General features: G+C 36.8%; 1 non-coding gene and 2 pseudogenes across 1 annotated transcript; 1 reads left to right on the top strand and 2 right to left on the bottom strand.

Annotated features, from left to right (window-relative positions):
* Nucleotides 1–14,777: 14,777 nt before the first annotated feature.
* On the bottom strand, nt 14,778–23,862 carry LOC122275529 (annotated as a pseudogene).
* On the top strand, nt 23,751–23,854 carry LOC122277850. The gene has a single exon (XR_006229158.1). It is a non-coding gene; the product is annotated as a small nucleolar RNA R71 (small nucleolar RNA).
* A 7,132-nt stretch (nt 23,863–30,994) lies between the features above and the next one.
* On the bottom strand, nt 30,995–67,483 carry LOC122276988 (annotated as a pseudogene).
* Between the last annotated feature and the right edge of the window lie 4,606 nt (nt 67,484–72,089).

Genomic DNA, 72,089 nt, shown 5'->3' with positions numbered 1-72,089 from the left:
ACCAAAGCAACCGCCCTCCGTCCAAACGAAAAAAAAGGAAAGAAAAATAATAGCTTAGAACGCCTCTCTAGTCTAGGTCTGGAATGAAAAAAACAAAAGTGAAAGCTGTGACAAAATAAATTCTGAAACCTAGCGTCTAAAACGAAAGAAAGGAAAAAAAAAATAACTTCAGGCTAAGCTACTTCTCTAGCTTAAACGAAAAAGAAAGAAAGAAAGAAAGAAGGTCTACTCTGCTGTAGCCGAATGAATAACAAAAGAAGCAGTGAAATAATAAATAAAAGCTTCCGCCCAGTGTCTTCAACGATCCAGCGCATATCCATGTGCTGTTGTAGAATCAACAAAAGGAATAAAACCTGCTGTCTTCAACGTGCTTCCATGCAAAAGCTAAAACCGAATCCTCAATGCTTCAGCAGTCAGCATCTGATCTCCATTTGGTGCCAGCGTGATCTCTTCTGTCAAAGCTGAGGGCCTGCTATTCTTCTGCTGAACTGCACGTCCGAGTGTCCAACGTGATCTTCTGTCAAAGTTGAGGGCCAGTTGTTCTGCTGACCTGCTGCACGTCCGAGTGCTTCCATCTCTCAGCTTCACATGCCAAAAGTTGAAACCGAATAATCCTCTGCTGCCTCCCATTCTTCTCCTGCAACGTGCTGCGTCCAACATGATATATTCGGTGTGTTCCTACTTTCCAACAAAATGATGCATGAGCTGCAATGCTCCTGCTTTCCGAGTGTGTGCTGTCCGTCCGTGTGAGTTTCTTTGCTACAAGTTTATTGATCTCTTCGACGTGCGTGAGTTTCTTTGCTGCAGCTTGCAGCTCCTTTTACATTTATTTATGACTTGTCAAGAATGTCCCTTTGTTATAATATTTCTCTATACTCAAAAAGGGATGTCAACAACTCATGTATTTCTTTAAAAAAATAATTGCCCTGCAACGTATAAACATGATATGAGAAGAGTAAAATTAAGATATTTATTTTGATGTGAAACAATTGCATTATCAATCTTTTTAAGCACAAAAAATATCAGAATTTATCAATGGACTCAAGTATCATGATCTACTACATAATTAAGTACTTAAATCATTTTTGGTTAAACAATTTATTCACTTAAGTAGCTTAATTATGTAGTTTTATCACTTCATCACCTTTGATGATAAGGCCCAAGAATTTTTTTTTTTCAAATTTTCCTTTCTTTTCTATTCTTTTCTTGTCATTTCTTTTCTTTTCTTTTCTCACCAATTCAATCACAAACAGTAATATTCAATTGTGACAATCAAACAATTGAATTCAAACACATAAAAATTGACAGGGAAATAGAAAAGAATCAATGAAATTGCACTCCAAGCAATTGACAAACTTGGAGATGCAAGAAACCCTAGAATTTTGTAACCCTAGACTATGCAATTTTCAGCCCCTAATCAATATGGCAGCCCAAGACCAAAACACAAAGAACCCTAATGATAGAATAATTTGGTAGCCCTAGGAACAAGGAAATTTCTGCCTTTTTTTTTTTTTTTTTACAACCCTAGAACAATGAAACCCTAGAATTAAAGATGCAATAAATAAAAGATAGAATCAGACCTAATTGAAAACTTGGCTCTGATACCAAATGATATGAACCAGCGGAACTGGAATCCCTTAAACCCACAATCAATTTGAAAACTTACCCAAGAAAGCCAAGATCAAGTCAATGGTAGACCCATTGAGGAACTCGCTTCAAGAACCTAGATTATATTAAAATCTATACCCGTTGAAGAATCTGTCTCAGGAACCCAGATTACAAAGGAGGAATGCCACAAAGGTTGTGATTTACCTTTGATAAGTTCAAACGTTCAATGAAGAATAAGAGAAGATAAACTCATCTCACAATGAATAAAATTCATCAATTTTCATAAATTTTCATATATTTGTTAAAATGAGGCTACAAAGTGTATTTAAACTAAAATCTTATAAAACCTTAGGTAAAATAAAGCCCATCTTCCAAAACTACCCCTGAGTGAATAGTGTCATGGCTACAGTATCACTACAGTAATTCAGCTACAGTAACCCTTTTGAAACCCTAGATCAACAAAATAATAACTTTCTCAACATGCCTTTAAATCATTTTCATAATAAATCTAATTATTCTAAACTAATAAAATAAGTCCTTTAAATGAATTAAATAAGTTGAAAATCTTCAAGTGCCCAAAGCCTTTTTAAGTCATGTTGTTGCCCTCTTCCATAGCTTGTATCAAATGAATCAAAATTGAATCTTCATCCTTCAAACCCATCTTAAATGTTGGGATCTTGCTAGACACGTCCCAAGTGGATTACACCAATCCTTACATATTGCTTCCTTACTCTTCTTGGCTCTCGATCTTGTGATTGCTGTATTTGGAACTTGTAATGGATCTTTAAGACTCGGTTCACCTTGGAGCCCATCAAACTACCTCGAGCTTTGCTGATTAGAAGCTTCTGTTGAACCAAGCCTAATCTCATAAGAGTGTCCATTGCAACTCTTGCAATTGAGTTGGGGCACTTGAATTCTTGCTTGAAAATGAATTGGTTTCTCCTCATCCAAACTCTTTTTGCCACCATCGCAAACTCCTACACCAGCTCTTTACCTCCTATTGCCTCCAGCTCTTGCATGTGAAGCAGGACAGTTCCAAATGGCGTGGATCATTGTCTCCTCCGCCAACAAATAGATAGGTGATTGAGCTATAATGTTGTGATTATTTTGCACTTAAATTCAAGTCAATCACACTTTTATTACTAGTAATTGAATGGGTTAGGCCTCAATAAATAAATTGTAACTCAATTGATAACAACCTAATTTTATGATCTTAATCTCTAATTTATTACATGAAATTGAGGAAGTTAATTGTTGTGCATATATGTAGTTGAGCCGTGCAAAAATTTCCACCCGAAAGACACACGTTTGATGGACTCATGCAATTGAAAATGTAGCATAACAGTTCCTTTCACTCACGCCATTGCAAATTCAAAAGCAGTTGTTGAATGTTGGACCCCGCAGGCTTGACAAAATTCCAAAGCACTTCACACAAGCCTCCATGCTTATCTTCAAAGTGCCGTTTAGCATTACATGTAATAAATCACATGGAAAAGAAACTTTGGACGGACTGCAAGCTGATGCTCTACAAGTTGATGGAAGTGGACCCCACAACCTCTATTCAACCTGCGTCAATTTCAAATTCACACCACCACAAGTTTCTTGGCTTATCTTCAAACCGGATCCCACTTCTTTCAATGGATTTGATTCCAATTACACGAAAAAGTAACTGGTTTCAATTGCCGCATGCACATTTTGACTTTTCATCACCACACCAAAGCACTAAACAAAACTCAAACATGCGGTCAAGCAGCCCTCAACGTGGACAGTTTTATTGGCACGCAGCTGTGCTTTTTGTGTGGAAAGGGATGCATACCTAAGTGGGGACCCACTTGACTCTTCTTCTCCTAAAAGCATAACATGTAAATCACAGAATGGTCTTCAAATGGACCCCACAGCCTCTCTTCAACCCAAACGGAAGCTACATCACTTTCAATTCAAGTCAAAAACAAATTGAGGAACTGCTTTTCCCTTCACGCTACTGCTCACCCCTCAGGCTTGACCTTTCAAGGACCACACACTTTATATTTCTAGTTCACACGAAACCTCACGGAAGTCTTGCAAGGCCATCTAACCTCACACAAAAGCCATCTAATCTTTCTACAAATAACACTCTTGGTGTCAAACCAATGGATGGAAGCACCTCACGAAAAGTCCTGCACCTCTTTCCCTTCTTGGACATACAACCCCTGCTACATGCGAAAATCAACTACCATACAGCCCCTACATCAAACGGAAATCACGTCAGCTCTAGCCTAGAACACAGATGCAATTTTTGACTTGTATTGGGTCTCTTTGGGTCTTGAAAAAATGAAAGGCAAAGAGCAGTTTTGCTCTATTGGGAAGACGCAGCAGGAGAGTCACGAATTTGAACTCTGTTGGTCTAAATCACATAAAGGCAATGTTGTGGTTACTAGAAAAGTGAGAGAAAATGGAAGGGGGAGCCTGCACTCGATGGTTTTTGCTGGAGAATTCATCAGACTCTGAAAACCCATTTTTTCTCTTTTCCATGTTTTCAGTTTTTACATTTCCCTTGCTTTGTGTTTGATTCAAGTTTTTATTTACATTTCACCTACATTAAATTGTTCTCATTCAATTTATTTTCAGTTCATCCAAATACCTTTAGTAGCTATTACGTTTGAATTTATTTTCAGTCATATGTGATTATTTTTAGTAATTTTCAGTCATCTTCACACCACTCTTGCTTGATTTATGTTGGTTGCTTGGGATTGTTTGGACCTTTACGTTAGATTATCTTCATTGGAGTTGTTTAGTCTAAGTAGTGTAATTTTTTCTGGGTTAGATTGAACTCTATTGGATGGAAAATAGTGGCTTTTTGGTTGGCACACATGGTCTTTGATAAAATGTCCCTTAGAACGTAAATTTCGTGAACTTCCTTTTATTGCTTGAAAACATTGGATTAGATGACGTTGATGAATGTGGTTTAGCTTCTTAAACAAGGATAATTATAATTTAATCAATGTACGTTCACGAATCCATTTAATGTATGGAAGCAATTGAAGTAGCGTCAAGGTGCATTAGAGCAAAAATTATTACATGCTAGCTAAATATTTCCTATTCTCCACTCGTGTTAACACTTTATTTTACTCACTTTTCTTGCATAGTTTTAGCACTCATTCACCAAGCCATACAAAAGGAAATGAGGGCATTTTTTATAATGTCCACAAAAAATTAATTCTCATTGTGAATATCATTGTAGATAGCCTTAGTTAATAATTTTATTTTAATTTCGATAGTGAATGGATTTGCATTTTAAACTAAACGTTCCATGGAAATCACTTAGGGACTTTCCTATTACTACTTGACAACTGTTATACTTGGGAGTAATTCTCAAAATAATTTTTAAATTGAGTCAATAGGACATAAAGGCTTTTCTATAATCTTTTTCATAAAGAGATTTCTGTTGGTAGGCAATCCCTCATGAAAGGCTCTCCAAAGAAACACCTTGTTTGAAGTGGGGATCTGTAGTTGCCACAAGCTTGACCAAAACTTCCCCTGATTAGTGCTACTAGAAGCCTTCCCCCTCTCAGATTCCATAAGATTCAAATGCAGGTGATAGCCACTTCTCACAGAGAAAGCCCCTTGTGCTAAGTCTTACCAAATTAACTTGTCAGGACTATTCTTAGAGCTAATAGGGATCTGCAATATCATGGCTACTTGTTCGAGTGAGAACATGTCCTCCACCAAGCTAGTCTTCCATTGTTTTGTGACTAGATCAATTAAGCAACTGACACAAGCCTTTGTGCCCAAACCATTTACTGGACTCATGACTGTAGCAGTTGGTAGTCTCGGAATCCACCTATCCTTCCAGATTTTGATAGAAGCCCCATTCCCTAATCTCCATCCGATGCCCTTTTTCAAAATTTCGCTAGCATCCATTATACTTCTCTAGATAAAGGAGGGCCTGCTTCCTAATTTTGCTTGAAAGAATTCACTATAAGGGAAATACTTAGCTTTCAAAACTTGAGATGCTAGAGCTTGGGGGTGGTGCAGCATCTTCCAACCTTGCTTGGCTAGCATTGCAAGGTTGAAGCTGTGTAATTCTCTTAATCCCAAACCACCAGCACTTTTTAACTTCCCCATGGTCTGCCATGAGATCCAATTGATCTTTCTTTCATTTTCAACCTAACCCCACCAGTTTTACTCTTATTACTTTGTTTGTCTTTTTCAAGAGAGACCAAGGGAGTTTAAAAACCCCCATACAGTAAGAAGGCAGTGCCTCCACAAGAGACACAAGCTCATTCTGGCACTGACACCGAACAGAAAATAAAAAGAAGACTCGGCACAGCAGAGCATCTTGTACATCTCGTATGGAGATAAGAAAAATTGAAATTTTATCTTCAGATTTGTAGCTATGTTCTAAGAGTACTATAATTTTTATTTTTCTTTAATTTCTTTTAAAAACTGCTTTGAGGTTTATTTATGTTCAATTTTTAAAGTTTATTTTATCGTTAAACTTTCAACTAAAGTTGAGGATGAAACCACATTAAAGATTAGAAATATTATTTTTGAAATTTATTTTTTTCAATCATTTTTACGTTCAATGATGTATTGTTCTTGCTTGATATTAATTTACAGATAGAATTATTGATATGAGTTCAATTATATATGTTTTTCGTATGATTTAGAATAATCTTAATCATTTGGTAGCCTCGTTCATAATTTTGTTAAAAGTAAAATCTTTTATTTTTTATTTATTTTAATGGATACAATTGATGATTTGATTTTAAATCTCTGAGCAAACAAAAACATACTTTAGATATTTTTTAAAAGCAAAAGAGGTTCCAATGATGATATTTTCTATGATAATAAGATTGATTTCTAGATTATTATGTAGATACTCGGGAAGAATCATATATCATAAATATATTACTATTAATTAATGAGGTGGGTTCCAAAACCTTAGTTCATTATCCATTAGTAGTTTGTTCATTGTTTAGATTAATTTACATCTTTAAAATTTATTTTAGTTATTTTTATTGTTATTAATTTATTAAATTATTTATTTATTGCTTTGATTAATTGATTGTTTAGTTCTTAATTTTTTTATTTAATTTTACACTTCATCTTTCTTAACTATATTAAAATTTATTTGATTTATATTTGATTGATTTTTTACGTTTTTACAAGTCCATGTGAGTTTGAACTTGTTCTTGCAAAAATTATACTTTTAGTAAATTTCTTGCATTGTAAATGACTATTTTCCCCAAACCTGCAATATACGCTCAATTTTCTTGCAATTTTCTCAAACTAAATGAGCCATGGTATGCAATGAAGCCTCATTTTTTATGTTATTTTTATTTGTTTCAAATTTTTTTTTTTATAGGAAAAGTAATTTTATTAATGCCATCAACATATTACAAATGCATATCAGTCCTAAGGACTTGTTGAATACAGCATGGAACTAAGTCCCACCATACATTAATGGTTTCGACATTTCTAGAAAATCTTGCAGCAGTATTACTTTCTCTTTGGATGTGATGAATTGAACACCTCGGGATCCTCTCCATAGGCTGCTGAATATCTTTTACAATATTTCCAAGAATTGAGTTGGAGCATGTAGAGTTTGTGGTCTCTTGGACCATTAAAAGAGGGTCACCTTCGATATGTAGTTCATGAAGTCCTAGAGGTGTGACGCCCCCAAATCCTCACGTACGGATACGAGGAAATCGAGTCACCATCCTATCGCCAAGTGCCAAGTGTGTGTATAAGCAACAAATGTGCACAAAAAAATACACAGCGGATAGCAAAGTCATAAACTAAGTATCAGAATTTTTTATTGTTTAAAACAAAGCCGTTCAAAACATACATAATAAAATATTACGAGATACAAATATTGTTTCAAACCAAACAACAAGGCATAACTTCCAAATCAAAACTCCGGCGGAGCCGCCTCCTCGGGCTCAGCCTCCTCCTCCTCCTCGATCTCTGCACCAAAATCTACGGTACTAAAAATGGTGTCACAGGTAAGTAAAGATCCAAACACCACAAGATAAAAAAACATTAAAACTCAAACAATATGCATGAAAGAATGCAAATGCGCATATCCCATAAAACCACATTTTTCCACGCACGCCAAAATCTAATTTTGGCCCAAAACATCTCCTTTAAACATAACCTCACCATTATCCCTGATAATGGCCCAAAAACCAGACCGTCAGAGCACTGTACGCGGGAATCATAGGCAGGACTCTACCACCATCCCTGCTCGCCACCGTCCCTACGCGTGCACCTTAGGCGGGAATTACAGGCGGGATTCTACTACCGTCCCTGCTTACCATCATCCCTACGCGTGCACCGTAGGCGGGAATCACAGGCGGGATTCTACCACCATCCCTACATGTGCCTCTGACTCGAACCAAACAGTCCAACCATTCTCATATACCATAAATCATTTCTCACTTACAAGCCCAGTTTCCATTTTACAAACACATGTACATGCATGCAACTATAAGAAAACCTGGTTTTCCCTTTTTAAACATGAACATGCGTGCACTATACAATGCAAACATCAAAGCACAAATATCTAAAACAAATATCAACATCAACCCAACAACTCCGTCCTCAATCCATCCGACCCCCGAACTCCTCGGACTCAGTCTGGAATCAACCAACCAACCAGATAATTAATTGTAAGAGAAAAATATATTTAAATCTAAAAATAGAGTTTGGAAAATACTTACAGCGCTATACGGTATTTTTTGAAAGCTCGCGGCATTGCAAACGGCGGAGGAAAAGCAACGTAATAGTGTATTTTACACTGTGGTCGTGGGTAATAAATTACCCACTTTCGAACGAGGACAAACCAAGACACGAAATTGATAGGGAATGGCCTTGAGATGTTTATGAAGCTAAAGGAAGTGAGCTTTGGCCGTGGATGGCGGTGGAAACAGCGGTGGAAGAGCTTAAAGGGGCTGAACGGAGTTGAGCTCGTGGGAGCCGTTCCAACAACGGATCGGGGCTGGAAATGGGTGGGTTAGGTCGGCAAGAGGTAGGGGAAGAAGCTGTGAAGAGGTGGTAGCCGGAGGTGGAGCGATGGTGCCGGAAACGACAAAAAGCCGTGCGGCTTAGATGGGGCGTATGGGGCTAACGGTGGCTCGGATGGGGCTGGGATTCGGTGGGGGTGATCACCGGCCGGAGGGAAAGATTTTGGTGGGGGTGGTGTCGACCATGCCGGCCGGACGGCGGTGAGCAGGGCTGGTCAATGGGCAGCGACGGGAGAGAGGAGAGAGCAGTCTGTGCATGTGTTGTGTCTAAACTTTGACTCAAATTAATGAACCAAAAATTTAGTACAATTTTACCTACAAGTATACAGATGTTGTAGTATCTTACAGGATCGAATCCACAGGGATTCACTTTTGTGATAAAGAAAATAAATTCAGACAATGAAACGAAATTACTAAAAGAAACGTGCAATCAAATGAAGATTGATAAAATAAATGAATCAAACTAAAATGATAAAATGAATTGATATAGAGAAAGACTAAGGTTTCGAGGATCCGTCTAATAATTTATGATATTGTTTCCAATCGATTTACTTCAATTAAACTAGAATAATGATTCCGTTTAATTGGAAGATTTAACATTTAAGATCAAGAAAAATAGTCACTTATGATTGAGCGTGAACAATTGATGATTAAAACATTCACAAATCTATTTGAATATCGCAGGGATTCCTCAAGCATTCACTGTATTCAGAAATCACAATTAATCAAGATGAATATATAGATAACCAAAATATCCAATAATAAAATCCTTCAATCGATCAAGCTCACAAAATAAATTTTATGTGGATCCGAAAACAATATTTAAATTATTAAACTTCACCTCTAACCTTAATATGAAAATTTAGCCAAACATATTTATTACAAATACTATAGAAATCACATAAATATTCTTTATTAGAAAACTAAAATAAGACATAAGAAATACTAAGCAACAATTTAGAAATAACAGAATTTGGAATCCAGTTGATGTCGAGAGAATAAAATCCACGTTATCGTGGAACTATAGAAAATAGAAATGAAGCTAGCAAGGCTGGACAAGAACTCCCCTTCAACTCCCTCTCTCCATCGAATTCTCTTCAAGAAAATTAAACTCAAGCACCCATCGACAACTCTCTCTAATTCTGGAAATTGACCGACTACTTCCCTCTACAATCAACCAAGACAAATCCCAACCAATTAAATTCCTCCAGCTGATTCCCTTCAACCCCAGAAAAATAACAACCGACCCACTTTCTTTCACTCACCCACTCTAATTCTCAGCACAAAACTCCAGCACGTCTTCTCTCTATTTCCCACCGACTCCCTCTCTCTACACGTCCCTCCAGCTCCAAACTCATGCATCGGCACCTTTTTTATTCTCAAATCAAACTTAACCTCAGCCAATTAAATTCCTTCACGTCTACCCCTCAACTCCTACACCCACCGACTGCTTCTCTCTACACGTCCAGCACAACATCTCAGCACGACATCTCTCTCTCAACTCACACTTCTCTAATCGATGCTTCCTCAATTACCACACGTCTCCTTTCCAACATAAAAGAGTAGAAACAACCAATTAAATTCCTCCAGCCAATTCCCTTAAATCTAATTAATCCTAACTCACTGACTCCCTCTCTTCCTTTTCACAACACAACAAATTAATTCCCACCAATAAAAATAACCGACACTCCCACTTAAGAAACCGACTTGATCTTCCTTTTCACAACTCTCTCTCGCCTACAGACTTCCACGCCCAATTCTATTTAATTTCTCTACTCTCACCACCCCCCTCTTCCTTTTATGTCCAGCAATATATATATAGCTGCTTCAAGTCGGTCCAAACTCCCTCCTCCAATCACAATTCATTCCACTTCAATCACCACCGATTTTCACTCTTCACTCCCCTTCAATCACGGCACCTTTCTTTCTTTACACACCAACCAACTAATATTCAACTCATGCACCGATTTCTCTCTTCAATTCAATCAAGCACCTATTTTCTCTCATCACTCCTACACGTCTCCCTTGGTTGAAAAATTAAGCACGGCACTTCTCTACTCACCCACTCTCCTATCTCTTCTCACCATCCACTTTAGCTGCACCTGTGACGCCCCCAAATCCCCATGCACGGACACGGGGAAATCGAGATGTCCGGATGATGACATCACGGGTCATCACCCTATCGACGTGTGCCAAGTGTGTGTATAAGCGACAAATGTGCACGAGAAATACGTAACGAAAAGCAAGTCAATAACTAAGTACCATAATTTTTCTTGTTTAATACAAAGCTGTTCAACATATACTTAAATAAATATTACAAAACACAAACATAAATTTAAACCAAATACAAAGCATAACATCAGCATCCCGGCGGAGCCGCATCCTCGGGCTCTGCCTCCTCCTCATCATCCTCGATCTCTACACCAAAATCTACGGTACCAAAAATGGTGCCGCAGGTAAGTAAACTCCAAACACCACTAGATAAAAACATATAAAAAACTCAAACAATATGCATGAAAGGATGCCAATGCACAAAACCCATAAAATCATATTTTTCCATGCACGCCAAAAACCCATTTGGCCCACAAAAACATATCCTTAAAACCAAGCCTCGCCATTATCCCAGATAATGGCCCAAACCACCATTTTCCCAGAAAATGGATCAAAAGCCCCGAAAACCTAACATCGCCATTTTTCCAGAAAATGGCCCACATCCGAAAACCATAAAAACAATCCGGTTATGCATGCATCATGATCTCCCCTAGGGATCACCCGCACACCCTGGCTCTGTGCCACACCGCAGGTAACGACTACACATGTGACACCTAAACGAGCGATGCCCAAACTCGCGCCCCACGCATACCTGGCCAGGCCATCCTCTAGTCCCCGCCACTCTAGGGACAATGGAGTCGTCACGACAGCGTTACCATATCGTGCAATCCGGTCGTCGCCCTGCGACAACCCAAGGGATGTCACTCAGTATTATCTACTCCCGAGTGACCAGAGGAGTTCCACCGGGATATTAACCCATCCCGGCTTGGGCTCGTGAGACACACGCACCCAAAACCATTTACGCCAATAAAACGAGATTTTCTCGATTATAACAAAATGCACATAAACACAATATGCAACTCACGCCTCATGGCTCAAATAAACAAGCAAACACAAACAAGCAAAACCAAGCACTCCATCCTCGATCCATCCGACCCCCGAACTCCTCGGACTCAGTTCGGAATCAGCCAACCAACAACAATTAAATATTGAAAGAGCAAAATATATTTAAATCTAAAAGTAGGATTTGGAAAATACTTACAGCGCTATATGATATTTTTAGAAAACACGCGGCGTTGCAAACGGCGGAAGGAAAGCAACGTAACAGTGAAATTTCACTGTGGCCGTGGGTTGTAAAATACCCACTTTTGAACGAGGACAAACCAAGGCTCGGGATTGATAGGGAATGGCCTTGAGATATTTATGAAGTTAAGGGAAATGAGTTTTGGCCGTGGGTGGTGGTGGAAATGCAGGTCGAAGGCCAAAAAGGAGCTGAACGGAGTTGAGCTCGTGGGAGCTGCTCCGGCAACGGATCGAGGCTGGAAATGGGTGGTTTAGGTCGGCAAGAGGTACGGGAAGAAGCTGTAAAGAGATGGTGGCCGGAGGTGGTGCGACGGTGCTGGAAACGGTGAAAAACCGTATGGCTTGGAGGAGCTCGTGGCGGCTAACGGTGGCTCGGATGGAGGTGAAACTTGGTGGGGATGTTCACCTGTGAGAGGGGAAGAAAACTGGGTGGGTGGTGTAGGCCACACCACCGGCGAGCGGTAGTTCTGGGCTGCGAATGCAACCGGCGACAGGGGCAAAAACAGAGCAGGTGTAGTGACTTCCGACGGCTCGCGGTGGCTAACGGCTGGTCCGATGGCTCTGAAAATTGGTGGGGATGATCTCTGGTGGAACAAGAAGAGAATGGTGGTGGTGGTGCACTGAACAGTGGCAGGACGGCGGAGAACTGGGCGGTCAAAGGGGCGACAACGGGAAGGAGAAAAAGAAACTGTTCGGCATACGCGGGAGAGAAAGGAGAAGAAAGAAGAAGAAAAGAAAGAAAAAGAAGGAAAAAGGAAAAAGAAAAAGGAAAAAGAGAAAAGAAAAAGAAAAGATGAGGGAAAAGAAATGAGGTCCAGTCCTCACTCCGGAAACCAAAACTGATCAGCCGAAAACGATTTTAAAAACCGTAAAACGACTAAATAAATTAAACACCGTATCAAATAAATAAAAACCTAATTAAAATACATTAATTTAAAATAAATGAACCAATATATTAATTAAAATAAAAACAACACTTCAGTGAAAATACACGTAAAAGCGGGTCATCACAACACCAACCTTCTTTCTTTTTTATTTTTTTCCAGCCCACATGCCTTCACGTTTCAGCTCCCTTTTTAGACTTTGAGTTTGCATGTATTTGTCCACCACAAAACATTTTCTTCATCGCATGTGTTTATAAACAATCAAGATAAGAAAGTCACCACCAAAGAGTCATCTTCAGTATCTTTTTTCAGTTGCCAAGTACACTTCCTTCCTTCTCTTCTCAATTAATATGCACTTTTAGTCAAAAGTTCCAGCTAAATTCCATTTGAATTTTATTTAAGCTGAAAATAAAAAGAAGAAAAATAACACTCAAAAATAAATTAAAAGAAAAATAGACTATATATGTGAGGAAATATTGTCCCATTAAATCATAGTTATAAAATTAAGCATAAACATGATATCAATCAATTAAAAATCACAACTCGTATTTATGTTTATCAACCATTTTTTTATCTAAAACCAATAATAGTGTCACGAAGAATTTAAAATACATTGGTTTTAAATAGCCAAACTATGCAATATTTCAACTCAATCACACCCCCAACTAGTTTTTTGCTAATCCTTGAGCAAAATAGTGAAAATTAATTGAGATGAACATTGCATAAAACTCAAAATTCAAACAAAAACAATCAAACATAATTCTGAATTCTCACAAAACATTGATTCGTGACACTCAACACCAGGAGTTGTATCCACAAGAAAAGTCTCAATAACTGTTCACATAAAATTAGGGCAAATGTATTAGAACTTGGATATGTGTGTGTGGCTAAACTTGTGTGTTCCTCACTAATAAGCATGATTTATCATAGGATTTTTCAACCTTAAGATTAATCATTATTGATTCTAACTACCTCAAAGCCTAAGGGACTAGCAGTTTTCAAGCCAACTCTGTTTAAAAGTTGAACATTCAACCCCCAAAATTTTGGGTAACTGTTTCTAGCCCTTTATTCAGGAAAAATTACATGATTTTTTTTTTAATTTCTTTCTTTCTTTCTCTCTTTCTTTGTTTTTTCATAAGGCTCGGTAGTCCTGCAGTTTACTTCTCCTATTTTAAATCAATGAACATTAATGAGGAACACTACAAGTGTAAACATGTGCAAAATGTTCTTTCAAAACTTGCCCTTCATTTTATATAAATTATTCTAATTCTCATTTTTGTAAATAACGCATCCCAGTGTTTCAAGTCACTCTCAACAAAATATGAGGCATCATAAGTCATGTTCTATGCTTAAGGTTGAAAATAAATTTTCACAAAATAATTCCGCTCAACTACTCCAACAAGATACTCAAATTTCACAAAAATGCCAGAAGTGTGTGTTTATGTTTCAATGCACCTCACAATTTTTTTTTTATTTTTGTTTTTTTTTTTTTTGTGCTTATGTTTCAATGCACCTCACAATTTTTTTTTTTTTTAGATCCTAATAAATTTTCAACAGAAAACCCTCCCCCCAACTAAGTGTGACATTGTCCTCAATGTTTAGCAATTGAATGTTCGATGATGTATGCTATACAGGCATGAATTGGAGCAAGATAAACATTGTAGAACATATATTGAGACGAAAATGATTAAACAGAGAGGAAAGAATTCACCTGAGATACTCGAGCGCACACAAGGAGTAGATTTCTGTCAAAGTTAAAGAAACACAAAAAGCAAAAGAAAGAAAAACAAAACAAACAAATACGATATATACAATGAGGAATCAGAAATTAATTCTGATAAGCAGAATCCTCCAGAGTAGTTGACTCAACCTCTGGAGTAAAATCATCCAAAAAAGGTTTCAACCTTTGTCCATTAACTTTAAAAACATTACCATTCTCTGGATTTTCTATCTCAATGGCCCCATAAGGATAAACAAATTTTACAACAAAGGGTCCGATCCATCGGGATCGAAGCTTGCCAGGAAACAAATGGAGCCTTGAATTATACAACAAAACTTTTTGGGAAGGCTCAAAAGATTTTCGAAAAATATTTTTGTCATGAAAAATTTTCATTCTCTCATTGGCAATGCGAGAGTTTTCGTAAGCTTCATTCCTGATTTCCTCTAACTCATTAAGCTGAAACTTACGAAGAGAGCAAGCTTTATTCACATCAAAATTAAATTGCTTGATTGCCCAATAAGCTTTGTGTTCCAATTCCACAGGTAAGTGACATGCCTTTCCAAAAATGAGTCGATATGGGGACATACCAATCGGGGTTTTAAAAGCAGTACGGTATGCCCAAAGTGCGTCAGTTAGTCGTAAAGACCAATCTTTGTGACTTGGGTTAACCGTCTTTTCTAAAATTTTTTTGATCTCCCGATTAGATACCTCAACTTGGCCACTTGTTTGTAGATGATAAGGGGTAGCAACCTTATGAGTAATACCATATTTTCGCATTAAGGCCTCAAAAGGCTTATTACAAAAATGTTTGCCCCCATCACTGATAATGGCTCGAGGTGTTCCAAACCTTGATAAAATATTTTCTTTCAAAAATTTCAGTCCCACTTTGTGGTCATTGTTTTTGGAACAACCTCAATCCATTTGGACACATAATCCACAGCTACCAAAATGTAGAGATTGCCAAAAGAAACTGGGAAGGGTCCCATGAAGTCGATGCCCCAACAATCAAATATTTCAACAACCAAAATTGGATTTAATGGCATCATACTCCGGCGAGTAATACCTCCCAACTTTTGACAACGCTCACAAGTTTTACAAAATTCATGGGTGTCCTTGAAAATGGGAGGCCAATAGAAACCACATTGCAAAATTTTAAAAGCAGTTTTCTTTCCAGAAAAATGGCCACCACATGCCCCAGAATGACAAAAAGCTATCACGCTTTGAAATTCGTTATTGGGAACACATCGTCTAATTATCTGATCTGGGCAATATTTGAACAGATATGGATCATCCCAAAAGAATTTTCTTACCTCCACAAAAAATTTCCTCTTATCTTGTTGAGTCCAAATATGAGGAATTTCACCTGTAGCAAGAAAATTAGCAATGTCAGCATACCATGGCACTTGAGATATACCAAAAAGTTGCTCATCTGGAAATGTGTCTTTAATAGGAACTGTCTCTATGGAATCTGAAAGAACAAGTCTAGACAAATGATCAGCAACAACATTCTCAGCTCCTTTTTTATCTTTGATTATCAGATCAAATTCTTGCAGCAAAAGGATCAATCTAAGCAACTTGGGCTTTGCATCTTTTTTCGCTAAAAGGTACTTTAACGCAGCATGATCAGTAAAGATGACAATTTGAGATCCAATTAAATAAGAGCGAAATTTGTCAAGTGCAAAAATTACTGCAAGTAGCTCTTTTTCAGTTATTGAATAATTCATTTGAGCACTGTTTAAATTTCTACTTGCATAATAAATAACACAAGGCTTTTTGTCCTTACGTTGGCCCAACACAACTCCAACAGCATAATCACTAGCATCACATATAATCTCAAATGGTAAATTCCAATCAGGTGATCACATAATTGGGACTGAAATCAAGATACCTTTTAGCTTTGTAAAAGTTAACTCACAATCATCAGTCCACACAAAAGAATTTTCCTTTGACAATAAATTGCACAAAGGTCTAGAAATTGTGCTGAAGCCTTTGATGAACCTCCTGTAAAAACCTACATGACCTAGAAAAGATCTGATATCCCTGATGTTCTTTGGGATGGGCAATTTAGAAACTAATTCAATTTTGGCCTTGTCCACTTCAAAACCTTGAGAAGAAACAATGTGACCAAGAACAATCCCTTGAGTGACCATAAAATGACACTTCTCCCAGTTTAAAATCAAATTCTTTTCTTTGCATCTAATCAACACTCTTTCCAAATGAGTCAAACATTCATCAAATGAATCACCAAAAATAGAAAAATTATCCATGAATATTTCAATGAAATGCTCTACCATGTCACTGAATATGCTCATCATGCATCGTTGAAATGTAGCAGGAGCATTACAAAGTCCAAATGGCATCCTTCGATATGCAAAGGTACCAAATGGACATGTAAAAGTGGTCTTTTCTTAATCTTCAGGAGCAATCTCAATTTGGTTATATCCAGAATAACCATCTAGGAAGCAATAGAATTTATGGCCCGCTACACGTTCAATGATTTGATCCATGAATGGTAGGGGAAAATGATCCTTTCTGGTGACAGAATTCAGTTTTCTGTAGTCAATGCACATACGCCAACCAGTAGTAACTCTAGTTGGGATCAATTCATTATCAGCATTCTTAACTACAGTCACACCAGATTTCTTGGGTACCACCTGCGTGGGACTAACCCATTTGCTGTCAGAAATAGGGTAAATGATCCCTATATCCAGAAGTTTTAATACCTCTGCTCTGACAACCCCTTTCATGTTGGGGTTCAGTCTACGCTGCATTTCTCTAGAGGGTTTAGAATTTCCTCTAGATAAATCCTGTGGGTACAAATCAAAGGACTGATACCTTTGATATCAGCTATGGTCCATCCTATTGCCTCTTTGTGTTCAATGAGAACACCAATCAATTTGAGATAGAAAAGCAGTATGATTACAAATATTTCTAAGAGATGATCGAGTACTTACACCTTGTGAAGGTTCTCCCAAAATTTGTTCCGCTGGATGATCTTTCACAAATTTCCACTGTTTGGTTGCATCTTGTATTAAATTTTGATGATCTTTCCTGATGACTCCATGTTGAACTTCCTCTATTGCTTTCTCTTTGTTGAGATTGAGACTTTCTGTGTTATTTATACCTCCTTCTGTTTCTTCATCAATAGATTTCTTGGAGAGTGGAGAATTAGATTCATCAAATACTACATGCATAGATTCTTGTACAGTCAAAGTCTTTTTGTTGAATACTCTATAAGCTTTACTATTAGTAGAATACCCGAGAAAGATACCTTCATCAGATTTTGCATCAAACTTGCCTAAATTATCTCTGTCATTCAAAATAAAACATTTGCATCCAAATACATGAAAGTAACCAATGTTGGGCTTTTTCTCATTCCAAAGCTCATAGGGGGTTTTATCTAACTTAGACCTTAACATAACTCTATTTATAACATAACATTCAGTACTTACCGCTTCGGCCCAAAAATAACTAGGCAAGTTATTCTCATTGAGCATTGTTCTTGCCATTTCTTGAAGAGATCTATTTTTCCTCTCTACTACCCCATTTTGTTGAGGAGTTCGGGGAGCAGAAAAATTATGTACAAAATTGTTTTCATCACAAAATGTTTCAATATTTTTATTAACAAACTCTTTTCCCCTATCACTTCGGATACTTGAAATAGTATAGCCCTTTTCATTTTGAATTCTCTTGCATAACTTGGTAAAGGCATTATGTGCCTCATCTTTATCAGCAAGAAAGATGACCCAAGTATATCTAGAGAAATCATCAACAATAACAAATGCATAATATTTTCCTCCTAGACTTGCAACTCTATTTGGTCCAAAAAGATCCATGTGTATCAGTTGCAATGGTCTAGTAGTGGAAATATGTTTCTTAGTTTTAAAAGAAGTTTTTGTTTGTTTACCAAATTGACATGCATCACAAATTTTGTGTTTAAGAAAATATGTTTTTGGTAAACCTCTCACAAGATCATTTTTTGAAAGTTTGGAAATAAGTTCCATGTTGGCATGACCTAATCTTCTATGCCATAACCAACTAGTTTCATTTTGAGCTGACAGGCAAATAGCATCTTGTGAGGTAATTTCTTCAAAATCAATTGTATAAACATTATTGTTTCTAAAAGCAATAAAACAAATATTACAATCATGATCATTCAAAATAATGCATTTATCCATTTTAAAAGTAACTGTAAATCCTTTATCACATAATTGACTTATGCTCAAAAGATTATGTTTTAAACCTTCAACAAGTAGAACATCTTCAATTATGAGAGAAGATTCATTACCAATTTTACCTATTCCCACGATCTTCCCTTTCGAGTTGTCTCCAAATGTCACGTGTCCTTCTTCTTTAGATCTAAGATCAAAGAACTTAGTCTTGTCTCCCGTCATGTGTCTTGAACATCCACTATCTAAAAACCACTTATTTTTGCTTGTGGATGACTTCATGCATACCTATAAAAACAATTAAAATGATTTTTCTTGGTACCCAAGTTCTTTGGGTCCTTTATTTATTAGTATTAGAAGAAACAAGATTTTTAGGTACCCATATGGCCCTAATAGTCATTGTATGATTTCTTCTAATAGGACAAGTATGATAATTATGACCATTTCTATTACAAAAATTACAAATAGCATGTGACATATATGAAAAACTTGAATGATTATAATAATATCCTTTTTTGACAAAATTATTTTTATGAAAAGAATTTTGAATATTAGTCTTTGAGGTAGAATGATTATCAAAGAAATTTTTATAAGGTTTGTATTTTTGTTTTGGCATATATCCCAAACCTGCCTTGTCAAAAACACATCTTTGACTACCAAGAAGTTTTTCAAAATTTCTTTTTCCATTCGTAAAGTTTTCAACAATATTTTCTAAATCGGTTTTCTTCTTATTCAATTCAAGATTTTCATCTTTCAAAATGATACTTTCTTTTCTTAAAATTTCAATTTCGTTTGTTAAAGAAGAATTTTTCTTTTTCAAAGCAGTATACTTGATACCCAATTTTTCAAATTCCTCATAAATCTCTTCTAAAACATTTTGCAATTCTTCATATGAAGGATTTTCAATATTATCAAGATTTGTTACCTCAATGTCATCTTTAGCCATAAGACAAAGATTTGCTGATTCTTCATTGCTTGCTTCACTATCTGAGCTACTTGAATCATCATCCCATGTAGATTTCATTACTTTCTTGCCCTTGTTTCGATCTTTCTTTAGCAGAGGACAATCTGGCTTGATATGACCAGGTTTATTGCATTTATAACAAATTAAAGTGTCGTTTTTACCTGAATCTTTCTTGGAAAACTTTTTGAAAGATTTCCTCGGAGGAGTTCTATTTGTCTTCAAGAACCTCTGAATTCTTCTTGTTATCATCGCAACTTCTTCATCTTTATCGTCATTTTCCTCATCTTCATCACTTTCACTTTCATGAGGAACAGCTTTAAGTGCTAAGCTCTTCTTTGGCTTTCCTTCTTCTTCTCCTCTTTTCAATGTGTACTCATGGGTGATAAGCGACCCGATGAGTTCATTGACTTCGAGCTTCTTGAGGTCTCTAGCTTCAAGAATCGCTGTAACTTTTGATTCCCAACGTTTTGGTAAAGAATTGAGAATTTTTCTTACTATCTCCACCTTGGAATAAACTTTGCCAAGAGCTGTCAAGCTGTTTATGATGTTAGTAAAACGAGTGTGCATACTAGAAATAGATTCATCATCATTCATCTTAAACATTTCATATTCATGAGTAAGAATATAAATTTTTGATTCCTTGACTTGCGAAGTTCCTTCATAAGTTACTTCCAAGTTATCCCAAATTTCCTTTGCCGTAGCGCAATTCATTATTCTATTAAACTCATTTCCATTAAGAGCATTATATAATAAATTCATAGTAGTTAAATTTAAAGTATAAAGTCTATCGTCTTCACGATCAAACTCTTCTTCTTCCTTTTTGACCTTTACTCCACCAACCACTTTTGTTGGAATATAAGGTCCATTTACAATACATTTCCATATTTATCTACCTTGAGCTTGAAGAAATATTCTCATTCTAACTTTCCAGAATGAGTAATTATCTCCACAAAAGAGTGGAGGCCGACTACTAGATTGACCTTCACCAAATGAAGCTGCAATGTTAGCCATAAGATCTTAACTCAAAAGATAGTTAATCTTATAATAGAGCTCTTAGCTCTGATACCAATTGTTGCCCAGATGACTAACACAAGAGGGGGGGTGAATTGAGTTGTATTAAAAAAAATAACAATTATAAATCAAATATATAATATAAAATATAAACAAAATATGAAATAACAATAAATATAAAGAGTAAGGGTAAGAGAGAAGCAAACTCAGTATGTTAACGAGATTCGGCCCCACTGCCTACGTCCTCACCTCAAGCTACCCCTTGAGGATTCCCAAATTCACTATTCAACCTCCTTCAGGTGGAGATAGAAACCTATTACACCTTTGAACAACACCGCTACAAAGGATCCCTGTAGAACACCCTCTACACTTGCAATCACCTTACACGTGGTGATTCAACTATTCCCCGTGTAGAATACTTTCTACACACACAAGGGTTATACACACCATTTTTCTGATACAAAAGCTGATAGTGGGTAGGTTATCAGAAAACACTCCTCAACGGGTGAAATAAGAACAATACAGCGCAAACTATATCTCTCAAAATGAACAAGGATTAAGGCTCAATGTTTAGAGAAGAGAGAATGAAAGTTTTGAATGAATGTTGTATGCTCTTGGTGTTGTGAATGTGAAGCTCTCAATTGATCTATTTATAGGCATATGAGACTTCATATTCAAATTTAAAAAGATTCACATGTCAAAGACAACATCATTCACTTTTTCAAAAAATTCAAATAAAAGGTTCTTCTTTTTCAATTGTCAAAGACAACATCATTCATTTTTTCAAAGAATTCAAATAAAAGGTTCTTCTTTTTCAATTGTCAAAGACAACATCATTCACTTTTTCAAAAAAAATCAAACCTAATCTTTTACTTTTGGCATATGACAAAATGAGCACACTTTCATTTTCAAAAAATTCAAACCTAATCTTTTACTTTTTGTATAAGTCTAAAAAAGCATCAACCACTTTTGAAAATATTCAAATAAAACATGCACATGTGAAAGATGACAATCAATCATCTTTAATATTTTCAAAGTTCAACCCTTTAATCAAGGCATGCACATGCAAAAGATGACAATCAATCATCTTTCAAAATTTTCAAATTTAATTTTCAAAAATATTCATGCACATGTGGAAAATGTATTTTAATGCTTTATGATAAAATATTAATTTTGAGCATTAATCCTAATTTCGAATTTTGAAGAGATTTACAACATTACTCTATAATTTTAATGTGAACTTGTTCCCTTCTTGCTCATGCTTGTTTCCTTGATGTGCTTGACTCCATTGTGTAGACAACTTGAGCTTGAGACTTCTTTATTCTTTGAATTCATTTGTTATCATCAAAATCCATGTGTAAATATGTAATTACACAAAACTTGAAATCTTGGGTTCAACACACATCATCATCATCACCAGGTTGTTTACAAATATTGAAGATATTCAACTCCAAAGTCATGTTGCCAAAAGAAATTATCATCACACCACTCCTACAATTTATTAAAGCATTTGAGGTCGCAAGGAACGGCCTACCCAAAATTATAGGAATTTGAGTGCAAACATCAAAGACAGGTTCCGTGTCCAAAACAATGAAATCCACTGGGAAATAAAATTTGCCTACTTGAACTAGCACATCCTCAACTATCCCTCTCGGTATTTTAATTGAACGGTCAGCAAGTTGGAGTATTACCTTGGTGGGTTTAAACTCACCAAGACCCAACTGCTCATATACCGAGTAGGGTAGGAGGTTAACACTAGCTCTGAGGTCAAGTAAAGCTTTTTCAATTTTGAAATTTCCAATCACGCAGGAAATTGTTGGACAACCCGGGTCTTTGTACTTTGGTGGAGAATTGTTCTGGAGGATGGCGCTTACCTGCTCAGTGAGAAAAGCCTTCTTCTGCACCTTCATTGTACGCTTCACTGAGCACAAATCTTTCAAAAATTTAGCATACGATGGAATTTGTTTGATTGCATCCAACAAAGGAATGTTGATTTTTACCTGTTTGAAAATTTCAAGAATATCAGCATTTTGAACCAACTTGTGAGAATGTTGCAATCTTTGGGGAAATGGGGCAGGTATTGGGGCTTTCACAGGCACATCTAATTCAATCCTCTCAAGTTCACCATCACTCTTGTAATTTAAAGAGTTGTTGGTCTCATCAACTTTCGTTGTTGAAATACTCTTATCAATTATTTTTCCACTGCGTAGAGTGGTGATGGACTTGGCATGTTCAAATTTTGAATCAGAGGGATTTGAATTTCTTACCTCAAATTTACCTTTAGGATTCGGCTGAGGTTGAGCAGGAAACTTACCCTTTTCTTGAGCATGCAATGCAGAGGTCAAGTCACTAATAGAACTTCTCATCTCAGTAATGGCCTGCATTGTCTGAGTGTTGATATTAGCTTGTCCCTGCATAAAAGCCTGTAATGTCTCCTCAAGGGTTTTCTTATGTGGAGGCACATAAGGAGTAGAAGAAGATGGCCCTTGAGGATTTTGATTTGAATTGGACTCATTCCTCCAGCTAAAATTGGGGTGATTTCTCCATCCAGGATTATATGTTTCCGAATAAGGGGAAGAAAATGGTCTCCTATAGGAATTCATGACATTTTCTTGTTCGTGCAACACCTCTTTAAAAGCAGGGATTGTTGGACAATCCTGAGTTAGGTGTCCACTAATCTCACAAATGCCACAATTTTCTTCTTCTCTTTCAATGGCCTTAGCCGGATTTACCTTCCTAAATTCCATGGCTTCGACTTTTCTTGTTAGACTTGCTATCCTAGCAATCAAATCATCATTTCCTTTAAGAACATACATACCTTCTTGAGACATGGCACTGAGTTTGGGCTTATTTGACCGATCAGAACGATCTGTGTTATCCCAAGATTGGGCATTTTCAGCTAACTGGTCAAAATAGTCCCAAGCGTCATCAGGATCTTTATTTAAAAAATTACCGTTACACATCATTTCTACAAACTGACGCATTTGAGATGTTACACCTTCATAGAAGAAACTAATGGTGCACCAAGTCTCATAGTCATGATGTGGGCAAGTTAGCAACAATTCCTTAAAACGTTCCCAACACTGAAAAAAAGTTTCATTTTCCTTTTGAAAAAAATTCATAATATTTCTGCAAAGAGTGTTGGTCCTATGAGTAGGAAAAAACTTTTTCAGAAATTCTCTTTGCATTTCTTGCCATGTGCCAATAGATCTTGGTCTCAAGGAGTTCAACCAATTTTTAACTTTTTCTTTCAAAGAGAATGGAAACAACTTTAATCTAACAACATCATCATTGATAGTTTGGTTTTGTAAAGTTGCACAAACTTCTTCAAATTCTTTTAGATGCAAATAAGGACTTTCTGAATCTAAGCCATGAAACTTGGGAAGTAATTGGATTACTCCCTGTTTTACATCAAAATTTTCCATATTCGTAGGAAAAATCATGAAAGATGGAGTACTTGTCCTTGTAGGCTACAAATATTCGCGCAAAGTTCTCATTGGCGGATTATTTTGTGCCTCTTCATTTTCTTGTTCATCATGAATACTATGATTGTCAGCCATGGTATTAAAATGAGAATTTTTAGAATCACCTGACAAAGTATCAACCAATTCTTTTAAAACAATTTCCTCTCTTCTCAATCTACCAGTTTGATCACGTTGCCACGAGATCATTCATCATAGATGATTGAGCACATTCAAAAAGTAAAAACAAAATGGAAAACAAGCAAGAAAGTAAAAGAAAAAAAAATTTGGAATGAGATTACCAAATGGTATGAATATGGAAGCAATGTTACATGCTCTGTTTCCGTAAAAAATCGTACCTGCAAAAAGAATATAAAAAACAATTAGCAAAAGATTACTAATTTTTTTTTTCTTTTCTTTTCTAAAAAACAATTATCACACGTTGCAATCCCCGGCAACGGCGCCAAAAACTTGTTGCACCTAAACTTTCACTCAAATTAATAAACCAAAAATTTAGTGCAGTTTTACCTGCAAGTATACAGGTGTTGTAGTATCTTACAGGATCGAATCCATAGGGATTAACTTTTGTGATAAAGAAAATAAATTCAAACAATGAAACGAAATTACTAAAAGAAACGTGCAATCAAATGAAGATTGATAAAATAACCGAATCAAACTAAAATGATAAAATGAATTGATATAGAGAAAGACTAAGGTTTCGAGGATCCGTCTAATAATTTATGATATTGCTTTCGATCGATTTACTTCAATTAAACTAGAATAATGATTCCGTTTAATTGAAAGATTTAACATTTAAGATCAAGAAAAATAGTCCCTTATAATTGAGCGTAAACGATTGATGATTAAACCATTCACAAATCTATTTGAATATCACAGGGATTCCTCAAGCATTCACTATATTCAGAAATCACAATGAATCAAGATGAATATATAGATAACCAAAATATCCAATAATAAAATCCTTCAATCGATCAAGCTCACAAAATAAATTTTATGTGGATCTGAAAACAATATTTAAATTATTAAACTTCACCTCTAACCTTAGTATGAAAATTTAGCCAAACATATTTATTACAAATACTATAGAAATCACATAAATATTCTTTATTAGAAAACTAAAATAAAACATAAGAAATACTAAGCAACAATTTAGAAATAATAGAATTTGGAATCCAATTGATGTCGAGAGAATAAAATCCACGTTATCGTGGAACTGTAGAAAATAGAAATGAAGCTAGCAAGGCTGGGCAAGAACTCCCATTCAACTCCCTCTCTCCACCGAATTCTCTTCAAGAAAAATAAACTCAAGCACCCATCGACACCTCTCTCTAATTCTGGAAACTGACCGACTACTTCCCTCTACAATCAACCAAGACAAATCCCAACAAATTAAATTCCTCCAGCTGATTCCCTTCAACCCCAAAAAAAATAACAACTGAGTCACTTTCTTTCACTCACCCTCTCTAATTCTCAGCACAAAACTCCAGCACGTCTCTCTCTATTTCCCACCGACTCCCTCTCTCTACACATCCCTCCAGCTCCAAACTCATGCATCGACACCTTTTTTATTCTCAAATCAAACTTAACCTCAGCCATTTAAATTCCTTCACATCTACCCCTCAACTCCTACACCCACCGACTGCTTCTCTCTACACGTCCAGCACAACATCTCTCTCTCAACTCACACTTCTCTACTCGGTGCTTCCTAAATTACCACACGTCTCCTTTCCAACATAAAAGAGTAGAAACAACCAATTAAATTCCTCCAGCCAATTCCCTTAAATCTAATTAATCCCAACTTACCGACTCCCTCTCTTCCTTTTCACAACACAACAAATTAATTCCCACCAATAAAAATAACCGACACTCCCACTTAAGAAACTGACTTGCTCTTCCTTTTCACAACTCTCTCTCGCCTACAGACTTCCACGCCCAATTCTATTTAATTTCTCTACTCTCACCACCCCCCTCTTCCTTTTACGTCCAACAATATATATATAGCTGCTTCAAGTCGGTCCAAACTCCCTCCTCCAATCACAATTCATTCCACTTCAATCACCATCGATTTTCACTCTTCACTCCCCTTCAATCACGGCACCTCTCTTTCTTCACACACCAACCAACTAATATTCAACTCATGCACCGATTTCTCTCTTCAATTCAATCAAGCACCTATTTTCTCTCATCACTCCTACACGTCTCCCTTGGTTGAAAAATTAAGCACGGCACTTCTCTACTCACCCACTCTCCTATCTCTTCTCTCTGTCCACTTTAGCTGCACCAACCTTCTTTCTTTTTTATTTTTTTCCAGCCCACATGCCTTCATGTTTCAGCTCCCTTTTTAGACTTTGACTTTGCATGTATTTGTCCACCGCAAAACATTTTCTTTATCGCATGTGTTTATAAACAATCAAGATAAGAAATTCACCACCGAAGAGTCATCTTCAGTATCTTTTTTCAGCTGCCAAGTACACTTCCTTCCTTCTCTTCTCAATTAATATGCACTTTTAGTCGAAAGTTCCAACCGAATTCCATTTGAATTTTATTTAAGCTGAAAATAAGAAGAAGAAAAATAACACTCAAAAATAAATTAAAAGAAAAATAGATTATAAAAATAGACTATATATGCGAGGAAATATTGTTCCATTAAATCATAGTTATAAAATTAAGCATAAACATGATATCAATCAATTAAAAATCACAACTCGTATTTATACTTATTAACCATTTTTTTATCTAAAACCAATAATAGTGTCACGAAGAATTTAAAATACATTGGTTTTAAATAGCTAAACTATACAATATTTCAGCTCAATCAACGTGCACGGGAAGAGAGAGGAAGAAGAAAGAAAAGAGGAAGGAAAAAAAAGAAGAAAAAGAAAGAAAAAGAAAGAAAAAGAGAAAGAGAAAGAAAAAGAAAAGAGAAAAGTGAAAAAGGGAAAAAGAAAATATGAGGAAAAAGAAATGAGGTCCAGTCCTCACTCCGGAAACTAAAACCTGATCCGCGGAAAATGACTCACTCAAAAATGAGTAGTACTAAAGCTATCCCAAGTGCAGGAGGATGTCGTGTAATAATTAGGAATAAATTCCTAGATTGTCTCCTCAGGGAAAATTGCTTAAAAATCAAACTCGTTGAAAATGGTGAAAAACTTCACAAAGAGAAAATAAAATGATGGTATGTGGAATGGATGAAAAAGGGTACTAGTCATGGACTAGATTCATGTTTGTAGATTTTGATTGTCGGATTGGAATGTAAAGGACTAATAGATTAAACTCAGAAATTAATAAAACTAAATTAAGAATTAAACTAAATTAAGAAGTAATTGACAAAACATGCACTGAAACTGAAAAGCCCCAAAATCAATGTTCTAGGGTTCATCATTATATTCAAAACACAAATTCTCAAATTAAACTACCGTAATTGTAATCACTATTAAAATGAAAGCTTAACGAAGCGATAAAAATAAATAACATGAATTAAATGAATAACAAATAAATTACTCAAACGTCTAAATCAAAATTCTCCAAAATAATTTAGAAACTCAAAATTGAAATGAAATAGCAAGTAGGGAATTGAAAAGATCAAGCCAGTTGAATGGAGATGAAGATTCGAAGCGGTGGAGGAGGCTGAGCTGCAGTGGCAATTGGACCCCTCAAGGAGTTCTTCAATCTGCTGCAGTGTGAGTGAATGATCCAGTGGAAATTGTATAGCTGCGTGAATAATCCATTGTATGAATCCTCCTCTCTGAATCTGAACGAAAATCAAAGGAAAATAAATAAATTCTAAGTGTTTCTCTACCCAAAACCGAGTTCTCCCCAGCCAAGAGTCGGCCATAAGATGTAAAAAAGTCATTTATATACTCTGACGGCGGAATAAACCCTGATCTGTAAAATACGATATTCGCTCGAGCGGAGTGTCGAGCGAACATCGAGCGTTCGACTCTGCCTAAGTTCGCTCGAGCGGCCAAATGCCTCCGCTCGAGCGATCTCTTTTCCCGCAACTCGCTCGAGCCCACTGTCGAGCGGAAGTCGAGCGTTTGAATCTGTCTGACTTCGCTCGAGCGGCTGCTTCTGGCCGCTCGAGCGAATTATACCTTAATCCATATTAATCAACAGTTGATAAAATTAGAGTAGAAATTCATGCTTTTAATCAATTAAAATTACAACTTTGATTTATTCATTTTTCTATATAAAACCAATGATAAAGTAATGAAAGAATTAGTATATATTGGTTCCAAAAGCATTAAAAATGCAATAATTCAGCTCAATCACACCCCCCAACTAGCATTTTGCTAATCCTTGAGCAAAATAGTGAACATTAATTGAGATGAATATTGCATAAAGATCGAAATTCAAACAAAAACAATCAAGCACAATTTTGAATTCTCACAAAAGTGACACGTTACTACTCAACCCCTAAGGGTTATACCCACCAAGACTATCTCAACAATCTTTCACATAGAATTAAGGCAAATGTCTTAGAACTCAAATGTGTGTGTGGAGCTAGACTGGTTGTGTGTTCCTCATTACTAGCCATGATTTGCCATAGGATTTTTCAACCTTAAGATTAATCATTGCTGATTCTAACTACCTCAAAGCCCAAGGGTCTAGCAGTTTTCACGCCAGCTCTGTTTTTAAAGGTTGGACACTCAACCCCCAAAGTCTTGGGTAACTGTTTCTAGCCCTTTTTACTTAGGAAAGTTCACTAAGTTGCCTTTATTCCTTTTCTCTCTTTTTTTTTTTTACTTTTCTTTTCATTCTAATCTTTTCAAATCCTTTTCCTTTTCCTTTGTATTTTTTTTCTTTTTCTTTTTATTTTTTTGTTCTTTTTTTTTTTGTGGCATGGCTCGGTAGTCCTGCAGTTTACTTCTCCAGTGTTAAATCAATGAATGGTAAATAAGGAACACTACAAGCGTAAGCATGTGCAAAATGTCCTTCAAAATTTGCCTTTTGTTCTACAAAAATTTTATCAAGTTTCATCTCAATAAGCATAACATCCCGGTGTTTCAAGCCACATATTAACAAAATATGATGCATCAAAAATCATGCTCTATGTTTAAGCTTGAAAATAAATCTTCACAAATGATCCCGCTCAACTACTCCACCAAGATGCTCAAATTTCACAAATCTTTTTTTTTATTATTATTATTTTTTTAAACTGTGCACACATGCTACCCCCCAACTAGTGAGAGACATAGTCCTCAATGAGTCGAACGAAAGAAAAGAAAGTGCACAGAACTAAGCAAGCAAAACAAACAATCAACATGAAATATAAAATCAAAGTAAAAGAACAAATAAAAACAAAGCATGTAAAGAAAATTGTAGAGAAGGAGAAGCAAATCAAAACACTTCCCTGGGGTCTTGCACAAGCAAGATCTCTTCATGTGGAACAAAGACCTTCAGAAATGACTTTAGACGTTGTCGATTGACAGTGAAGCTATTACCATTCTTCAGATTGACAATGTCTATTGCACCATGAGGATGAACGGTCTTTACAATGTACGGCCCACTCCATCGGGATTTCAACTTTCCAGGAAAAATGTGCAAGTGAGAGTTGTAAAGAACTTCCTGGCCAAGTGTGAAATGCTTTGGATGAATTTTCTGATCATGCAGAATTTTCATGCGTTCCTTTGCAATCTGAGCGTTGTCATAAGCATTCTGACGAGCTTCATCCAATTCATTGATCTGCAATTTTCTCAACCCTGAAGCTTCATCAAGTGACATGTTAACATGTTTTATGGCCCAAAGAGCTCGATGCTGAATATCAACAGGTAAATGACAAGCTTTACAATAAACTAATCGATAAGGAGACATCCCTAGGTTTGTTTTAAAAGTTATCCTATAAGCCCACAAAGCATCAAGAAGTTTACCGACCAATCTTTCCTATTAGGCTTGATAGTTTTCTCTAAAATAATTTTTATCTTTCTGCTTGCCAATTCTGCTTGCCCATTTGTTTGAGGGTGATAAGGGGTAGAAACTCTGTGTGTGATACCATATTTCTTCACAAGTGTAGAAAATTGTTTATTGCAAAAATGAGAACCCCCATCACTTATAATAACTTTTGGCATGCCAAAACGAGCAAACAAAGATTGCAAAAATTTTAGGACAATATGATGGTCATTTGTTTTGCAAGCAATGGCCTCCACCCATTTTGAAACATAATCTACAGCCAATAGAATATATGTGTTTCCAAAAGAAACTGGAAAAGGTCCCATGAAGTCTATTCCCCAACAATAAAAAATTTCTAAAGTAAGAATAGGGGAAAGAGGCATCATGTCTCTTTTGCTAATGGATCCCAATTTTTGACAAGGCTCACAAGCCTTGCAAAAATTATAAGCATCTTTAAACATGGAAGGTCAGTAAAAACCGCTTTGCAAAATTTTTGAAACTGTTTTCTTTGCTGAAAAATTGACCACCACATACACCCATATGACAAAATCTCAAAACCAAAGAAAACTCATCATCAAGAATACATCTTCGAATCAATTGGTCCGAACAATATTTAAAAAGATATGGATCATCAAAATAAAAGTGTCGTACCTCAGAGAGAAACCGACGCTTATCTTGGGTGGACCATTCAGAAGGCATTCGCTCAGTCACCAGATAATTGACTATGTCAGCATATCAGGGAGCTCTATCAACCATAAACAGCTGCTCATCCGGGAAACTATCATCAAGAGGAAGGCTAACATTTGAAGAAGGAGATGATGATAATCTAGAGAGGTGGTCAGCTACCACATTCTCAACTCCTTTCTTGTCCTTAATGTTGATGTTAAACTCTTGAAGTAATAGAATTCAGCGAATCAAGCTTGGTTTTGCATCTTTCTTAGCCAACAAATACTTAAGAGCAGAGTGGTCAGTGAAAATTGTAACAGGAGAACCAAGAATATAAGTCCAAAATTTATCAAGTGCAAAAACCACTGCAAGCAATTCTTTTTCAGTAGTGGTATAATTGTTCTGGGCATCATTCAAGGTTCTACTAGCATAACAAATCACAAATGACCTATTATCCACCCGCTGCCCCAAAACAGCTACTAAGGCATAGTCACTAGCATCTGTCATAATCTCAAAGGGAAGGTCCCACTGCGGAGGTTGCACAATAGGTGCGGTGGTAAGGGATTTCTTAAGGGTATCAAAAGATTTTTGGCACTCATCAGTCCAAACAAATTCAATCTCATTTTGTAAAAGAGTGCACAAAGGTTTTGCAATAGAACTAAACCCTTGAATAAACCGCCTATAAAAGCCAGCATGACCAAGAAAAGAACGAATATCCCTAACTGTCCTAGGAATAGGAAGTTTAGATATTAATTCAATTTTTGCCTTGTCAACCTTTATACCCTCAGAAGAAACAATATGCCCCAATACAATGCCCAGAGTAACCATAAATTGGCATTTCTCCCAATTAAGTAAAAGATTTTTTTTCCTCACATCTCTGGAGAATACGTGCCAAATTATGCAAACAACTCTCAAAGGATTTTCCAAAAATAGAGAAATCATCCATGAATATTTCACAAATATCATCAATCATGTCAGAAAAAATACTCATCATGCATCTCTGAAAAGTAGCTAGAGCATTACACAAACCAAAAGGCATTCTAGTAAAAGCAAAAGTGCCAAAAGGACAGGTGAAAGTGGTTTTCTCCTGATCCTCAGGCGCTACAGCAATTTGATAATAACCAGAATAGCCATCTAAGAAACAATAATATGCATTACCAGCTACTCTTTCCAAAATTTGATCTAAGAATGGTAAAGGAAAATGATCCTTCCTGCTGGCTGAATTAAGTTTTCTATAGTCAATGCACATTCTCCAGCCAGTAACCATTCTAGTTGGAATCAACTCATTTTTATCATTTTTTATGACAGTCAAACCAGATTTTTTTGGTACCACTTGAGTTGGACTTACGCACTTACTATCTGAGATAGGGTAAATGATACCTACTGCGAGTAGCTTAAGCACTTCCTCTTTCACAACTTCCTTCATGGTAAGATTGAGCCCACGTTGAGCATCACGAACTGGTCTAGCATCGTCTTCAAGATGGATTCTGTAGGTACATACAGCGGCATCAATGCCTTTGATGTCAGATATTGTCCAACCAATTGTGCCTCGATGCTTCCTTAATACTTCAATCAACTGGTCTTCATCCTTTTGATTTAGCTTTGAGGAAATCACCATCGGAAAAGTGCCTTCTTCAAGACCAAGGAACACATACTCTAAATCTTGAGGAAGTGGTTTCAGTTCCAACTGGGGAACTTCTTCCTCTGAATATTTAAGCATGTCTAGTGGTGGTAGAGCTTCAAACTGGGGTTTCCATCTTGCTCCCGCAAATTGTACTTCAAGTGGTAACGAAGAATCTGCAAAACAATCAAAAAAATCAAAGTCATCTTCATTGATATGATCAATTTTCTCATCAAGTAAAAATTCAGGTGTCTGAAAAATATAATCATCATCAGAGAAGGGAGAAGTTGAGCAAATAAAATCTATTGGTGTCAAACTCTCCACAGCATTCAAATCACTTGTGTCATCAAAATGTGCTGGCATCTTGCAAGCGTTGAAAACATTCAACTCAAGTGCCATGTTCCCAAAGGTAAGCTTCAAAACTCCACTTCTACAATTGATCAAAGCATTTGATGTAGCTAGAAATGGTCTTTCTAGGATGACAGAAGCTTGATAAATAGTGGAGACTGGCTGCTGCATGTCAAGAACCGCAAAATCCACTGGGTAGTAGAATTTGTCCACCTGGACCAACACGTCCTCTACAATACCCCTCGGTACCTTAACTGATCTGTCAGCCAGCTGTAGCATGATGGAGGTCGTTTTCAGCTCACCCAATCCCAGCTGCTCATATACTGAGAACGGTAGCAAGTTCACACTACTCCCCAAATCAAGTAAAGCTCTCCCAATGCCTGATTCACCAATCATAATGGAAATGTTGGGAGAGCCACGATCTCCAAACTTCTGAGGAGTCTCGCTCAATATCAATGCACTAACTTGCTCCGTTAGGAAAGCTTTCTTCTTCACATTCAGCTTCCTCTTCACTGTGCACAAGTCCTTCAAAAATTTTGCATATGAAGGCACTTGTTGTATGGCATCCAAGAGTGGAATATTGATCTTCACTTGCTTGAAAATCTCTTGAATCTCTGTGTGATACTTGCTCTTTTGGCCAACTGCCAATCTCTGAGAATAGGGAACCACAGGTTGGTATCCCTTACTAGTCTCAACATCTGCACTCACAGGCTTCTTCAGCTCTGATCTCACTATCTCTGATTCTTTCTCAACTTCATCGGTCTCTGTTACATCTTCAGGTGTAGGACCAACTACCTGTGTGTCTATAGGCATCTCTGGTTGGGGAACTTCCTTCCCACTTCTCAAAGTAAGAACTGCCTTCGCTGTCTCAATAACATCCCCTGAGACATTATGCACTTGCTGTTGTTGTTGCCTGTATACTTGAGGATTAGGCTGAGGCTGTACTGGAAATTTCCCTTTCTCTAGGGTGCTCAAGGTTGTGCTCATCTTATTAATAGTGCCTCGCAACTCATTTATGGCCTGAGTGTTCTGATTATTTGTGGTGGCCTGAATCTACATGAATTGCTTAAGTGTATTGGCCATCTGAGCCATACTGTCATCTAGAGTCTTCTTTGCAAATGATGAAGGCTGAGAACTCTGTGCAGCTACATGAGGCTAAAATCCAGGAGGAGCTACATAAGGATAGCTCTGAGGATTCTGATATGGCGGATACTGGTGCTGAGGAGCACCCTGATTAAATGACTGCTGCTGAGGTGGTGAGGACCTACCAGGCTGATCATTTCTCCATGAGAAATTTGGGTGATTCCTCCACCCAGGATTATATGTGTTGGAGAAAGGCTGATTCTATGCTCTATTAACCCATTTAGCTGATTGCTTTTGCTTAGACCCACCTTCTTGAAATACTGGCATAATCGGGCAGTCTTGGGTCTTATGGTTTGAATCAGCACATATAGAACATGCCTCTACTACTTTCACAGCCTTCACTTTTTCCATTTCCATGACCTCTAGTCTTCTAGTCAATGCAGCTATTCGGGCTTGAACATCATTGTCTTCTTTAAGCTCATATCTACCCCCTCCAAAAATAGCCCTCCGTGGCTGTGCTGTTAATGGAACTCGATCAGTACGAGTGTTCCATTGTTGTGCGCTCTCAGCAAGGTAGTCAAAAAATGATAGTGCTTCATCAGGTTCCTTGCTAAAGAACTCCCCATTGCACATTGTCTGAACAAACTACTTGCATTCTGGAGTGAGACCAATGTAAAAATAGCTCACCAACCTCCAAGATTCAAAACCATGATGTGGACAAATGTTCACCAAATCTTTAAATTTTTTCCAACTGGCCTGAAAGGTCTCATCAGGTCTCTGATTGAACTGGCTGATTTGTTCTTGCAAAAACTGAGTTCTCTGAAAAGGAAAAAATTTTTGTAAGAATCCACGCTGCATATCAGACCAACTAGAAATAGAATTAGGCCTCAAAGAATTAAACCAAATCTTCGCTTTATCCTTTAAAGAGAAAGGAAATAAACGAAGTCTAATAAATTCATCCGTAACAGCCCTAGTGATAAAAGTAGTGCAAGCCAACTCAAAATCTGTCAAGTGCTGGTAAGGACTCTCAAAATCCATCCCATGGAACTGAGGTGTCACTGACATCATGCCATGCTTAATAGAGAAATTAGATGCATTTTCAGGTAAAACAATGCATGAAGGTGTAGTAGTGTGAGTGGGTTGTAAATAATCCTTAAGAGTGCGTGGTGCAGGTGCAGCCATGTTTTCTGGTTCAATTTCAATTTCTTCACCTGACTCACTAATAGAAAAGACAGAAGAGCTATCTATCTCCAAACTGTGTATACTACTCTCAATACTCGATGTGACTCTAAGCAATCTATCTGAACTATCCCTCACCCATGACATGAAACATCAATCTAATATGGTTGAGATGAGTGGTTGATGCAAATGAGATGAGTAACCGGAGATAATATGGTAGAGAAAAATAAAATAAAATAACAAGTTTAAATTTAAGTTAGACAACTGTTCCCCGGCAATGACGCCAAAAACTTGACTCACTCAAAAATGAGTAGCACTAAAGCTATCCCAAGTGCAGGAGGATGTCGTGTAGTAATTAGGAATAAATTCCTAGATCGTCTCCTCCGGGAAAGTTGCTTAAAAATCAAACTCGTTGAAAAGGGTGAAAAACTTCACAAAGAGAAAATAAAATGATGGTATGTGCAATGGATGAAAAAGGGTACTAGTCATGGACTAGATTCATGTTTGTAGATTTTGATTGTCAGATTGGAATGTAAAGGACTAATAGATTAAACTTAGAAATTAATAAAACTAAATTAAGAATTAAACTAAATTAGGAAGTAATTGACAAAACATGCACTGAAATTGAAAAGCCCCAAAATCAATGTTCTAGGGTTCATCATTATATTCAAAACACAAATTCTCAAATTAAACTACAGTAATTGTAATCACTATTAAAATGAAAGCTTAACGAAGCAATGAAAATAAATAACATGAATTAAATGAATAACAAATAAATTACTCAAACGTCTAAATCAAAATTCTCCAAAATAATTCAGAAACTCAAAACTAAAATGAAATAGCAAGTAGGGAATTGAAAAGATCAAGCCAGTTGAATGGAGATGAAAATTCGAAGCGATGGAGGAGGCTGAGCTGCAGGGGCAATTGGACCCCTCAAGGAGTTCTTCAATCTGCTACAGTGTGAGTGAATGATCCAGTGGAAATTGTGTAGCTGCGTGAATGATCGATTGTATGAATCCTCCTCTCCGAATCTGAATGAAAATCAAAGGAAAATAAATGAATTCTAAGTGTTTCTCTACCCAAAACCGAGTTCTCCCCAGCCAAGAGTCGGCCATAAGATGTAAAAAAGTCATTTATATACTCTAATGGCAGAATAAACCCTGATTTGTAAAATACGATATTCGCTCGAGCGGAGTGTCGAGCGAAAATCGAGTGTTCGACTCTGCCTAAGTTCGCTCGAGCGGCCTGTCGAGCGAACATTGAGCGTTCGACTCTGCCTGAATTCACTCAAGCGGCCAAATGCCTCAGCTCGAGCGATCTCTTTTCCCGCAACTCGCTCGAGCCGACTGTCGAGCGGAAGTCGACCGTTTGAATCTGCCTGACTTCGCTCGAATTGTACCATAATCGATATTAATCAACAGTTGATAAAATTAGAGCAGAAATTCATGCTTTTAATCAATTAAAATCACAATTTTGATTTATTCATTTTTCCATATAAAACCAATGATAAAGTAATGAAAGAATTAGTATATATTGGTTCCAAAAGCATTAAAAATGCAATAATTCAGCTCAATCAGAAAACGATTTTAAAAAACATAAAACGACTAAAATAAATTTAACACTACATCAAATAAAGTAAAAACCAATTAAAATACAATAATTTAAAATAAAAGAACTAATATATTAATTAAATTAAAAACACTCCTTCAGTGAAAATACACGTAAAAACGGGTCATCACATCCTCCCCCCTTAAAACAAATTTCGTCCTCGGAATTTGTGGGTCAAACATCAACGCCAAAAAGTTACAAGATACAACTCCGAACATATTTGAGAGATACATAACATCAACAACTCCCAAAAATTCCAATAGTTATTAACTTCATACCATAAATTGCTAATATCAACTCTGCTTTACTTCCCGAACTTTCATCCTATTCCAACTTTGGTAACCTAATAGCCACTTCCAAAATTAACCATCAATAAACAAAATTTGAACGATCAAAAGATTAATCTCCCATTAAAACTCCGGATCACTACTAATTCCTCAGAATCAATACAAAATTTGAATATCTAAGTATCTCCAAAAATCATGCTTTCGCGCACACTCTGATAACTCACCAAAATCCATAGAGGCTATATCCTCAAAAATTACGTCATGAAGTACAAGCTCAATCCACACCTAATCACAAGAAAACCTTTACCACATTTCTATATGAAATAATATACCTCCAAAACCACAAATCTCCACTCATTCCTCAGTCGGCCATCGCTGCCCTAATCAAAAATCAACATTCTGCAAAAATACACCCATTGATTGATGACATATATCAATACTAATCAACCTCCAGGCCCCAAATTGAAAACACATAACATCATCCCAAAATACACCTGTCTCTTCTAAAGATAAGGAACATATCCAAAAGGCCCAAGTCCTTCCCGCCAACTGACGAGAGCACCTATAACTTCTACCCGATATCCCACACTTCAAGTTCATTACCTATATTTTGAATAACATCTAATCTTGTAATAACTAACTCACTATAAACTACCATTGACTTCATGTCACAATTAATTCTCAAGATAAACACAATAGTTGTTACAAACCATCATCCCAATGGGTAAACCGCTTCGACTGCACATTCCGTTCAACTTACCAAACAACTCAAAGCCAAAATCTCTTGAATTTTAATATTATCACACAGATTCCTCTTCAACTCCTACCAAGCCAAAAATAGATGAAACTAGGACCAGCAGTCCCCAAAATCCATACACACTTACCATTACTACTCATCGATCTCATGTACTCTTAGCCAACACCATAAATCATTCAGACGTACAAGTGATCCATTACCACATTTCCATCATCTGGACTTATATCCTCAACTCAACAAGATTCATTCCTGAATCTACTCAACTTATATCCTTAAATTAGCAACTAGCCATTGTTTAAAGTTTGGTACCGAGAATGACCTTAAACCTGCTAAGAATCCATTCCCAAAAGTCTACGGATCACATAGCCTTAAATTCAATCGTATTCAATACCAACACAAAATCTACTATTTCCAACACCCTGATGGACCTATATCTTTCGAATCGATAAAAATCATTTCCTAAAATCTGCTACTACAACCTCAAGTTAACAATAATTATTTTCTAAATTAGCTCGATATCTTCAATCCTCAAAGAAATACACGAACTAGATCATTACCTCCAATCCTCAAAGAAATCTACTCTAGAAAAATTTTCATATCAATAACTCAACTCTAATCAACCCTATTTTAATGGTTACAAACTAATCACTTACTAGAGTAGATCAAGCTACAGCACTAAGTCTGTAAAACTAGGAACACAATTCGTATTATAAATCAGTCCTTCAACTCTGCAATTCTAAAACCTTAAATCAAATAAGAATCATCTTCTGAAACTTCTAAGATCAAAGAACTTACATCCCATAATAGAAAAATCGACTCCTAAATCTTTCAAATTCTAAAACATTAATGGATAATAAATCATTTTCTGAAATTCTCAAGATTGGTGGCTTCAATCCAAAACATTCACCTTAAAAGCTAGTAAAATCTAAAGCCCCAATTACCACCAAATTACTCATCCGAATCACGAAATCTAAAACTCGAAATTTAATTATTTCCCCCCAAAACTTGTCGAACCTAACACCTTAATTACCATAAACTTATTTTCCTAAAATCTATAAGGCCCCAAACTTTAAAACTTTCCTGAAACATCATAAAATCTATTCTTGAAATTTGTTGAACTTACAACCTACTACATTATAGACCATTTCATAAACTCCATGAAACCAAAGAACTCGATTATTCTACTTCCCTAAAAGATCACCCAGATCATGACATTCTCTCCAAGCCTCGATAATATATAAAAAAAAAAAAACAAACAAACCACACAAGGCGTTCATCACGAAGGATTAGATTAGACTCATACCTGCCATGACTCCAGCATTCTGAGTCTCTGTAACCTCACCTCCAACGGTACCAGGAGTCACGCGTACATTCGAGCCCAAGCTAATTGCCTCTTATTAGTTCTACCATTGCGACAAACTCCACAGCTTTCTTGAACTCGACTAGGGCACTCACGAGCAAGATGCCCCGTCTGACTGCATTCAAAACATTGGTTACTACCCAGACGACACTCGCCTCCGTGAGCTCTATTACATCTTCCACAAACTGGCACTCGTCCTTCCATACGCACTCCCGAGGCTGCTAGTGGTCGAGTCCCAGTCCTCTGAACAAACTTCTGAGGCGAACCCGAACTACTTCCTTCACCAGTAAAACTCCGCCTCTTTAGTCCTGGAGGAGAGCCCATACTCAGATTATTCTCTCACTCTGTAAGAGTGGCCAAACCCACTAAATCCTGAAAAGTGGAAATCCGGTGGCAGACCACCATTCGGCATATATCAGGACGTAGACCCTCTTGGAAACGCTCGGCTTGCATTTCCTCTATGGCAATGAGGTGGGGAGCAAATCGCCCAAGTTTTATAAATCTTCGGGCGTACTGTTCCACGGTCATACTCCCTTGGACCAAGCTTGAGAACTCTCTTGCTTTTTGCTGCCTCACAGAAGCGGGAAAGAACCGATCATTAAACTCTTTCTTAAAGCACTGCCAGGTCACAGCGGCAAAAGATCCCAATTCTAACTCCAGCATTACTCTTTTTGTATCCCACCATTCTGAGGCAGTGCCTTGCAACAGATAGCTGGCATAGAGCACTTGTTGCGCCTCAGTGCAACCACATACTTCAAAACCATATACTCCATTTTACAAACACATGTACATGCATGCAACTATACGAAAGCCCAGTTTTCCCTTTTTAAACATGAACATACGTGCACTATACAATGCACATATCAAGGCACAAATATCTAAAACAAATATCAACATCAACCCAACAACTCTTTCCTCAATCCATCTAACCCCCGAACTCCTCAGACTCAGTCCGGAATCAACCAACCAACCAGATATTTAATTGTAAGAGCAAAATATATTTAAATCTAAAAGTAGAATTTGGAAAATACTTACAGCACTATACGGTATTTTTTGAAAGCTCGCAGCGTTGTAAACGGCAGAGGAAAAGCAACGTAACAGTGTATTTTACATTGTGGCCGTGGGTAATAAATTACCCACTTTCGAACGAAGACAAACCAAGACACGAAATTGATAGGGAATGGCTTGGATATGTTTATGAAGTTAAAGGAAGTGAGCTTTGTTCGTGGGTTGCGGTGGAAACGGCGGTGGAAGAGCTTAAAGGGGCTGAACAGAGTTGAGCTCGTGGCAGCTGCTCCGGCAACGGATCGGGGCCGGAAATGGGTGGGTTAGGTCGGGAAGAGGTAGGGGAAGAAGCTATGAAGAGGTGGTGGCCGGAGGTGGAGCGACGGCACCAGAAACGGCAAAAAGTCGTGCGGCTTAGATGGGGTGTATGGGGCTAACGGTGGCTCGGATGGGGCTGGGATTCAGTGGGGGTGATCACCGGCCGGAGGTGAAGATTTTGGTGGGGGTGGTGTCAACCACGCCGGCCGGACGGCAGTGGGTCAGGGCTGGTCAACGGGCGGCGACAGGAGAGAGGAGAGAGCAGTCCGTGTGTGCGCGGGGAGAGAGAGGAAGAAGAAAGAAAAGAAGAAGACAAAAAAGAAAGAAAAAGAGAAAGAAAAGAGAAAAAGAAAAAAGGGAAAAAGAAAATATGAGGGAAAAGAAATGAGGTCCAGTCCTCACTCCAGAAACCAAAAACTGATCCGCCGAAAACGATTTTAAAAAAACATAAAACAACTAAAATAAATTAAACACTACATCAAATAAAATAAAAACCAATTAAAATACAATAATTTAAAATAAAAGAACTAATATATTAATTAAATTAAAAACACTCCTTCAGTGAAAATACACGTAAAAACGGGTCATCACAAGAGGAATGTTGAATTGTAGGCCACTTAGAATTGCAATCAGTTCAATCTCAAAAGAATCAATTATTGCATGTTCTTTCTTGCTGGTGGACATCAAAACTTTACCATTATTGTCTCTAAGAATCAATCTCACTCTTGCACTATTTTCTTCATAGAAGATTGCACCATCCATATTGAGTTCAACCACTCCCTGAGGAGGTGGCTGCCACTGAGTCATCTTCTTAACACTGCTCGGGTTTCCACCCTTCACAGACTTAAAAGACTTTTGTATAGAGAGAGCTTGGTTGATCACATCTTCAATAGCCCTATGTTTGCCCTAAAAAATCCATTGGTTCCTTCGAGTCCAGGAGCCCGAAGCAATCATAAAAAAGACCTCTAACGTATCATGTTTGCTAGTATTCTGCATTTGAAACACAACATTCAAGAACTGTTGGTATATACAAAGGTTTGTAGAGTACGAAACTACTTCTTCCACATATCTCTTAGCAATGGACACTAGTAAAGAGCATTTTAAGTGTCCTTAGTACAAGTTGAACAAAGCTAACAAGACTCTTCTTCTACAGCACTTCTACTTTTCAAGTTTGATTTAGTAGGGGGGCCATCTATATATGCCCTACAAGCAAAAAGTTTAACTTTATGGGGTATCTTCAGATTCCAAATTCCCTTCCATAGATGTTTCTGCCTACTAACATTAAAGCATTTCCCTTCTTTTTTGCACACAAACTCTTGGAAAGCCTATAGGCACTTCCCACACTAAAAATCCCATTTCTATCCATGGCCCAAATCATTTTATCATCATTGTTTCATGAGCTGATTATAATCTTCAAAACTTCATCTGCAGCTGTTGATGAAAGTACACTTCTAACTTTCAAAACATCCCACCATCCACTGTTTGAATCAATTAGTATCTCCACCTTGGCCTCATTCTCTCTAAGCATCCCACCATCCACCTGTTTAAGGTCTCTAAAACCAGGAATCTAGCTATCATTCCAAATGTTTATATCCTTTCCATTCCTAACCCTCCATCGACAACCATGAGACAATTTATCCTTGACTAACTATATACTCCTCCAAACATATGATGGATTGTATCCCAACTTTGAATCACTAAATCTAGTGTGAGGAAAGTATCAAGCTTTGAAGACTTTATGAAGTAAACTGTCTTCATTCTGCATAAGTCTCCACTCTTATTGAAGTAAACTAGGAGAGCATCATTGAAGGTTCTATGATCTTTAAAACCCAATCCACCATCACTTTTAGGAGCACACATTCTCTTCCAGCTCACCCAATATATTTTCTTTTCTTCCTTTTTCTAACCCCACCAAAACCTTGCCATCATCTACTCAAGTGTAGGACAAAGACAACTAGGCAATTTAAAATAAATCTTATCATATGTAGGAATAGAAAGAGCAACAGCTTGATAAGAATTTCTTTTCCCACCTTAAGATAGTAACTTCTCTTTCCAATTATGCAGCTTCTGCCATACTCTATGCTTGATATAAAAAAATAAAAATAAAATAAAAAATAAAACTCTAGTATTGTCTTTTCCGATCATACGGGGAAGGCCTAAATATTTATCATAATTCTATAACTACTGAAAGCCCCAGAAAGATAGCAACTCATTTTGCCTCTATACTGAAACATTTTTACTAAAAACATTTATTTCATTTGGTTTGCTTGGAAGTTGTGAGATTATGAAGTCATGAATGTCATTCGTTAATGATTTGGGGTTTCGTTAATCTGGTTGTTGGTTCCTCAAATTGATGGCTAAAATAGAAAATTTATGTAGGATTTAAAGCTTTAATTGGGTCATAATATTATTAGCATGTGGTTAGTATTAGAATTTTGTTGTAAAATTAATATTTCGACTGTAATTTGGAGCTTTTGCAAGCTGGAAGTAAATTGACGAAATTGAACTTTCATTGCAGAGAGTAAGCCTCATATGTTATAACTTTTTCAAACTATCTCACCTAATCCCATTTAATCATTATAACTTTTCAAACTCTCACACAAAATATTATAAACAATTCAATTTTTTCAAATATTAAAAAAAATAATGTAGAAAAGTTATATTCTAACAATATTTTATTCAACTTTCAACTTTCATTTTATCTTATCATATCTCGTATGTATAACCAAATGAGACCTAAGACTCCATTAGTGCTTGCAACTTCACTGGCCTGAATTATGACTGGTTTACGAGTAAGTCCTTTTTTCCCTTTGTTCATGAGCGAGTAACTAAGCCTCATTTGGTTAGATAGATCAAATGAGAAATTTGTGAATAATAGTGAGATAATTTGTGAATAGTAGGTTAAGATGTTTTATGAGATTTTAAAAAAGAAGAGAGAAAAGTTGAATAAAAAATTATAAAGTTAAAAGAGGGTAATGATATAATTTTTTAATATAACTTTTGTTTTGGAATTTGAAAAAAAATTGAATTATTTTTTGTGTTTTATTTGGAAGTTTGAAAAAGTTGTAATGATTAAATAATTATTATATGAAAAAGTTAAAAATTTGAAATTGAAAAATATTTGTATTTGTGATGTTTGGAAGTTTAGATAGGATGAAATGATTTGAAAGGTTTGTAAAACCAAACCAGACCTAAGTGTCTTATTATAAGTCAACAAGAAAGTGACTATAGTATTGTTTATCAGGTCAGGAAATTGGTTGGGTTGTGTATTGCTATTACATTAGGGATTCTAATTTTGAATTGATAATTTTGATGGGTTTAAGTTGTCTGTAACTAAGTTGGGAATAAAGATACTAACTAATATGTAGTGAATTGGAGTTTTCTGAATCTTGTTGTTATTGCCTAATATTTTTTGTTCCACTGTGAAAATGAGGCCTGTAAGATTTAAAAACAAAATAATTAAGGACTTTTTATAATTAGTTAAATATTGCATACGACTAGAGGGGCTATTTCCTAATTTTAGGCCTTTTGCGTAGGTCAATAAGTTTCAAAATTGGTCTTGGATGACCAATTCTACGAAATTGATATTTTAAGTTTCAAAACCATTAAAAACACAAAGAGATCCCACAAACGGAACTTCACAAACTGACGTGGCATTGTGCCACATCATTTTTTTTGTTTTTGTCAATTTCTCCTGCCTGCCTCACATCTCCTCTATTCCCAACAGAGGCCCCATGCACCCCGCGTACCCCCTACATTCCCCAAAACCCAACCCCCATCGGCTCTGTACCATCTTGTCGCCTCTATCGCCAGTTGTCATATTAGTTTGCATTTCTCAATAATTTAAAAAGGTTTAAAGGTTGATGCTTTTTGGATTCTTTGATTCGTTGCTTGGCTATCTAGAAAGATGTGGGTAAGTAAGAAAATTAAGCTAAAAGTGTTTAATTGGGTTTTGCCAAGCATAGGTGACTCGGTCTCAAATGTGCTTCTAAGTGTAGAAGTGTCAAGTTGTATCAAGGATAAGTCCAGGACCGTATTCCACAGGGACAAAGGGTTATCAAAGGATTTGTAAAATTTTTGTCATAAAAAAAATGTATCGACTATGAGAGATGAAGATTAAAAAATAATAATAATAAGTGAAATGCAATGTGAAAAATATTGAAGATGAGTTAAGGAAACAAGTATGAATTCAATTTTTGCAAAAAAAAAAAAAGTTAATCAAAGCTAGAATTAGAGTTTCTAATCAAAGAGGCAAATTAACAAACACTTAGGTTGGGTATGAGACTATCTTTGTTTCGGTTCCTGGATAATTTTTTAGATTAACAATCTGATCAAGGCATTGATAAATGGAAGATAAAAAGTTATGCTCAAGTTTTGTAATATTTCCCTAAAAGATTATCTACTTTACTAGCCAAACACACATTTTCAATCAACTGAGAAAAGTCTTGATAATTTTCAAGATTTTGTTGTGCCTTATGTCAACAACAAATCAAGAGCAAGAGCCACAATCTATTTTCAAGTCAAATCCGACTAGTAACATATTGAAATCAACATTTATCAACAAAATATTGCATTAAACTAGAACCCAAAACAAATCAAGTCTCATTCTACAACCCAAACTTCATAAATTAGTTACATATGATATTTCTAGCAGCAAAAATTAGTCTAAATAAAGCCATCATATCATCTGAGAGCAAAAGAAAACTAAATGGGATAATACCCTCTAGTTCAAAAATAACTTTCAAAATATAGTCAGGAAATTGAAACATGCAAAACGCTGCCATTAGTACAGGAAAATAAAGACCCAAGAAAATAAAACGAAGCAGCAGCCTCAGCGCAGAAGAAAGAAAACTGAAAAATAAAAACCAAGGAAAAAAAATGAAGACCAAACCAATGAACGGAAATGAAAAAGGAAACTCTACCCAAAACTGAGAATTAGAACCAAAAAAAAAATGCACCCAGATAAGAAAAGAAAACCGAGCAAAATCAAGCCGAGAGAAAAGAAATGAAAACTAACAAAGTGTTGTCTCCAAAATGAAAACTAAAACTAAGGATGAAAATCAAGCCAAATGCATCACCCAGAGTAATGATTACTGAAAAATAAAAACCTAGCAAAAATGAAAAATGCATGAGAAGCTGTCGTGTCCCAAAGAAAGAAAACTAAAACTGAAATTAAAGTCTAAGAGAGGAAACAAAAACTCAAAGAACTAAAAATAAAATCCAACCGCTGTCTAACGGAAAGAAAAAAAGTAAACCCAAAAAAAGAAAACCAAAAGCACCGAAGAAGAACCAACCATAAATGAAAACTTGAAAGGAAAAAAGATAACCCAGCTGAATGTTCAAACGGAGAAAAAACTTCCCAAAAAATGATAACTAACAACTAAAACTAAAAAAAAAAAGGTCCCAGCGAAAAGGAAACGGAAACTAAATAAATAAATAAAACTCCTTCCTCAACATAAATGAAAACTAAGACTAAAAGCAAAAAAATAAAAAATAAAAAACAAGCCGACATCACCAACAAAAAAAAGGTAAAACTGAAAAGATAAAACCGTGAAAAAAGAACGAAGAGACCCACTGCCGCGTGCATGATTTTCTTTTTATATGCCCTCATTCCTTTGCTTCAGCCCTCACACGTTCAGCAACGATTCACACCTCCAACGTTTTCTTGTGTCCCAGCCAACTCATCCTCATTTGTTGTAGCTTGAGGTGAGATTCCAGCTCCTGCACCATTACGATGCGAACATGGTTCCTGCTCAGTCCCAGCTTCACGCATCCAACGTGCTCTGCTGCTGCTTGTGCAGTCATCCCATTTCTCTCAGCTGGGACCACCCACATAGGTTTTGCATTTAGTTGAGACTTTCCGAGAAAGCCCCTTTGTTGCAATGTCTTTCTATTTTCAAAAGGATGTCAACAACTCATGTATTTCTTTCTAAAAAACCAATGCTTTGCAACATATAGGCATTGTATGAGAGTAAAATTAGAGTATTTATTTTGATATAGAACCACTGCATTATAAATCTTTTTAAGCACAAAAGTATCAGAATTTATCAATTGATTCAAATATCATAATCTACTGCAAAATTAAGTGCTTAAATCATTTTTAGTTAAACATTTTATTCACTTAAGTAACCTAACTATGCAGTTTTAACACTTCATCAGTAGATCTTTTTTCTTTTTTCTTTCTTGGACCCTAATAAAGAAAATATTGAAGGTTTGGAAAAGTCAACAATTTTCCTACTTTGTTTCTTCACCCCTATCTTTCTGATTCGATATTACTAATTATGGAGCCACCATTCTCCAAGCCAGTTTTCCAACAACGAAGCTAGGAATTTCACACAATTCACAAATCTCTGGATCTGAAGCAAATTCACCCACCCTCCAAAAATGACTTTCTTTTTCATAATAAAAAAAAAAAACAAAAAACAAAAGAAATCATAAAACTAAAATCTGGGAAAGAAAAGGAATAACATTTTAGGAACTGATGATGAGCCCAGAGGCAAATAGATCAGATGGGTCTGAGAATTAGGAATGGTGGAATCGGGAGAGAGAGAGAGAGAGAGAGAGAGAGAGAGAGAGAGAGAGAGAGCGAGCGAGCGAGCGAGCGAGAGAGGTGAGGAAGAGATGAAAGAGAATAAGAGATGGGTATGTGTCAATAAAATAACTGGCAGTGCCATTAGAGATATTAGAAATGACTAATGTTTAGTTAGTTAACTTAGTTTAAAATTTATTTGTCCCACATATTTCTCTGTATATAAAAAAACAAATGATGTGAACCCCAATCGACTCGCTTTGAGACCCAACAACAATATTGAAAAAACAAACCCAAGAAAGTCAAACTCAAGTCTATGAATGGAGAATTTAGACCAGATGAGAAATCATTTCAAGAACCTAGATTATATAAAAATCTAGACCCGTTGAAGAACTAGTCTCAAGAACCCAAATTACAAAGGTGGAACATCACGAACGTTGTGATTTACCTTTGATCAGTTCAAACATTCAATCAAGAACAAGAGGAGATAAACTCAACTCACAATGAATTTTATTCATCAATTTTAAAAATGTATCCCTTCTCAAATGAGGCTACAATTGGTTTAAATAAACAATCCCCCAAAACCCTAAGTGAGCCGTGGGTACTGTAGCGTGAACAGTGCTACGCTACAATAACTTCTAAAACCCTAGTTCACATAAATTAATAATTTTCCAAATATGTCATTGGCCAAAATACAAGGTCTTCCCAAAACCCTAGTTCATAAGAAATAAAAGGTGTGGGCTGGACATCCCCCAAGCCCAATTATTATAGATTAATTTCTATGACTAATACAATAAGCCATTTTAATGAAATAATTAAGTCCATGGCCTTCAATAACAATAGGCCCAAGTCGTGTCTTTCATAACGTATCACATGGATGAAAACTGGATCTCCTCCTCTCAAGCCCATCTTGAATGTTGGGCTCTTGCTAAACACATCTCCAGTGGATTTCACCCATCCTTGCATAAGCTTCCTTGATCTTCCTAGCTCTTGATCTTGTAATTGCCCCAAATGAAATTTGCAAATGATCTTTATGACTTGGTCACCCTTGGGGCCCATCATCAAATGTATTCATTTTGAGAGGTTAGACACTTGGAAATACAACATATTTGATTTCTCCATTTTCATCTTTGATATGGTATAAGTTGAACTCTTTCCTGTGCACTAGAATGCTTTCTTCATCTTCTCTTCCTTCCCCTACACCTCTTGAGGATGCTTCCAACCCCTACTATCTTCATCATGGAGATAGTCCAGGCACCTTACTCATCACTCATGCCCTTACTGGTAATAACTATCACACCTGGCACAGATCCATTTTTATGGTCTTAACTGTTAAGAACAATGTTGGATTTGCAGATGGATCTATTTCACCGCCATCAGATACATCTCCTCTGTTTCCTTCTTGGACTAGATACAACAATATGGTTTTATCTTGGATTCTCAATTCTCTTTCTAAAGAGATTGCTGCTAACGTCATCTAAGTTGATCCTACCATGGAGATGTGGTCTGACCTTAAAGAACACTTCTCTAAAGGTAATGAACCTTGTATCTTCCAATCACAAAAAGTTATTGCTTCTCTTATACAAGATGACCTCTCTGTGAGTGCTTATTTTACTCAAATGAAAGGTTTATGGAATGATTTGATGAATTATAAACCATTACTTATTTGTTCATGTGGAGGACTACGTACGTTTTTAGATCTACAACAACAAGAGTATGTAATGCATTTTTTGATGGGGCTAAATGACTCTTATTCTCACATTCATGGACAAATTCTTCTTGAACCACTTCCCCCAATTAATAAGGTTTTTTCCCTTGTTCTTCAAGAATAATGACAGCATGAGATAGGATATATCTTGACTCCCAATATTCAATCTACTACTTTATCTTCTAATTCCTCTGGCAACCTTCAAAATGCTAACAAGAATTTTGCAACCTGTTTGCTCTAATTGTGCAATATCTGGACCCACTGTTGACAAGTGCTTCAAGATTCATGGATATCCTGCTAGGTATCGATCCAAAGGAAAATCTCAAAACCATATATCCTTAACTCATCAAGTTGCTTCGTCTGACTTCACTCTTGCCTTACCTCTCACACAAGTACAATGCCTATTGTGACGGCCCTAGATTCTGCTTGGAATCGGACAAATATCTAAAGAGTCGGGACATGAAATGCAACGTTACCTATCCCTGTTAATGACATATAAAGATGCAATGTTCCTAACTGATGCATGGGGATTTGAGACAGATGATGCTGAGCTGTCAAATTGCACCTTGATGGTGCTGAGATACCATGAGTTGGCAGATCAGATGCGGGAATTGATTGTGATATGTTCCTAATTAGGGTAGTTTTGAGTGCGTTTAAGTCTTTTGGCCATAACTTTGGCTACGAGCATCGGAGTATAAGACCCCAATTCAGAAAGATCTTTTCGGCACTCACGCTGTCTACATTGAGCATAGTTCCATGTGCCCTTTTTTCGACCTCAAATTTTGCTGTTTTCCCCTCCGAATCACTAGTTTTAGTTATTTTTTTTACTATTTATGGTGATATTTCATTTGTCAGTTAGAAAGTCATTTTAAACCCGATTCGGACCGAATTTTTTGCAGATTACTTATTTTATTTTGAATTTCAATTTGGAGTGATTCTCAGGATTTTGCTATTTTTGGTAAAATTTGGATAAACACGATTTTTGGCTATAACAGTCCGGCTTGTGGACTGATTTTCATTACTGCTTGATTTGATAATATTCAGTTAAACCCTAGAGATTTTTCTCTCTGTGTTTTGGGCGATTTTCTCCTCTTCTTCCCTGTGAATCATCTGCTGGAACTAGCTTGCAGAATAATCGCTATTCTGTCTGACGTCAGTTGGCATTGGTGGTGTTCTGAGTCAGTCAGGGCGTCTGGTTGCTTTTTCAGTGAGAAGCTATCGGGATCCAAGAAAAATTATTCCACTTATGACTTGGAGTTCTATGCCATAATTCAGTCCTTGAAGCATTGGCGTCACTACCTAGTATAGAGGGAGTTCATTCTGTTTACTGATCATGAGGCCCTGAAGTACATCAATGGCCAACACAAGCTGAGTAGACGGCATGCCAAGTGGGTGGCATACTTGTAAGGGTTCACCTTTATGCTAAGGCACCAAGTAGGGGGTTTGAACCGCGTCGCAGATGCCCTGAGCTGTCATACCTTGCTCCTCACCACCATGAGTACCAAAGTTGTAGGCTTTGAGACTTTCACAGATATGTATGCAGCTGATCCTTCCTTTAGAAGGATATTTTAGGAGGTAACTGATGGTCACCATCATGATTTTGTTTTGCATAATGGGTATCTGTTTCGTGGATTACAGTTGTGCATTCCAGATTGTTCATTGAGGCAGCAAATTATAAGTGAGCTTCATAATGAGGGACACTTTGACTGAGATAAGACATTGGCCCTTATCTCTTCTGAATTTTATTGGCCCAAGTTGACTAGTGATGTGGCCCATTATGTGGACCGTTGTTATGCGTGCCAGCGGTCTAAGGGTGTTCTCACAATGCTGGCTTGTACACTCCCTTACCTGTTCCTGGAGCTCCTTGGTTCGATGTCAGCATGGATTTTGTATTGGGCTTACCCCACACCCAAAGGGCCTCAGATTCTACCTTTGTTATGGTTGACAAGTTTTCCAAGATGGCCCATTTTGTAGCTTGCAGGAAGACTATGGATGTTGTCCGGATTACCCATCTTTATTTCAGGGAGATTGTGCGTTTACATGGTGTTCCTCGATCCATCACTTTAGATCATGATACCAAGTTCATCAGTCATTTCTAGAAGAGCCTGTGGGGGAAACTGGGAACACAGTTGAATTTTAGTAGCACCTACCACCCCCAGACGGATGGCCAGACCAAGGTGGTGAATCAGAGTTTGGGCAATCTTTTGAGGTGTTTGGCAGGAACTAAGCCGAAGCAGTGGGATTTGGCATTGCCTCAAGCAGAATTTGCCTACAATAGATCGAAAAACAGAACCACAGGCTTAAGCCCATTTGAGATTGTCTATGGTCAGAACCCATCCGGGGTGCTGGACTTGGCCCCTATTCCACATATAGGACGTTTCAGTCCTAAAGCAGATGAGATGGCAGAGCATCTTCGGGGTATCCATGAGCAGGTGAAATAGACCATTCATGAGAGCAATACCAAGTACAAGACTTGGGTTGACAGTCATCGTCGTCTGGTACTTTTTGATGTTGGTGATTTTGTTTGGGCTGTATTAACACATGATCGTTTTCCTGTTGGCGAGTATAATAAGCTTAAGGATCGGAAGATTGGACCTTGTGAGGTAGTGCAGAAGATCAATGATAATGCTTACAGGTTGTGCCTTCCCAATCACTTGAAGACCTCTGATGTCTTTAATGTGAAGCACCTAAGTCCTTGTTTTGTGGATTCTGAGGACACTACTTTGAACTCAAGGATGAGTTCTTTCCAACCCGGAGTGACTGATGCAGGGGGATCCGAGACAGATGATGCTGAGCTGTCAGATTGCACCTTGATGGTGTTGAGATACCATGAGTTAGCAGATTAGCGCAAAGGCGGGAATTGATTGTGATATGTTCCTAATTGGAACAGTTTTGAGTGCGTTTAAGTCTTTTGGCCATAACTTTGGCTACGGGCGTCGGGAATCGCACATAAGACCCCAATTCGGAAAGCTCTTTTCGGCGTGCACGCTGTCCACATTCAGCATAGCTCCATGTGCCCTTTTTTCGACCTCAAATTTTGTAATTTTCCCCTCCGAATCACTAGTTTTAGTTATTTTTTACTATTTATGGTAATATTTCGTTTGTCAGTTAAGAAGTCATTTAAACCCAATTCGGGCTAGATTTTTTGCAGATTGCTTATTTTATTTTGAATTTCAATTTGGAGTGATTCTTGGGATTTTGCTATTTTTGGCAAAATTCGGATAAACACATTTTTGGCTATAACAGTCCGGCTTGTGGACTGATTTTCATTATTGCTTGATTTGACAATATTCAGTTAAACCCTAGAGATTTTTCTCTCCGTGTTTTGGGTGATTTTCTCCTCTTCTTCCCTGTGAATCATCTGCTGGAACTAGCTTGCAGAATAATCGCTATCCTATCCGGCATCACTAGCATACATCTAGCATTATGCAATATTCACAACATATAATTTGTTTTGAACAACACTATGCACCAAACTGATAATATCTATAACGCCCCCAAATTCTGCTTGGGACTAGATAGACATTTGAAGCGTCGAAACATGCAACATAAAGTTACCTACCCTCGTTCATGACATATAAGATGCAATGTTTCTAACATACAACTAGCATTATGCAATATTCGCAACGGATGATTTTTTTTCTTGAGCAATATACTATGCACCAAATCGAAAATGTCCCAAATACTTGAAACATAATTCATACATATTTACATGCTAAACGACTATGATCACAATACTAATCCAAAATGGCTGCAATCATAAGTGTGCTAGAAATTGAACTCCATAAATACAAGTAGTAAACTAAGGTAACTACTATGATATTCATCAGCGTCGTACTGTTGTCTAGTTGACCGTTTCTAGTTGGTCGATTCCTGGTTCGCCTTTAGATCCTGAGACAAGCTCTACTATTTAGGGGGAATGGTAGTTGGGACTACCACGGTGAGATTTGATTACAAATCTCAACAAGTTAACAAAAAACTTTCACATAGGTTAATGATGCATGCATAGTAGTAAAAGCATGAATGCATAATCAAAGTAATAAGTAAGCATATTATAACTTGACATATAACATGGTATAGCTAACATAATTTGAAATGAAACGTGAACTAAACTTGACTTGACATGATATGAACTTCATCTGAGACTTGACTTGACATGAACCTGAACTTGAATATAACATAAACGTGAACATGATCATAACATGAACTTGAGCTTGAACATAACATGAACTTGAACTTGAACATAACATGAACTGGAATCTTGTTCATTTAACTTGATAGATGTGATCATATGGGTGCTACATGGGTCCCCTTGAGCCATGTGTCTCTACCAATTACCTCATTATAATATAGGTATCTGCACTAGCTATGAGTGAGTTAACACATATGCCACACTTGTTGTGGAACACGTGTATTATACGTGCCACAATTGTTGTAGTCACACGTATTGTATGTGCCACAATTGTTGTGGACCCACATACTTCATGTGCCACAATTGAATCATACTATAATCTATTTCATGTACAATTGTGGATGCAGGATAGTATGGTGTAGTAGTTTCAAAAATAATTCCCAATGACTAAACAAAAATATTAAACTCATTTGAATCATACTCTCGGCCTCTATCACTTCTAAATCTTTTAATCTTTCTACCAAATTGATTTTCAACTTCATGGAGGAAGTCTTTGAACTTTTCAAAGCATTACTTTTATTTTTTAATAAATAAACATGCGTATATTTTGAAAAATTATCAATAAAAGTGATAAAATATCTATTTCCTCTGTGAGTTAAAATTCCTTCGAATTCACAAAAGTCGATGTGAATTACATCTAACAATTTGACATTTTTTTTCAACACTTTTATGAGGCCATTTTGTAATTTTTGCTTGACTACAAACTTCACATTTTTAAAAATCCTTTGTATGTTTGGGAATTAATCCTAAACTACTCATGATGGCAACATACCGACTATTGATACGACATAAACATGCATGCCAAAAATTTTATAAAGAAAGCATATAAATAGAAACATACAATACTTTATGTTCAACATTCGATTTAAACATTCCATTATAAACATAGCCATTGCCCACAAAAACTACATTTTTCGTTATAATGTGTAACAGCCTCCTAGAAATTCAATGGTAGAATTTTTATAGACTTTAGGAAGCTCATGAAAACTCCTTAAGTTTTCATGAATCGACTAATCGACTAACAGATAAGCATGTAATGACGTGGCATGGCATGACATATATGATAATATACATACATAAATTGTAGTTCCCTTACCCATCATACATACACAGTAAACTGATAGTAGGGTCACTCATTCGGGCCGGATAAAATCAGGCCTAACCCAGGTCAAATCAGGGCTGTCATCCGGATTTGAAAAATCGGATTAATCCGGTACCCGGATTTTATAAACTGAAAAAAGAAAACCCTAATTCTACCCGCCCCCCCATTCAGATCTCTCTCTCTCTCTCTCTCTCTCTCTCTCTCTCTCTCTCTCTCTCTCTCTCTCTCTCTCTCTCTCTCTCTCTCTCTCTCTCTACGATGCAATGCGAAATCCCTTCAAGCGTTAGCACTTTTGTTTTGTCGGGAACCCAAATTTGATCGTGCGGCTCACTGATCATTTCCTTTTGATCGCGCGGCTCACCAAATGGTGGAAGTGCTTTCAGATCCAAGGGATTAGAACGTATTTCTGTTTGGGTATGCTTTCTTTCTTCCCTTTGTTGTGTTCTCTATTTGTTGATTTTTGGTTTTTTTATTTATTTATTTTTTTAATGAGAATGTTTTAATGTTTGAGGAGTATTTTTATGTAGATTTGTTTGAATGTTTGAGGAGTATTCTGTTAGCTGCAAAATGCTAGAGCCGTGGGTAATGGGTAATGTTTGAGGACTGCATTGCTTCCCTATTCTTTTGTTATTCTTTGTGATTTTTTCTTACGTCTTAATTGGCAATGGAGTTGATTCTATTCAAAATAAATTCAAAGTGAGAGTTTCGTTCAAAATGATATTTTCAGTGTTATGAAGTTGCTAAAAAATTTTATGAAAGAAAAACGAAAGGTTAAAAAAAAAAAAATCCTAAAGACTACAACTGGACAAGTTTAGAATTGCTTCCACTTTGTCTAAAGTGAGGATTTTTCCTAAGGCCACCTTAAACACTACTGTTTCCATTGGAACTTTACTCCAATTGACTTTTTATGGAAAATCATATTGTCCATGTATGAAGTGATTGGACTCGTATAATCCAACATAGCTACTCTAAAAGTCCCATGAACCTCACGTGAGTGCCAATCAGCTTGTGTGCTACCATATTTCCTATCTATTACCCTTATAAATTAAAATTGGTTTGTTTAGATTTTCTAGTTGGTTTCTAGTTTCTTCATTGTTTCTCCCCTTCTGATGTTTCCCATATACATTGACTGCAACATTTTTCTCTAATTAGCAAGTTTGTTACATGCCATCTACAACTATTCTTGTTTTTCTCATGAGCAATCCAGTGAACACCAGCATGATGCAATCAACAATAGGCTTATCTGGGGCTTCCACAAGCTTGTATATTACTTCTGAAGGATTGCCTGTCTTGGATACTCTGACAATCATTACCCATTCACTGCATAATTGCAAAGTTTTTGGATACTATGGTGGCATTCAAAAGCTTACAGCCTTGATGAAAGGTATCGTATATATAATGTTTGCTACATTGCTTTGAGGTATTGATGCTCGTTGTTCCTATATCCATTGGTGCTTTTGTAATTCTCAAAAGGTTTCTGGCATTTTACCTTGTGAGTGATACACCTTTTTACCTTGATGTCTAATATCGTAATAGATCGTTACATAGTTGAAGTTGCATGTAATTCTAAGACTCAAATGCCAACTTGTTACTTGTTAAGAGCCGTTGGTTGGATGTGCTTTGCTTCATTTGAAGTTGTGGCAAATGCCAACTTGTTAAGTGCACTGTTGAATTGATTAGATGTCATAATCTCTGTATGTGATAGAGAATCTATGATCTTATTAAGAGTTGTTGGCTAGAGGGGCTTCATCTGAAGTTATAACCTTATGTAGTGTGCCTTTGACTTGATTGGATGGCATAATCTCTGTGTGGGAGAGGTAGAGAGAGAGAGAGAGAGAGAGAGAGGAAAAAAGGACATAGAACCATATATTTCAACTTTTTAGTTGGATTTGTAGTTTCTTGTCTTTTGCCGCATTAGTGCCTTGAATTTTCATTCTGCCAAAAAATGATTTTTCTTTTTTGGGTTAGTAGAATAATTAGATTATTTTTCTGATCTTTGTAGCATGCATTTATCGATAGCAAACTAAGTCTGGTTTTGGACAGGTTGTACTTGCCAGTCTTGCCTACTAGTTTTCCCACTAGGTCATTGACACCAAACAGATCAAAAGTTGGGATTTTATGCATGTAAATGCTATTCTCTAAACCATAAAGTAGGAATGTCACAAAAAAAGTATGCAAATAAGGTCTTAAAAAATGCCAGCTCTGAAACTCTTATCTTTTTATGATGCAATTAATCATGTTAGATCCAAATTCTTAGTGACTAGCCTTGGTCTAATTTCTATGCATGGCACTTGTCATGGTTCATTGAACTTGGGTTTATTTCTAATCTTCATGAAACTTTGTGTATTAATTTATTCTCTTATATAGATGTGTAGAGCATAGAAGTTTTACAGAATGCAACTTATAAAGGTATTCCCAAAAATATATAGATGCTAATTTTTGTTCAATATGGTGATAATTAAAGTTATACATAATTGTTTAATTTTTTACTAATTTTGTGATTTTGTAATTGCATTGCACATTTTAGTATTTTTCTTTTTTCTGTATTAGCCCCTTGTCACATTTTAGTAATTTTGTAATGACCTTTTTGACTTACAAAATATGCAGGATCTCTCAATTAGATCACTTAGAAGTTGCTACATGCCGGAATTATTTTGTAATTCATATAATGTAGTTTTGTATTTTGTAGTGTAATGTAATGTGTAAATAGCAAAATAATGTAATATATAGTGGATTGCATGCATTTTAGCTTTTTATTTTTATATATATTTTTCCTGAAAAATGTTAGTATTATGCTTTTTAATGATGACTCAGAAAAGTTTTTCATAAAAAATAGGCTTTTATAAAAAATCATGATTTTCAACACTTTTTTAAATTTTTTTAATAAATGTAGAAGAATTATGCTTTTCAACATTTTTAATGTAGTATAGGCTTTTATCAAAAAAATTATGCTTCTAAACCCATACTTCATAAATAATAATAATAATAATAATAATAATAACTGGGTTGAACCTGAAACCCGGAATCCGTGTTTGACCCGGGTTAACCTGGTTTGGGTTTCGGCCCAGATTTGACACCCGAGTTCCAGTCCGGGATGAATAGTCCTAACTGAGATTAAGTTAAAAGTTAACTTAGCTCGTTTGTCGCATTTTATGAAAATAAAACACGAAACACAAGGAACTGTAAGAAGATATTCTAAAAGTTAGAAATTTAATTATTAACAATTAGAAATGTGTAAAAGAAACAACTTAAAGTAAAATTACCATTTTACCCTCTACATGTGGGAAAATGACCATTTACCCCTAACTTCAAAATTTCACATCCTAATTCCAAAAATTTTCAAAATTTACATTCCTCATATCAATTTTGTTCTAAAATCAAATATCAACTCAAAAAAATTTAAAACAAAACACAACTATGGAAAACACACTATGGCCGAAACATCCATAATCTATTTCTCTTTATTTTTGTTGCAATTCCTTACAACTTCAAAACTCATGCTTAAACTAAAATTTTAAAACAGGGATTTTCATATCCTAAGTTTAAAACCATACTTAAAACATCCATTTAGAAAAAGCTAATAATCAACACCAAACATTTTTGTAAAAAAATCCAAACACTTGAATCACAAGTTTTGACCCTAAATCAAAACATCTCCAAGAATTCCAAAAAATTAAATCTTGCTTCTAACATATTCATAACATCATCCCAAGATCAACCATACTTTAAATCATCAAACTAAAGTCACCAAAATCACAAAATAACACTTGGAGTTTTTGGTCTTACACTTAGTCCAAAAACAGAAACTTTTTCCTCAACTAGCTTTGATAAATCTCTTGATCAATGGCTTAAGAAGGTGAGATATTCGAAATAAAGCATCACATGGTTTAAAAATGTGTCCTAAAGAATATCCAACCATCAAACTTAAAATCACATGGCTAAAAATCAAAGAAAAATAACTTTCACGCCTAGAATGACCTTTCCATGGTTAAAAATACTTTTGACCGCTCAAATGACCATGGAATGATACGAATAATATGTCTACAGAAACTATACTCAAAGAAAAATAACTTCTATGAAGAAGTCAGCATGTGAAAATACTTACAAAGGGTAAAAAATCTCCACATAAAAAGACCCAGAAATCTACCCGAGAGAGCTCTTTTGGGTTTCTCTCCAAGAACGGGGTGAAGAAGTGATTAAAGGGGAAGAATTGTATCTTGCACAACTTTAGACTTCTGGAGGGGGAAGATATGGGCTTGAATGACCCTTGATTGGAGGTGGCTATGTGACATAAAGTGGAGAATAGTGAGGGGCAAAGGACTGCCTGCACAAGTTGTGAGGAATTCAGGTTAATGAGGTAGATTCTCCTTCACATCAAGGCACTATTGGGTGCAACCAAGGGCAGTGGATGGTCTGCCATGTAGGGGAGGAAACTTCTTCAAGAAGCTTTGCCAAGGTGGCCAAATTCGTAGGCCTTGGTGGGCCTCAACCAAGTGGACTTCAATTTGGGGTTTAAAGGGGTTTGGTTAGGGTTTGAGATGCTATCAAGCCCAAATCTAATTTTTCTTGGCCCAATCAAATTTTCAAGGTTTAGAAGGTTGGATAATGATGTCATAACAAGAATTTGAGAAATTAATAGCATGTGGAAATAATTTGATCAAGCGATTAAACACAACGCTAGAATTTGGATCAAAAAGGTTTTAAAGGCCAACTTTAGGGTTTGGGGAAACCGTTTAGGGTTTCAGTTTCAACCAAGCTTTTGGGGATTCAATTGGATCCCAACCATTTAGGGTTTCACTAGGGTTGAAACCCTCTTTGATCTGGCTCAATTTGGTTGATCAGATGAAAAAAATGTTTTGCTTAAATAGCATGATCTCACACATTGATTTCCTTCACAAATCCATCTAATGGTTCCTCTTTGTGCCAAGTGTCTAATACTATTCATTATGTGTGGCTAAAATCTTGCCAAGAGTCGAAATAAAACTTCTCCAACCTAATTTGAACATTTCAGACTGTGCTTATCAAGGTTACTATTCACTCTGAAAAAATGCATAATAAACTTAGTACTGAAAAATCCTAAATATTTATATTAACCTACAGGGAAAATTGTTTACCAAAACTCAACCCCAAAGTGCCCCTAAAAGTAATTTCACAGTTGCAAACAGTAGTTTCATCCAAAATTATTGATCGGTGCAAAACTGCAAGTGCACAGTATCGTAGTTTTATAATAAAGTGATAAGAAGAGTATCGTCCTCAGGGATTGGTACCTTACTTTTGTCAAATACCAAAATTATACTAATCTCAATTTTATCTAGAGGAATCACTAAGATTTTTGTAGCTGCCAATTAAACTAAGATCAACTTAGAGAGTAATACACAAATGAAATAAAACTGACGTTCGAAGATCAAATTAATGGGAAAGAAAATTCTAGGAAATCGATTTCACATGATTCTTCACTATGCTTTTCTCATCCAGCTAACTTAATTTAATTCTTTTTGTTCATTAGCAAATCTCTAATCCATCCAACAGCCTCTTTTGATAGTCAATTGGAAATTATTCTCGTTCATCAATTCACACAAGAATATGCATATTAATAAAGCAAGAAAGCAATAAAACCAATGATTTAATTACTACATAGGTTCATACAAGTCTTTCGATCTCTATACTTACCTATGCTGAAATATTCAAGATCTACCCTATGATTCCCTCTTTCGATAGCAAATCACAAGATTAAATATCATCTAATCAATGGCCAGTTAATTAGAAGCAATAAACTCAGAATAAATCAGATAAACAAAGGGAGAATTGCCTTAAATTAGCATAGACAATCAAGCATAGTTCGGAAATAGGTTACATCGTTTTCCTAGAATGAATAAAATTTAGCTCATGCTAGAAATGGAATTCAACATAAACGAATTCACCATAATTGTTCTGAGAAGATTGGAAGAAAATAAATGCTGAAAAATACTCCTCGAGCTCACTATCGAGCGGCCAAGGAAACGATTCAATGCTTTTCTCCCGTCTGTGCTCGTGTATAATTCCAACGTACATGCAATAATTGGAATTCCCTCTCCAAAAACAAATTAATTGAATCCCTCTAGCTGTCTTTTTCAGTCCCAAAAGGTGTTCTCCAGTCAAAAAAAGTATGGCCATAGGGTGAAAAATCCATTTTATATCGTCTGACGGTGGAAGACCCTAGATCTGTCAAAATACGATGTTCGCTTGAGTGGGGTGTCGAGTGCACGCCGAGCGTTCAACTCTGCCTGATTTCACTCGAGCGTCCTGTCAAGCGCACATCGAGCGTTCGTCTCTACCTGATTTCGCTCGAGTGGCCAATGTCTCCGCTCGAGCGATCTTGGTTTTTCAGCAACCCGCTCGAGCTCCCTGTCGAGCGGCAGTCGAGCGTTTGAATCTACCTGAATTCGCTCGAGTGGCCAAAAACCTCCACTCGAGCGAACTTGTAAAATCTGCAATAAGAAATTTTTGCAAGTCATCAAATACCTTCAAACTTACAACTTTGTTTGTCCTCAAACAAAAAGAAAAGCAAATGATAGTTTAGGCAATATCAACTCGACCCGAAAGAGAAGTATCATCACTCACCAAGCTTTTATGAATTTAGATTTCATCTCTAGTATCTTACTCTTTTAACATCAAAGATAGCAAGAAAATCAATCAAAAATTTGCAATTTGTCAAGCAAGAGTTAGGCGTTTACTTCAACCTAAAGCTAAGACCTTGAGTGTGTGTGTGATATAGTCAATTTAACCTCAAACCACCTACAAACTTAGATAAAAGTAGAACAACCAAAATCAGAAGAATTCTCTTAAAACTTAACCCCATAAGTTCAATTTTCAGAAATCCTCTCCACTAATGTAGTCAATACCAAAATCAGAGATCAAAAGGTCTTTAATAAGGTTGTAATGATAGGCCACAGGGTGAGGGTTAAGAAAGAACTGGATATGGAAAATCAAAGCAAACTGGAAAAATACTTAGTGAAAAGAACACTAAAAGAGATATCCATATGATTCAAATCATAGCTCTTTCTTGGCAATATGCTCATACTTGTGGCATTATTATTGCTGTGATCACTGATGCAATACCAACAATTCCCTTAACAAAATCTGAGGTAGTTCACACTCCATTTAACGACTTCTTTTTCTTTTCTTTTTTCTTTTTTTCTTTTCTTTTTCTTTTTTTCTCCTTTTTTTTTCTTTTTTTCTTTCTTTTTTTTTTCTTTTTTTCTTTCTTTTTTTTTTCCAGTCACTTCCTTTCTTCTTCTTCTTCTTCTTTGATCAAACAGAGCAAACATAATACGGTTCATCATGAAACCAATTTTCTCTTTTAAATGTACTCTCCACCAAAGTATTTTCTCAAAATATCAAAGGTAGATTCATTGTTTTTCAGGCTTAGAGCGGGCATGGTTTATGTAGTTCAAAGAACAAATAAAGGCTTATGAAGGCTCAAGGGGGTTGACTATGGAAACACACCATGTAATGATGGCATGATATTAAGAACGGCTGGGAAAGCTTTTTGGTTATGCCAAAGAAATGCCTAGATCATTTCTCTAATATTTGGTCTCAACTAGGATTTCACCTTAAGGACCCATCAACGGATTCTAGAGCAAAACAAAATCGAACTTCCCTCTTTCGATTAATTCAACTTCTTCTCTTCATAAGCAAAATGGAATAAGAGAAAAATGAGTATGTGCTCAATTATGTTCAAGGTCAAAGATTTAAACCAAAGTACCCACAAAACTCCACTTGACATAAAAGAAATTTTTGAAAATTTTTCTCAAAAGCATCTTCAATCACAAATTTCAGAGTCATAGAGAATCAATCTTACTCCAATGCATGCTTGGTAAGAGAATCAAACAACCCATCAACAACCCAAGATTTAGAAAACAAGAGGATCAAATGACTATAGGAGTTTACACCCCCAAACTTAAACTAAACAATGTCCTCATTGTAATGCAAAAAGTAACAAGGATTGAAGAAATAAAAGGAACTTCCCTGGTTGCATGATGAATCTTCCGTAGTTTAAAATTTTTTTTTTCAGCTCTTTATTCATGCTAAATAAACCTACATCAAAAACCAATTTATTAAAACTAAATAAATAAAGATAACAAAATAAATGAAAGAATGAAAGAAAGATCTATGGGTTGCCTCCCATAAACGCTTGTTTTAAAGTCTACAGCCAGACTTTTCAATCATCATCAATTAGGATCTCCAAGATGAATAAATGCATAGTTCCTCTCCATTTGTTCTCCATAGTAGTGCTTCAATCTCTGACCATTAACTCTAAAAATATTCTCTGTCTTGTCCTCCAAACCAACTGCTCCAAAAGAGAAAACCTCATGAATTGTATAAGGACCTGTCCATCTTGATTTTAACTTTCCTGGGAAGAGTTTGAGTCGTGAATTGAAGAGTAAAACTTGTTGTCCTGGAGCAAACTCTCACCTAAGAATCTGTTTGTCATGCCACTTCTTCGTCCTTTCTTTAAAGATCTTTACATTTTCAAATGCATCATTCCGGAACTCTTACATCTCATACAATTGAAGAAGTCGCTTTTCACCTGCTGCCATCAAATCAAAGTTAAACTTTTTTACAGCCCAATAAACTCTATGCTCCAACTCCACAGGAAGATGACATGCCTTTCCAAATAATAATCGGTATGGAGACATCCCGATAGGTGTTTTAAAGGCTGTACGGTATGCCCACAAGCATCATCAAGCTTCTTCGCCCAATCCTTTCTATTGGTTTTGACCGTCTTTTCAAGGATGTTCTTGATTTCTCTATTTGAAATTTCAACTTGGTCATTAGTTTGAGGATGGTAAGCAAGTGCTATCTTGTGCTTACACCATATTTAGAAAGAAGATTTTCAAACAACTTGTTGCAAAAGTGAGTCCCTTCATCACTAATAATAGCTCGTGGAGTGCCAAATCTTGTGAATATATGCTTGTGCAGAAATTTGAGCACTACCTTTGCATCATTTGTTGTTGTAGCAATTGCTTCCACCCATTTTGACACATAGTCAACTGCTAATAAGATATAAGCAAAGCCAAAAGAAGGAGGAAAATGCCCCATAAAATCTATTCCCCAAACATCAAACAACTCAACTTCTAAGATACCTTTCAGTGGTAACTCATGACACCTTGAAATATTTCCCATACGTTCGCACCGGTCACAAGTTTTCACCAAAGTGTAACTATCACGAAAAATGGAAGGCCAAAAGCACCCACTTTGAAGTACCTTGGTTGCTGTACGGGTGGCTCCAAAGTGTCCTCCATATGATAATGAATGGCAATGATGGAGGATGTCTTGCATCTCTTCTTCCGGCACACATCTTCGAATGATTTGATCTGGGCATCTTTTGAACAACAAAGGTTCATCCCAAAGATAATAATTCACATCATGCAAAAACTTCTTGCATTGATGGTAAGTAAGATCAGGTGGTAAAACTTTACAAGTTAGGTAGTTAACAATATCAGCATACCACGAAAGCTTGATCTCACATGCAAACAACTGCTCATCAGGGAATGCCTCTTGGACCGCTGATTCTGGTCTTTCTTCCTCTTGCTCTAACCGAGAGAGATGGTCAGCCACTAAATTCTCACTTCCTTTCTTGTCTCGAATCTCCAAATCAAATTCTTGAAGAAGTAGGATCCAACGAATTAGCCTAGACTTAGCATCCTTCTTGCCAAACAAATAGCGAAGTGCTGCATGATTAGTGAACACTATCACCTTTGTACCAATGAGGTAGGACCGAAATTTGTCACAAGCAAATACCACAGCAAGCATCTCATTCTCAGTTGTCGTATAATTCAATTGAGCTTCATTCAATGTCTGGCTTGCATAATAGATGGCTCTAAACAGCTTGTCTCGCCTTTGCCCCAACATTGCTCCAATTGCAAAGTCACTTGCATCACACATAACTTCAAAAGGTTGACTCCAATCAGGCACAATCACAATTGGTGCTGAAATTAGTTTCTCCTTGATTGCATTGAAGGCCTGCAAACAAACAACATCAAAGTCAAATGCAGAATTTTTCTCAAGAAGATTACATAAAGGTTTAGAGAGTTTAGAAAAATCCTTGATAAATCTTCTATAAAATCCCGCATGTCCCAGAAAACTTATGATTCCCTTCACATTCTTTGGAGGTGGTAGTTTCTCTATGGTTGCAATTTTGGCTCGATCCACCTCAAGTCCTTTAGATGACACTCTATGGCCAAGCACGATCCCTTCTTGAACCATGAAATGACACTTCTCCCAGTTCAGAACTAGATTCTTATCTTCACATCTCTGCAAAATAAGAGCCAAGTTATGCAAATAATGATCAAAAGATGTACCAAAAACTGAAAAATCATCCATGAAAACTTCCATTATCTCTTCCACCATATCAGAAAAGATAGCCATCATGCAACGTTGAAATGTCGCAGGGGCGTTGCACAATCCAAAGGGCATCCTCCTAAAAGCAAACGTTCCATAGGGGCATGTGAATGTAGTTTTCTCTTGATCTTCAGGAGCTATAGCAATCTGATTATACCCCTAATAACCATCCAAAAAACAATAGTAGGAGTACCCAGCCAATCGATCCAACATTTGGTCAATGAATGGAAGTGGAAAATGATCCTTCCTTGTTGCTTTATTCAACTTGCGGTAATCCATGCATACACATCATCCCGTGACCATTCTTGTAGGAATGAACTCATTATTGTCATTTTTCACCACCGTCATTCCACCCTTCTTTGGTACAACTTGCACTGGACTTACCCATGAGCTGTCTGAAATAGCATAAATGATCCCAGCATTAAGGAGTTTCAAAATTTCAGCTCTCACTACTTCCTTCATTGCTGGATTTAATCTTCTTTGGTGCTCAATCGTTGGCTTGTAAAGCTCCTCCATTAAAATCTTGTGCATACAAATAGAGGGACTTATTCCTTTTATGTCAGAAATAGTCCATCCCAAGGCTGTTCTATGCTCCCTCAATACACGCAGCAACTTTTTCTCTTCTTCGAGTGTGAGTGATGTAGCAACAATCACTGGAAAGGTATCACTATCCCCCAAGAACGCATAGCGAAGATGCTCAGGTAATTGCTTCAACTCCGGAGTTGTATTTTTCTGCATCTTTTCTTTAGCATTTTCAGATTCAGCCTTTGGTACCACTAGCTTCCCCATTTGTGATAACAGACCATTTTTTTTTTTTTTTTTTTTACTTTTACATAAACTTGAGGTTTTTAGCCTCATGTTTGAGACGCTCATGCTCTTCATACAACATCAGGTCATCCTTATCCATGGGAACTGGCAAGTGGAATGAAGAATCTAATAGAGATTTCAATTGTTTATTCTTCTGCCGAATGATTCCTTCCCTTATGTGAGACTCTTGAACAATTCGTTGAAGTACAACAATTTGTTCTTTAAGCCTTTCAACCTCATGGTTTTTGGCTTGTACCCGCTGGGAAAAAGCAACAATGGAGGATGAGTAGCGAGTCCCAAGACTCACCAAGTCGTAGATAGCATCGGAGTCTGACTTATTAGCCATACTAGTATTCTCTTGTTGCAACATGGCACCAATGGTAGCTGCAGAAAGGACAGGAGGTTGAGATGCAGAATGCCTCATGGATTGATCTAGAGAAATGCTAGAGGAATGAGCCATTGACAAAAGAATAGAAGGCTTAAAACGAGAATGTTGAAAGAATGCAGATGAGTTATAGAGATGAGAAGAAAACTTGATGCGGATTGGATGAACTTCAGGACTGATTTTATAGAGATAGCACAAAGAACCAGACGAGCTATCATCCAAGTCAAAGAGTAATGTGATTTCGGTGAAATGACATTTCTTAGAAACTCGGAGCCTTCAATCTCGTTTGTCAACAACATCAGGCAATTTTTTTCAAATCTCCAGCCACTCTTGTCAGGTCACGGACGGATCCAATCATTTTTTCAACTATCTACAGTGTCTACTAACGCACCGTTTTCTTCTGTCTACACCCCCCAACTAGTGAGAGACATAGTCCTCAATGAATCGAACGAAAGAAAATAAAGTGCACAGAACTAAGCAAGCAAAACAAACAATCAACATGAAATATAAAATCAAAGCAAACGAACAAATAAAAACAAAGCAAGTAAAGAAAACTGTAAAGAAGGAAAAACAACTTAAAACACTTCCCTGGGGTCTTGCACAAGCAAGATCTCATCATTTGGATCAAAGACCTTCAGAAATGACTTTAGACGTTGTCCGTTGACAGTGAAGCTATTACCATTCTTCGGATTGACAATGTCTACCGCGCCATGAGGATGAACGGTCTTTACAATGTACGGCCCACTCCATCGGGATTTCAACTTTCCAGGAAAAATATGCAAGCGAGAGTTGTAAAGAAGAACTTCCTAGCCAAGTGTGAAATGCTTTGGATGAATTTTCTGATCATGCAGAATTTTCATGCGCTCCTTTGCCATTTGCGCGTTGTCATAAGCATTCCGATGAGCTTCACCCAATTCATTGATCTGCAATTTTCTCAGCCCTGAAGCTTTATCAAGTGACATGTTAACATGCTTTATGGCCCAAAGAGCTCAATGCTGAATATCAACAGGTAAATGACAAGTTTTACCATAAACTAATCGATAGGGAGACATCCCTAGATTTGTTTTAAAAGTTGTCCTATAAGCCCACAGAGCATCAAGAAGCTTAATCGACCAATCTTTCCTATTAGGATTTACTGTTTTCTCCAGAATGATTTTTATTTCTCTGTTTGCCAATTCAGCTTGCCCATTTGTTTGAGGGTGATAAGGGGTAGAAACTCTGTGTGTGATACCATATTTCTTCACAAGTGTAGAAAATGGTTTATTGCAAAAATGAGAACCCCTGTCACTAATGATAACCTTGGGCATGCCAAATCAAGCAAACAAAGATTGTAAAAATTTTAGTACAACATGATGGTCATTGGTTTTGCAAGTGATGGCCTCAACCCACTTTGAAACATAGTCCACAACCAATAAAATATATATGTTTCCAAATGAAACCGGAAAAGGTCCCATGAAGTCTATTCCCCAACAATCAAAGATTTCTAAAGTAAGAATGGGGGAAAGGGGCATCATGTTTCTTTTGCTAATGGCTCCCAACTTTTGACAAGACTCACATGCTTTACAAAAATTGTAAGCATCCTTAAACATGGAGGGCCAATAAAAACCGCTTTGCAAAATTTTTGCCACTGTTTTGTTTGCTGAAAAATGACCACCACATGCACCCGTATGACAAAATCTCAATACTGAAGAAAACTCATCATTAGGAATGCATCTCCGAATCAATTGATCCGAACAATACTTGAAAAGATAAGGGTCATCAAAGTAGAAATGTTTTACCTCAGATAGAAACCGACGCTTATCTTGGGTTGACCATTCAGAAGGCATTCGCTCAGTCACTAGATAATTGACTATGTCAGCATACCAGGGAGCTCCATCAACCACAAACAGCTGCTCATCCGGGAAACTATCATCAAGAGGAAGGCTGACATTTGAAGAAGGAGATGATGACAGTCTAGAGAGGTGGTCAGCTACCACATTTTCAACTCCTTTTTTATCCTTTATGTTGATGTTGAACTCTTGAAGTAATAGAATCCAGCGAATCAAGCGTGGTTTTGCATCTTTCTTGGCCAACAAATACTTAAGAGCAGAGTGGTCAGTGAAAATAGTAACAGGAGAACCAAGAATATAAGCCCGGAATTTATCAAGTGCAAAAACAACTGCAAGCAATTCTTTTTCAGTAGTGGTATAATTTTTCTGGGTATCATTCAAGGTTCTACTGGCATAATAAATCACAAATGGTCTGTTATCCACTCGCTGCCCCAAAACAGCTCCTAAGGCATAGTCACTAGCATCTGTCATAATCTCAAAGGGAAGGTCCCAATGCGGGGGTTGCACAATAGGGGCAGTGGTAAGCGACTTTTTCAAGGTATCAAAAGCTTTTTTGCACTCATCACTCCAAACAAATTCAATATCATTTTGTAAAAGAGTGCACAAAGGTTTTGCAATGGAACTAAACCCTTGAATAAACCGCCTATAAAAGCCAGCATGACCAAGAAAAGAACGAATATCCCTAACTGTCCTAGGGATAGGAAGTTTAGATATTAATTCAATCTTTGCCTTGTCGACCTTTATACCCTCAGAAGAAACAATATGCCCTAATACAATGCCCTGAGTAACCATAAATTGGCATTTCTCCCAATTAAGTAAAAGATTTTTTTCTTCACATCTCTGGAGAATACGTGTCAAATTATGCAAACAACTCTCAAAGGATTTTCCAAAAACAGAGAAATCATCCATGAATATTTCACAAATATCATCAATCATGTCAGAAAAAATAATCATCATGCATATCTGAAAAGTAGCTGGAGCATTACACAAACCAACAGGCATTCTAGTAAAAGCAAAAGTGCCAAAAGGACAGGTGAAAGTGGTTTTCTCCTGATCCTCAGGCGCTACAGCAATTTGATAATAACCAGAATAGCCATCCAATAAACAATAATATGCATTACCAGCTACTCTTTCCAAAATTTGATCCAAGAATGGTAAAGGAAAATGATCCTTCCTACTGGCTGAATTAAGTTTTCTATAATCAATGCACATTCTCCAGCCAGTAACCATTCTAGTTGGAATCAACTCATTTTTTTCATTTTTTATGACAGTCAAACTAGATTTCTTTGGTACCACTTGAGTTGAACTTACCCACTTACTGTCTGAGATGGGATAAATGATTCCCACTGCGAGTAGCTTAAGCACTTCCTCTTTCACGACTTCCTTCATGGTAGGATTGAGCCTTCGTTGAGCATCACGAACTGGTTTAGCATCGTCTTCAAGATGGATTCTGTGGGTACATACAGCGGCATCAATACCTTTGATGTCTGCTATTGTCAAACCAATTGCGCCTCGATGCTTTCTTATACTTCAATCAACTGGGCTTTGAGGAAATCACCACCGGAAAAGTTCCTTCTTCAGGTCCAAGAAACGCATACTTTAATTCTTGAGGAAGCGGTTTCAGTTCCATCTGAGGAACTTCTTCCTCTGAAGATCTAAGTATGTCTGGTGGTGGTAGAGCTTCGAACTGGGGTTTCCATCTTACTCCCGCAAATTGTACTTCAAGTGGTAAAGATGAATCTGCAAAACAATCAAAAAAATCAAAGTCATCTTCATCAATATGATCAATTTTCTCATCAAGTAAAAATTCAGGTGTCTGAAAAATATAATCATCATCAAAAAAAGGAGAAGTTGAGCAAATAAAATCTGTTGGTGTCAAACTCTCCACAGCATTCAAATCACTTGTGTCATCCAAATGTGCTGGCATCTTGCAAGCGTTGAAAACGTTCAACTCAAGTGCCATGTTCCCAAAGGTAAGCTTCAAAACTCCACTTCTGCAATTGATCAAAGCATTTGATGTAGCTAGAAATGGTCTTCCTAGGATGACAGGAGCTTGGTAAATAGTGGAGACCGCCTGCTGCATGTCAAGAACCACAAAATCTACTGGGTAGTAGAATTTGTCCACCTGGACCAACACGTCTTCTACAATACCCCTCGGTACCTTAACTGATCTGTCAGCCAGCTGTAGCATGATGGAGGTCTTTTTCAGCTCACCCAATCCCAACTGCTCATATACTGAGAACGGTAGCAAGTTCACACTACTCCCCAAATCAAATAAAGCTCTCCCAATTCGTGATTCACCAATCATAATGGAGATGTTGGGAGAGCCAGGATCTCCAAACTTCTGAGGAGTCTCGTTCAATATCAATGCACTAACTTGCTCCGTTAGGAAAGCTTTCTTCTTCACATTCAGCTTCCGCTTCACCGTGCACAAGTCCTTCAAAAATTTTGCATATGAAGGCACTTGTTGTATGGCATCCAAGAGTGGAATATTGATTTTCACTTGCTTGAAAATCTCTTGAATCTCCGTGTGATACTTATTCTTTTTGCCAGCTGCCAATCTCTAAGGATAGGGTGCCACAGGTTGGTATCCTTTACTAGTTTCAGCATCTGCACTTACAGGCTCCTTCAGTTCTGGTCTCGCTACCTCTGATTCTTTTTCAGCTTCATCCGTCTCTGCTGCATCTTTAGGCGTAGGAGCAATTACCTCTGTGTCTATGATCATCTCAGGTCGGGGAACTTCCTTCCCACTTCTCAAAGTAAGAACAGCTTTTGCTGTCTCAACAACGTCTCCTGAGACATTATGCACTTGATGTTGTTGTTGTCTGTATACTTGAGGATTAGGCTGAGGCTGTGCAGGAAATTTCCCTTTCTCTAGGGTGCTCAAGGTTGTGCTCATCTTATTAACAGTGTCACGCAACTCATTTATGGCCTGAGTATTTTGATTATTTGTGGTGGCCTGAATCTGCATGAATTGCTGAAGTGTATTGGCCATCTGTGCCATACTGTCATCTAGAGTCTTCTTTGCAGATGATGAAGGCTGAGGACTTTGTGCAGCTACATGAGGCTGAAATCCAGGAGGAGCTACATAAGGATAGCTCTGAGGATTTTGATATGGCGGATACTGGTGCTGAGGAGCACCTTGATTAAATGGCTGCTGCTGAGGTGGTGGGGACCGACTAGGCTGATCATTTCTCCATGAGAAATTTGGGTGATTTCTCCACCCCGGATTATATGTGTTGGAGAAAGGCTGATTCTGTGCTCGATTGACCCAGTTAGCTGATTGCATTGGCTCAGATCCACTTTCTTGAAATACTGGCATAATCGGGCAATCTTGGGTCTTATGATTTGAATCAGCACATATAGAACATACCTCTGCTACTTTCGCAGCCTTTACCTTTTCCATTTCCATGACCTCCATTCTTCTAGTCAATGCAGTTATTCGGGCTTGAACATCAGTGTCTCCTTTAAGCTCATATCTGCCCCCTCCAAAAATAGCCCTCATTGGCTGTGCTGTTAATGGAACTCGATCAGTACGAGTGTTCCATTGTTGTGCGCTCTCAGCAAGGTAGTCGAAAAATGATAATGCTTCATCAGGTTCTTTGCTGAAGAACTCTCCATTGCACATTGTTTGAACAAATTGCTTGCATTCCGGAGTGAGACCAGTGTAAAAATAGCTCACCAGCCTCCAGGATTCAAAACCATGATGTGGACAAATGTTCACCAAATCTTTAAATTTTTCCCAACTGGCCTGAAAGGTCTCATCAGGTTTCTGATTGAACTGGCTGATCTGTTCCTGCAAAAATTGAGTTCTCTGAAAAGGAAAAAATTTCTGTAAGAATTCACGCTGCATGTCAGACCAACTAGCAATGGAATTAGGTCTTAAAGAGTTAAACCATATCTTCGCTTTATCCTTTAAAGAAAAAGGAAATAAATGAAGTCTAATGAATTCATCAATAACAGCCCTAGTGATAAAAGTAGCACAAGCCAGCTCAAAATCTGTCAAGTGCTGGTAAGGACTCTCAGAATCCATCCCGTGGAACTGAGGTATCACTGACATCATACCATGCTTGATAGAGAAATTTGGTGCATTTTCAGGTAAAATTATGCATGAAGGTGTAGTGGTACGAGTGGGTTGCAAATAGTCCTTCAGAGTGCGTGGTGCAGGTGCAGCCATGTTTTCTGATTCAATTTCAATTTCGTCACCTGGCTCACTCAAAGAAAAGACAGACGAACTATCTATCTCCAAGCTGTGTATACTACTCTCAACACTCGATGTGACTCGAAGCAACCTATTTGATGTGTCTCTTACCCATGACATGAAACATCAATCTAATATGGTAGAGATGAGTGGTTGATGCAGATGAGATGAGTAACCAGAGATAATATGGTAAAGAAAAATAAAATAAAATAACAAGTTTAAATTTAAGTTAGACAACTTATCCCCGGCAACGGCGCCAAAAACTTGACTCACTCAAAAATGAGTAGCACTAATTCTATCCCAAGTGCAGGAGGATGTCGTGTAATAATTAGGAATAAATTCCTAGATCGTCTCCTCAGGGAAAGTTGCTTAAAATTAAACTTGTTGAAAAAAAATGTGAAAAACTTCACAAAGAGAAGATAAAATGATGGTATATGCAATGGATGGAAAAGGGTACTAGTCATGGACTAAATTCATGTCTTTTGATTTTTTGTTTGTTGGATTGGAATGTAAAGGACTAATAAATTAAACTAAGAAACTAATAAAACTAAATTAAGCATTAAACTAAATTAGAAAGTAATTGACAAAACATGAACTGAAAATTAAAAATGCCTAAAACCAAGATTCTAGATT

This window comes from Carya illinoinensis, chromosome 9 (genome assembly GCF_018687715.1).
Source record: "Carya illinoinensis cultivar Pawnee chromosome 9, C.illinoinensisPawnee_v1, whole genome shotgun sequence".
Lineage (NCBI taxonomy): Eukaryota > Viridiplantae > Streptophyta > Magnoliopsida > Fagales > Juglandaceae > Carya > Carya illinoinensis.
The sequence above is the reverse complement of the archived record's forward strand: the minus strand, read 5'-3'. Positions and strand labels throughout refer to the sequence as shown.